The following is a 60948-nucleotide window of genomic DNA, read 5'->3' on the forward strand; positions in this document are numbered from 1 at the left end:
AAAATAAAAACTAAATACAATTTAACAAATGCTGAGGAGAAGAGAGTGGCGTGTTCTTGCGTAAAGTGCGTAGCATTACACAATATGAAGACTTGACTACAAATTAGATGCACCTGAATGCATTGAATTCTAGACTGCAGATCAGTAAATGATGGATTTAAGATGGTTTTATGTTCTATTAGAATAAATTCATACTTTATTTTGTCTATTATACAAACTGTTATTCTCTCTTTTTTTATTTTCTAATGAGGCGGACGGTAAGGTGATAAGACCTCTGCCAAAGCGGGTTAAAAATCTTTGTAAGACATCCTATTACCAGCTCTCAGGGAAAAAAAAAATGTGAGAGCAGTTTGAAATCAGTAAGCAGAGCGTTTGCTTTGTGTCACACGTGTGAGCTGCAGGGCTTGCACTTCATGTCACTTCATGTTGGTGCTTTCCAAAAGCAGTTCAAGTAATTATAAGGCTATATCAAAATCTGCTCTGTTCCACTGCATACCCACAACACAAACTGAAACTAATGAACATCAGCAGCGAATAACATTAGTTCTGTTTTCTCTCTCTCTTCTGAGAGAGATTGTTTATTTCCCCATTTCCTCTTACCTTCATTTCTTAGGTTGTTCAGAAGCAGCATAAACAAAGCTTTAACCCCCCCCCCAAACAACAATCAGGAGACTCTGGGTTATACATTCTGTGACACCCGTTTTCAAAAAATGGATTTGGCTATCTGTCTCTCTGTCTGTCTGTTTTATTCAGTGCTGCTCCACTATTATTACCCCTCTGCCAATCTGTCTAGTTAATTTGCCAGTTTTCCTGGATTGTTTACTGTTGTCTTACTCACTGCTGGCCTATGTTCTTTACCTGTCTGTCGCTTCATTCCTTGTGCAGTGGCAGACATCACAGGAGCCGGTGCTGACAGCAGTGAAATCATTGGGTCACCTCCCATGACAATTAAAGATGCAGCATTGTCACGATTGGCTTCTGAACTGTCATACAACAAAGAGAGTGAGGCAACAGGCAGGATCTGCAGAGAGCAAACGGCAGAGATGAGACATTAAATTCAGAGACAGACAACAAGAAACAGAGCTACTGTACAGAAGTCTGTCCTCTTTTTACTTTGGTATGTTTTTTGATTGAGCATAGCTATAAAGCAAAAGGTACAACTCCTTACTTTCAGCCTTTTTATGCAAACTGCAGTAAAGGGTTTATATTTTTATTATCACTGTGTCTGTACAGTGATAATAATGTAATAATATTACCTAAACATAGATGTTCTTGTCATCAACATCATATTACACTCATGTCTGACTGACAGTAGTGTAATTACTGTTAATCTCTTTTTGTGATGCAAAAGTAAATTTCAAAGTTCACACATTTTTTTAATGTTGAGTTTAAAAGTTAATTTTTGCCTTCTGAAATTAGATTTTGAATAAATGCAGTCATTATTGCAACCACAGCTCAACAATTCATAATTATTCATTTCTATTATGCTAATAGTATTTTTCATTACAAACAATGTCAGTCACATGAACCTGAATCTTTTTGATAATTCAACCTAGAACCCTACCAAATCATCCATCAGCTGCTCAGCTCTGACTTAATTTACCTGTGATTCTTTTTATGTTACAATACGAATATAGGTGTGGACATGATGAAAGTTATTTACAAATTATCCACTAACTAAATTGTAATATGACATTTTAAAGCACAGCAATTCAAAATATGGACATTAACTAATCACAGTCATAATCACAAAAAGTAATCACCAGTACTGAGGCTGCATGCCAATTAATTTTTTTTTTTATGCTAATGCTCTTATTTTCCAGTCACTGTCACCACCTCACCCAAAACACTGGCTTCTGTCTAGCTTATTCTCCCCATTTATCCTGCTGCTTGTTCCTCTCTGTCGCCCCTCTCTTTGCTCTTTTAGCTGCATGCTAAACAACAGGGAGCACAACAGAAACCACAATTACTCACTAACACCGACTCGAATACTAAAATACAGATGTACGTGCTTAGAAGTGCAGAAAAAGTCAAAATAACGTCAGCAAACACAAGTGACACATAGTTTGTAGGACACACAGGCATGCATGTAGCTCAGTATTTCAGTGTAAATGTGCATACATACATACACATGCAGACAGACACACACACACACCACTCAGGGATGTGTGTTTGTTGCTTTCTGTTTGTTGTATGACTGACAGTCATTTTGGCGCCATGAGGATTGATGACTAATCAGCAAGACAATAACTAATCAAACACACACTCGCACAGAACAACACACATAGTGCAGATTGTAATTGTCAGTGATTGCATTTGGATACCTGCCTATGCTTCTGCTGATTAGCATTTTGGCACAAATAACTGTTGGATCCCTTGTTTCTCAAACCACTAAACAATCAAATCAATAAAGCTTCTATTTGTTTGATCTACCAGTCTTGTCTACAATCTATCTTGACGTGACCCTTTTTCCAATATGTCAGCAAAAGGACCAAAACATTGTTATATCCTTTTAAACGGCAAGAATATCTGTTTGCAATATGTCTCCTGACTATAGCCATAAAACACAAGTACTTGTTCTTGTTGTTGTTTTCTTCTCTAAGCAACTAGTGCCAGTTTCTCTCTACAACATTTCTCTCTTCTGTGTATTTTTTTAACTCTAAGATTACACAAACCATGTATAATTTTAACTAAAGTGGGAAAGGTTGTTGTTCTGTTCTTCTGAAACACTGGTTGCTGGTTTTTGTCTGAACTGTGTCACATTTTTGGCTTTTGGTGCCTAAAGATAATGTGTATAATGCTGATTGTACATTATTATGCTTATCATTGCTATGAGACAAATGAAAAAAAGAACAATGGAGGGCAAGAGAGATGAGAAACAGAGGGGAATTCGTTATCCATTAAGAGCCAGTCTTTCTCCTTTGGGAGTGCAAACAAGTGGAAGAGGTGAAGAGGTGGAGGAGGAGATGAATAAATGGAGAGAGAAGAAAATGAAATGAGAGGACGGGAGTAGATGGGCTGGTTGCGCTGATCAAAGTGTGAATATTCACAGCACTCTCCTCTCCAAGATTAAATACTAATTACTCTCAACAGCTGCTCAGTGAGCTCACTAAGACTCATTATCACAATGTACTACATGTGTACCACTTTGGAAACACAGAGCTTCATTGCTAAACAAGACGTCCACCAAGAGAAAATAAAATTAGCGCCTTCTTGGAGAGTTAAAAACATAAGGGGTCAAATGGAAAAAGGCAGTGCCCAAAATATGTTCATCTGTCACGTTTCCAATGATTCTTTAACAGTTTTTGAAAGTGGCACAATTGTTTCACTCTTAGTCAGAACTGCAGAACTAAGTTGTCACTGCTTCTCTTGCTGCACGTACAAATCAAACAATCAGAAAACAACTTAAATAACACAGAACACACTTTTTTTATGAAGTTGGGGGGAACAACACACACACAAGCCTCACATGACATAGTTTAAACTGCTATCATACACTCTGACACAGATTGAGACAAAGACTTTATTAGACCCATCTCACACAATGTGACATTCAATAAACTTACACAACTGTTGCTGTCACTGGGCCAAAGGTGACTTTATATGTGATGATTGATAACTTCTATTTTTTGTTACTGAAGGGATGTCGTTCCAGAAAGGAACTGGCACATATGTTGATATATATATATATATATATATGTGTTTATAGACACACATCTAAACACATCTAAATTATTAAACTTTTAGTGCATACCTACACCAAAAGAGAAAATTAATAATTACGGGGATTTTAGCAGCTGTCATTCCAGGAGAAAACATCTGCTTATCGATACTACCTTGATTAAAACAACCCAGTCTGTTCAAAGTCATGTTTCTATACAAGTAAATTGCAATTACAAGTACAGTTTCTTTTCCCCAAAGATATCTTGAACTATACCACCCAGATTGCAGTGTAGATGTATATGTTTTAGATGATGTATGTGAGAGTCAACATTGTCCCTCTGCATTCTCTCTGTAGACTTCTCTTCTGTTTGTTTTATTACTAAATTTGTGTTGTAATGCACTTAGAGTGCACTTAGTTAAATGCTGAGAATTATTTCTAAATGTTTGTCTTTCCCATTTACATAAATTTGCAGCACCTCTTAAGACGATGCAATCCAGTACAACAGAATCACTAACTTAATGCTTAAACATATGTATATTGAATTAACATCACTGTGATGCTTAAAAAAAAAAAAACATTATATGCATCTTGAAAGTCTTTGGCTCAACTGTTTTGGGTTGCATTAGTGTGGGAGAAGTGTGGAACGTACACAACAGCACAAGCTGTCTAAATTAAAGAGATACACAGTGAAAAGTTACTTATTCAGACGTCTACAGAGAACTGAGTGTTGGTTTCAGCATTACTCAGATTATAGGTGGATTTGAATTAAATCAAGTTTCTTAAAATTGATATGTTCTGTACCGGATTTTGATGCTGGGAAAAAACACAACAGAAAGCTCCGCTCTCCTGTCTTTAGATTACAGCAACCTGCAAAGGATATCCCTGATTTCTTGTGTAATCTCTTTGTACAGTCTATCACACAACAGCTCTTCACCAATTTAGTCGTGTTTTTAGGTGTCGGTGGGCCACAGTTTTTAAAGTCAACAGGGCATAAGCATAAGTACAGTGACTTCCACATGGTCACATCATGTGAGTACTCTCTATAACAAGAGAAAAACACTGGGAAAAGTGTCGTTCTAACCTGAAGAGGTCACTGCATGGTTGTCAGTGGGCAGGGAGTTTTCGTCCTAAGCACAGTACAGGCCGGGAAATATGTTATGAAATCTAAAGGTTTCAGTAAGTACTTGGTGTTGACTCATAGGTGCTGAGCAAAAACAAACTCCCACAGATATTCAGTATTTCAGTATGGGTATTCTGTGCTGTGTGGCAACACAAGTCCTGATAACTGCTATTGTGACAACACAAACCAACTACAGCAGCTCATCTCTGTACAGTGACCTGATGTACTAGAATCATCATAATAACACATAAATAACTATAAAGGAGTGTGGCAGTTGGTGGGGGATCATGTCTCACAAGTGGGTCAGCTTGTTGCAGAATGAACCAGAGTGTGTTTGAACAAGTAAAATGAGACACAATGCGGCTGAGAAAGACTGACTACATCTGCACTTTAACAGTAATGACTGTAAGAGTCTCAAATAAACCACAAAGGAGGCAAGCCAAGCTGCTAAAAGCACTGACATTTGCATGTGGTCAGAAACTCAGGATATGGTTCATATTCAGCTGATGAATTCAGTTATTTTAGTAAATTGAATTAGCAGCAGTTTACCCTGCTGTTGTGACCATGACTGCGACAAGTATCCTGAGTGCATAATGGGTGGGAAGCAAACTCTGTGTGTGTGTGTGTGTGTGTGTGTGTGTGTGTGTGTGTGTGTGTGTGTCAGGTAGTGTTGCTTTTTGTTGTGTGGCTTGCAGTCAGGCAGCATGAGAGTTGATGGCTAATCAGTGTGTCGCTTCCTAATGGGCTAAAATGTATACAAGCACACAGAAATGCACACACATACAAAGACACACACACACACACACAGCGAGAAGTATAATTGTTTGTGATTGCATTTGGATAGTCACCCACACTCATGCTGATTAGTGATGTGACGTTAACACAGAAAGTACCACAGAGCGATAAAGAAATAAGAAACAGGGAGAGTAACAACATCTTGCTATTAATAAGATAGTTTAAGTTAAAGGGAGTTTGTTTCCACTAAACTATAGCCCAGGAAATTTGTACATGGAAATTTGTGCAGCAGAGCTCCTTTTGTATGTGACATTTTCTTTTTTTTCCAGCTTAAAGCCTCAACTTGATCCACAATCACCTAGTGAAACAGTTGTAAGAAACATACAGGTGAGTATAGACTGGTTGGCATGTTAGCTTACTGGAAGTTATTTGTCCTTAATCACACGTTGAATACGAGCACTTAAGGGTTTGTTCACTTTTTGTGTGAACTTTAATTCTAGGCAGCTCTCTGGTCCCAGCTCTCCCTCATCCTACCTACCTGCCTTCCTATGCTTGATGTATATGTGGCATTCAGGGACTGTATATTTGCATTTTAGAGCCAAATGGTCTCTTTGTAAAAAACAGACTCTGTTAGATAGTCATGGTGTCCCACAGGGACAGGTGGACTGAGGCATATACTGTGCAGGGCTGTCAATCTGCAGACCTGAGTTTGAGGCCAAAGTTCTATATGACTTTAAGTTTAGCAAGATCAGTGTTTTTGTTTAAATTTTACTGTGTTAGATGTTTGTCTTCCCTGACCTTAGCCCAGCGCTGTGAAGGCTGAACCCAACCATGAAAAATATATTGACCTGAATATGTTGGGTTTTCTATGTCACTCTATATTGTGTATGTTTGCCACATAGTTTTGTAAAGCCTTAACTTTTGTATATAAAGTGTCTTCAATATTTTATATATTATATATTATATAAAAAACTATATAAATAAATTAAATCGAACTTAACTTTGAGCTAATGGGTCAAAGTGTGAATTTGCACAATACTTCCAGAAACACAGTGTGCAGTGCTGGATTGGTGAAAAGCACTTACTTAATAGACTTATGGGAAACATGTCAGCAGTGATGAATCACTGTCTTGCAGTCTGATGGATGACTGGGTTTTACAGATTGTTTTGGTCTGTCTGAATGCACAGTGCCCACTATAAAAGTTAGAGCTAATGGAGACTAATCCTGAGTTCTAATGAGGAGAACTCTTAATACTACAGTATACAGCGATAGTTTGGACAACAGTGTGTTTCCAACTTTGTGGTCAGGTCTGGGGAGAGCCTATTCTTGTTTCAGCATGACAGCGCTCCGGTTTACAAAGCGAGGTCCAAACAGAAATGGCTTTCCAGTTTATGTGGTAGAGCTTGACCGGCCTGCACAGAGCCCTGACATGAAGGCTTCCATGGTTACCCAAATTAATGCACTGAGCAGCCCTATAGGGTTTATACTTGACTATGAGAGGCATTTTTGTTATTATAATGTGTTGTCGTGGCTGAATTAGAGTGAATTATTATTAATGAGCAGATCCTGTACATAGCATAGATAAACAGTGTTCACTGCAGTGCTCCTCGGTTGATCACATGAAAGGAGTGAAGATGTCTCGCTCTTTCTATGTACGCAGATGGGAACAGAGGAGAGGATTGATGGGTGAGAGGGAGGAAGTAGGAGAAAATGGCAGCGGGAGACAGAAGATGAGAGTGGGGAGGAGGAAGTAGAACCATGAAGATGAGGAGATAAAGAAGGGAGAGCAGAAATGGGAATGGGAAGAGAAGGGCAGAGGGGGAATGACAGGCTTAATGCATGTACATGAGTGACAACTATGTATGAATAATGTATGTATGATTAGGGAGAAGGGAAGATGGGGTTTAAATGACTTGTTAACTGGGCTCCAAAATACATTCGGTACAATGGAAAGGAACGGGTAGAAGGAGGCAGAGAAGGAGAGGGTGATGCCAAAATACTCATAGAAAGAAAAAGCCATGGTTATGATAAACCCTTTTACAACATCAAGGGAAGTAAAGAACACTGGACAGCAATTTTTGGTTGAACAAACATTTGCATGTTAGCATCTTATCAGTAGGTTCAGCATCAACATACATGCAACCTGACAAATATGTAAATTAACAAGATATTATTGTGTTAATAGAATATGTGATCTGTTGCATCAACAAAGCATCCTGTATTTATAAGACAGTGTTGCAGAAATCACAGTGGAAAGTAATTTGGGATGCAGGATTTTGAGCTAGAAATGGTCTTTACCCAGCTTTAGCTTTAATGTTTGATCATCAGGTCAGCAACAATAAGTAACCACAGCTATATCATATTGGCTAGCAAAATGTGTCATATTTATGACAATTCTCTGTCCTTTAAGATAATAACCTTTTGAATCACGTCTTGTGAAATTTGAGATTCTACAGTCAAAATTATTTTCTAAGGCATCGTGCCAGTAGGTAGTTCTGCTTCTCTTTAAATTATTAGATGTTGACTTCATCACCAAATTTTAGAAAAAGGTTTAAAACTGCAGTAAATTACCACAGTGATTATTAACATTGTTAGCCCAATCTTGAAGTTAACTTCATCTGGATATAACATATTGTTATTTGGCTAAAACATGCAAAACTACTGCTAAAACTACGGCTATAATGGTTGTTTGGTAAAGATCTGTTGACAGTAGGGCTTGAAATTTGTTAGCCAAGACATTAATTTTTCATTAATTCACACTAATTCTCACCAATTGTTGGCCAACAGTGAACAAAAACCCTCATGGAGTTTTTTGAGACTGCCATGAGCAGCAATGATCCCAATTATGATTTTCTGATTATTGTTTTTATTGTTCACAGCATTTTGGACATGTTTTTGGCAATTACAGGTTTCTGTTTGCAGCACCTCAAACTTGTTTTTGGCTTTGTGGAGTTTCTCTCAGCAATCTCAACCAGTTTCTGGCAGTGCAGTAGCTGTGGTTGGGCAGTGTTGGACCATGCTAATCGAAAGTGGCTGCGTGCCTGTTTTGGCAACGTGTCACATATCGACAGAGCAGCGGACACTTTCTCAACTCCAAATTCTTGCTGCAGGACATTTTCTGGCAGGAGGAATTAGTAGTCCAAGCCAGACCTACACGCACATGGACACACAAACAGCACACAGAGTCACACACAGTTGCACAGACGCTGATAAGTGCATAAAAATGTGTGCTCAGAGAGGACAAATGAGACACAGACTTAGTGGGGGTGGGTGGCTGAGGTGTGAACATGTAAATGACAGGCGTATGGACAAGAATAACCAAGCCAGCACGTCCCTCTGTTTTCATTCCTTCAGATCTATGAATACAAGATGATCAGGACATCTTGAGTGATTTGGTCAAATTACATATGAAACATTTCATTTAGACCTTTTAGTTGCTACAATCAGTCTGAATCATACTGATAGGCTTTTACCACCATCCTCTCTCATCTCTGGTATTATTTTATTAATTTTTCTATGGTTGTTTATTAATTTAATTTTTTGAGGGACTATGGATGTGACACAATAGACACTTTGACGTTGTCAATATCAATGTTATTTTTAGCACTGCTAAAATTATGAATTGGCCAGTGGGGCAATTCATTGTTTTCTGTCATGTGAATGGCAGAAGAAAATCAAACTTTAATTTATAGTAACTTGTGATCCCTATACAGCACCAACAGCAGTATTTCAGTTGCTAAAACAGTGAAGTCCCTGCCAGAGCTCTGTTTTGGTGTCTGCCAAACATTTGTCAGTGTCAATGTTGAAGGCTATGAAAACCTGGCAGTTTGGGGTATGCTGGTGAAATCTAATACTCAACAAAATAAAATACCACAGACACTGTGTATGTGTCTGCGTGAATCCGGAAATTCTAGAAACCTAAAGAGAGAGAGTTTCTATATAACAATGTGTGACTTTAAATGAAATTTCATTAACTCACATTAATTCCTTGGAGATCTAGCCTAACATTAACCATTACTGTTAAATCCCAAGTCTCTCTGTGGCTGACTCAGCCTCAAACCACTGCCCCTTATTCAATTAGACACACCCATGAGTTTAAAAAACTCCTCCCTTCAGGCCTGCAAATCCTTTTACCTTCAGACCAATGTGTGTGAACTAAGGCAGCCCATGTACGTTAAAATATAAACTTATTAGCCTTATTATTTCCTTTATTTGGAAAAAAAAGGAATCATCCATCATCCATCCATCCAGTCATCCGTTCAACCTTAAGTTTGCCTGCTGAAAATGAGTGGTTGGAACAGCTTTTAAGAGCCTGTGCCTGTGAATGTGCACTTCACATAGATGTTCTATGCATCTGCACCAACCATTATCAAAGTAGCTGGGAGTCCTCTTAGTGAGATAACTGTATATTAACATTTCTGTGCAACACACAAGTTTGTTCTGCTGTCAGCAGCCTATAAACCTTAATTTGTAAAACAAATAGTTAACCTTGTAGGGACCAAATTTGGTGTTTAACCATGCGAGTTGAGTCACATAATGTGACTTTTGTCCCCACAGTGTGATGAACACACACTTTACCTCCTGCCAGAAATCACATCTTTCGCACAGACCACTCTGTTGTGTGCTGGCTCTCTCAAAGCGTTTTTGCATTTTGCTCCATTGAAAGCTAATGAAGTGGTGTAAATATGATCTTTCACGCTGAGGTGAATCTACTTAGATGCACAGGCCAGACAAAATATAGAGATCATTCCAGATGACAAATACTTTTTACCATGTCGGTCGGGTTGTCAGGGAACACGCGTCATTTCTTTAGGGAGACTTCGATCAGTCTGTTGAGAAGATACAGGGGTTGTCTGAAGAGGCTTCTTGTAGTGATTACATGTGGCCTATACTGTGAATGATTATACTTTGATTATCAAGAGTAGGATTAAATATAAACCAACCTTTAGAGTAGTGTCAATTAATTGCATGTAAATATGGCAACTTTCCTCCAACATATTCTACAGTATTTAAATTTTTTTTTTTTCAATTTATGCAACAATTGCCTTTCTCCTGTACAAACATCTAATGTACATGGATAGATAATTAATTAATTTTTACCAACCAACAATCTACTTACAACAAAATGATGGCTAACTGCAGCATTGAAACTTTCATGGCGTCTGTTGTGTGTGATTCTTGACCAAATATTACACTCAGCAGATAACAGAAGCTACCGCTCTGGTGAACACATTCGACTTTAGGACAGATCTTCATTGTTTTGAGAGTTTTACTGCATTTTGTGTGTGTAATTAACCATCTGGTCAAATATGATTGCAGTGCTGAGAGCTGCATTGTGAGTTTTGGAAAAGGGATCTCAGCAATAGTGACAGTCTGACCAACTGTGATGAAAACTAAATAAATGAAATCATGATTCCCTCATAAAGCCTTATATATTCTGGCGTTAATCTACATTGTCAAGAAAAAGTATGTGAATTTTTTGGAATTTCATGGTTTTCTGCATTCATTTGTCATAAAAAATAATCTGATCTTCAAGTCAAGAGTATTAATATATGATAAATATATAAATATAATGTGCGTAAAATAATAAAAAAAATCTGATTGTTCTTTATTGAGAACAACCATAAAAACATCATAGTGCTTATTAATTAATAACTGGTTGACTCAACCAGGCACTTCCTGTAGCTGTGGATCAGACTTCATTACATTCGTACATTGTTCAGGAGGAATTTTATCCCAATATACCGGCAGAACTGCTTTAGCTCTGTCATATTCTTTGGACGTCTCATGAACGTGGCTCTCTTGACGTTGTTCCATAGCATCTCTTTTAGTTTGAGGTCTGGGCTCTGACTTGGCCACTCCAAAACGTGCATTTTTTTTTTCTGAAGCCATTCTCTTGTGGATTTGTTTTGGTGTTCACAACATCTGACGTAAAGACATTCTCACATTATCCTGAATAATTTTCTAATTAAAAAGTATTCATGTTCCCCCCAATCACTGCAAGCTGGTCAGGCCCTGATGCAGCAAAGCAGGCCCAAATCATGACGTTCCCTCCACCATACTTTACCATTGGGATAATGTTTTAATTTCATCATGTATTCATGCACAATCTTTCAGTTTCATCAGTCCACAAAACATTTGACTAATACTGCTGTGAAGTGTCAATGTGCTCTTTGGCAAACTTCAGGCATCTAGAAATGTTCTTTTTAGTAAGTAGTGGTTTCCTTGTCATAGACATCCTGCTAGTTCAATGTTTTGCCTACTGTGAGGCAAAAATGTGGGGGGCATTTTGACTGGCCGCCCAGTTCTTGGTAGACTAACCACAGTCCCAAAGTGTTTGTAAATTGTTTGCCTAACTGTAGACTGGTGAATTTCTTCTCAGTTTTTTCCTTTACACATTTCAAAAGTCTTTGACATCACTTGCTTTCCAGTTTTATGTAAATCAGCAATTCTTGATCGTAGATCCTCTGAAAGCTCCTTTTGGCCAGTCATGGCTCACATAAACACATTGTGAGCAAACTTAAAAAGAGAGAGTGTTTTTTGTCAGTCAAAGTCTAGTCTCCACCTACAAAAATACAAAATTTCTTTACAAGACTCCAGGTATGCTAGGACCAGCACCATTATTCCAAGGGTTCACATAATTTTTCCTCTTTCACTATGATGTTTTTGTGGCTGTTCTCAATAAAGACATGAAAGATCAGGCATGTCATACTTGTAAATACTCTTGACTTAGATGAAGATCAGATCACAATTTATGACAAATTAATGCAGAAAACCACAAAATGGTTTGCATACTTTTTTTTGGCACTGTAAATAGTTCACCATCTGCCAAGTGTTTGCTTGAATTTTAAACTGAATATAATTGGATTCATAAAGCTTGTAACATTGAAAGGATGCAATAAGTAATTTTAAATTAAAATATAAATTTTTCTGTTTAAAACATGAAATACATAAGGCCATAGCCAGAATTTGAGAAATACTGAGGTCATGCAGTGCCCTGGTAGCTGATTATTTACGGCCCCATAATTGCAACATCCTGGGTCTGGTTCCAGCTGGACAGCTTTGTTGCATGTCAGACCCTCTCTGTATATACCCATGTTTCCTGTCTGCAGCTCACTATTAATAATGTTAATAATGCCAATAACATTACTAAGAAAACTCTGACAAGACCCCTAAAGGACATGCTCTGTTTATATTTATATTAGTTAGATTTTTTTATTATTATAATTTATTTAAATATTAAATCTATATTTTCTGGTTTATAAATCTTGTATAGCCCTATACAGTCAAATATATTCAGTCTAAAAATATTGCACTTACCCTAAGTCATAACTAATGCTCCTAAATGTCCATAAGAATATAAGAAGACCATGACCTTAGTGTCCTTAACTGTAGCTACAACCCTGAAGACAAATCAAACGGGATCATCTATTTTCAGCATGATGCAGTATCACACTTTTTTTTATATAGATAATGATTAAAATGCAGCTGGTGCAGGACTGTGATGGATAAGATCACCTATGACATGACATTTCTAAGTAAAATCCAAGATGCACTAAAAGTTTGGGAGCCCTTTTCCAGGAAGGGAGAAAAGAGCAAGTGAGAGAGGAGGAGAGAGATGAAAAGAAAGATGAGGGGAAGTGAGAAAGAGATTCAGGTAAAGCTCAGAAATAAAGATATGGTGTAGGGAAATGAAAAAGACAAACAGTGCAAGGGAAAAAATTATATAAAAGTGCTTTAAGGAGCTTATCGCTCATATGATAATCATCATTCAATTTGATTGGTTGGCAGATAGAAGGTCAAGAAGGCAGCAACTCATAATTGTGCCTCTCAGCTTGGCCCGACTGAGTCGTCACAGGTATGGGTATCGTGTGCATCTATGTGTGTGTTTGTGTGTTCTTGTCCTTCTACTTTTGTGAAGACTGAATTAAATTGTAGTTCTTCTATAGGACATTTTTAGAAATAGGTGTTTTGGTGTTTGTGTGTTAGAGAGTTATGCCATGGTTATAGGTTATAGTGTTAAGGTAGGGTTTGGGAGAGAGAGAGAGAAAAAGAGAGGAACAGATATAGAGAGATGAGATTAAATCCAAGTCCAAACTAAGCTGTAGTTGACATTATCGTGGATCAAGTAAAGCATGAGACACATTCTTAGAGCGTCTTCTCTCATTAGTTTTACATATCTGTAACAGGACTACATCTCTGAGTGATATTTAAAGCCAACATTTAGCTATGTTTTTTGTCTCCTCATGGTTCACTAATATGAATCTATGGTTAAAGAATATATGCCAACATGATCACAGTAGAGCAGTAGTACTAATAAGACAGTTCCAATTTCTGACTAAAGTGCTGGATGTACTGATATCTCCTGTCACCTATTGCATACAAACAATGATACAACCTTAGCTTGAAGGCAAGAGGTTTTCCAAAATATACATTAGCATCCAAATGAAAAAGCAGGAAATGGGCAATGGCCAAATAATCTGAGTCACAAAACATTTAGAAATGCCAAATACAGCAGTGGCAAGAAACAGCAACAAGATATTCAGGAACTTCTCCTGGTTTTTGTTTAATGAAATAATAATATTTAGATGGTCTCAAAGAAAGTAGCTTTGTCAGAGGTCACAGACCTTTTTCCTCAAAGTGTTTTCTGTTTACTCTAAAGGCCTCATGGATTGAATCGTGCCAGATGTTTGTGCAGCACTTTTGAAGCAATCATTCATGGTCACCTCCCTGACTAAGGTCCTCCTTGCTCCTTTACTGTTTGGGTGGATGCACAGAATCATTTCCAGAATTCTGACTCTGGTGCTAGTGCTGGTTCTGACTTGGTTTAATTTGGAAACCTTCCCAGAACAAGTATTATAGAGTCACAACAGTTACCGTTACACACGTTACTGTGTGTATCTGATTCCTCTTTCCAAGCAACGCTAACATGCATCGATCAACAATGGCGGCTAAAGTGTCTCTGGTTACAGTATGTTCAATAAGAAATATACCTACCTAACATGTTTTATTCCTATCAGCACTGTAAGATGTTAATGTCAGCTTTTGTTAACCTCAAGTTGTAGAAACATTTAATTCACATTTAAGTACTGTGATCTTTTTTTATGAAGAAAGCATGGAAGAAACCGACACCAGCCACTTGTGTTGAGATGGCAGTGGGTTAAATAGGAATGTTACTCAAAGGAAACACATACTGATTCCTTTTATTCATTTCTCCCTTTCGTCATAAATTTTTTTCTAATAGCTCTTAAATCACTGTGTAATGAATGTACAAGTATGTGTTCACCCCAGTCTTATTATTTGTGTTGTACATTTCACTTTCTTTGTTAAATTTGAAATCCTATATAAAATGTAAGTTTATATTAAACAGATATATCATTCAGGCTGTCACTGGGTGCCACTGAGAGTCTTTCGGATGTGTCACTGAGAAAAAGTAAGGTCAAGCAGCAGTTTCCTCAACGTGGCTATTTTTCAGAACCGATTGTAATTTCCTAAAGAGGACAGGGGTGTGATTTATGATGAATTGTTTCATATTGTTGCCAGAAACATGTCGAGAATCATTAGAACATTGCAGCTTCCTTTGTAGAGAAGATTCAGAAACCTGCTGTCGCCTGCTTTTTTAAGAATGATTGCCGGTGTCGCTCAACAACATCACAAGCTTCAGTTTTGGTGCTTCGTCCATAATTTGACAAATGCATTTCTGTTTTTTTTTTCTTTCTTTTTTTTTTTCACAGTGATTCAAAGGAACAAGCAGAGGGGAAAAAAATGTACCGATAAAAATCAAAAAGGTTTGAAAACAACATGCATCCAAAAGCCAGGCTATTATAAACTAGGATTTTCACTCAACCTCAAAAAATATACAAAAGAAAAAAGGGACAAGCATAGATGGACATTTGTGCATTTGAATAATAATATGTCATACTGTGACAGAACAGTACACTAGTTTGCTTCTGATGTCTTCATGGTGATTTGAAAAACCTTTTGACTGTTACAAAAGCTTGACGTGTTCACAACTCTAGTGTAATTTAAAGGACTTGGAGACGAAAATGCCACAAATGGCATTGTGTGTGTGTGTGTGTGTGTGTGTGTGTGTGTGTGTGTGTGTGTGTGTGTGTGTGTGTGTGTGTGTGTGTGTGTGTGTGTTTGGCTGGGCATGAGAAAGGCGCAGGTGGTGAGTTTCAGGCATAGAAAGCCTTTGGAGACTCTGTTGAAACCACCTGGGACCAAAAGAACATTTTTTACCTCTATTCTCTCTGTTTCATCACCACTTTCTTCTGCCTGCTCTGTTCTTTTATTTTGTACATGCTCCTCGTGCAAGTTGTGTACACATAGCTCCATCTAGTGGAAACTCCTATGAATAGACGTCATCTTCACAGAACAGAGTAAGAATGATGGTGATCATTACATATTTTGAAGGAGTAATATTACATTTTTGAAAATACACAGGGGCATCTGCTTTCCTGTTGATTCGCTTTTCCAGTCTAGTTTATTTCGGTTCTGCATTTTTCGAAAGCCAAGCAGTTTTTCCAGACAGCTGCTGAGTTTCTTCCTTTTTCCTGATCCCCCTACACATTTGCGCTGTGTCTGAAATCACTCCCTTTGCACTCTTTCACTACTCCCTACATCATGTACACTAAGAAGTCCACTCAATAGTGAGCAGAAATTTCAGGCACTAGCTAGTCATCATCATATTGCGCCATCACTATTAACTGTTTGAGTCGTGTGACTGTAATTCTCTTATCTCTAAAAGGGGAAGCAGTGCATTGTGGGGTTGTTAACAGAAAGTAGTGCACATGCCAAAGCTTTGACTGCACTGTATAGTGGACAGCTTTTCACACTCAACATTTGACTCCCCGTTTAGTGAATATATACTCCCTATATGGGAATGATTTTGGACACGGCCTTGTTTTCCATTCCCCATCACCAGACCTGCTCTTCCTACCTGTGCACCTCTTTCCATCTCCTTCATCAGCTCCCCCACCTGGTTTCCCTTGCCAGTTCTTTGATTGTCATTTTTCAGTGTAACTTCTCCATGTATTTGTGTTATTTTGCCCAAACTTGCCAACCTGTCTGTCCCCTGTAGTATTCAGTATTCTGCCTGTCTTCCTGCAAGCTTTTGTTTTCTCCACTTCACATAAAGTCGCTTCACTGAACTAGTCTGCCTTTGTGTCTGCGTTTGGATTCTCCCTGCCTGTACCCTGTATTCCCAGTCGTGACATGGAGTTAAATAAGAAGATCAAGTCTGTGCACTTAAAATGGAGTGACAAGGCAATTATATAGTGTAAAGACTGCAGGAGGGGCTAAAACTGCAGCTTGCTTTTTTTACAAGCTGTGATTTATGCATCAATTAAACAAACACCGTATAACATGTTAATTAGTGAACATTAGAATGTGCTTTTACCTTCAGACTGAGTCAGGATAGTTGTGTGTAGCTGGGTGCTGGTGGTGGCTTTATGTATACTCTTCTTATGTGGAGTGGTATCAATGTTTCTGTCAAATTAATGCATTTCCAATAAAGCAAAGTCATGCATTGCATGATGCAATTATTTAAATAACAATATATACAATGCTGCATGGCTTTAGGTACCTTCTGACTGGCTCTTACACACACATAAAAATCTTACAGATTAATCTGTTGTACATGTGAAATACAAACAGGGGTTGTCAGACATTGTCATAGTCTGATATTTTCCTTAAAACTGCAAAAGAAGTGCCAAATTGGAAATGTTTCTAAAAATGTATATAAATATAGTCAGGAAAGCTCTGTCCCCTTTGCTTCACACTACCTTTTCCAATATTTGTTTTTGCCTAATAAAGGTTCAAAAGAATGCATCCCATTTATTATCTACTGTATACTTATTCATCAAGTGAAGGGTTGCAGAAGCCAATCCAACTGATATGTGCAGTGGTATACATGAACAAATATGGGTCATTTAAAAGTTAAGACCCAACTAAGCTGAATAACCAACGTGAATAACAACTTCCATTCTTCCCTTCTTTACTTCTCTTACTCCTATCACTCCACCCATTTGTTTCTGTATTTTCTTTCAGTTCCTCCACTAGTCCTCCCTCTGTGCTTTCATTTCCTCTGTTCCTCTGTGCTTCCCACTCTCTTATTGTGTCATGTTCTTCACATCCCATCTCCTCTGAGGGCCGTCATGAGTGCTGTCACCCAAACACCTGAGGACATCTTTGAGATATTTTCCTCAGCTCGTGTCTTCCAGTTTGTCTGTATATGTGTAGGTGTCACCTGAATGCCCCAGGACTCCCTTTTTTGCCTTTTATTCAGCCAAGTGTATATGTGTGAGTTTGTATATCAGGTGTTTGCCTATGGCTTTCAAAATGGGATACAAATGTTTGCCTTGTAGCAGTTGATCAGTCTATCTACCAAACAATAAATATTAGTGCTACATACAGAGTCTGAGTTTGTCCAATATATATATATATTTGTAGTCCCAGTTAAATGTGCAAGTAAATCCAGAGTTATTTCAACTGTTGGTCGAAGAGCAATGAAATTCTATTTTTTGATGATCCTAACTTTTTATCTGGCATCACCACAAGGTCAAAGTTTTCATCACACCTCAACATCAACTTGATAGATTACACAGCCCGTTATGGTACCTACACTATTTATGCAAATGACTTTCATGATCCTCTTTTCCACAGTTACACCACAAGTTTGACTTTGTGTGTGTGTCTTAAGTAAAATGTCTCAACAACCGTTAGAGTGATTCACATGACATTTTGTTCACATATCCATGTCACCTCTAAAAATAACTAGTGTGATAATAATGTCACATTTTTAATCATCTGATACTTTGGTTTATGACAAAATTCCTGCAAAGTTAATATCATTCTCGTCAGCTTCAGTTGCACTCCTTGTTGTGTTATTATTAGTATTCTGGAGTTAGCATTTCACTCAACAAATTGCTGGTTTTAAGTATGCATTTAAATATCTGCTAGTTCATTTGTAGTCTTGTCTGGTTTGAATGCACAGAAGCCAGAAAACGAAATTTCCTAAGCAAACAAAAGGAGGAGGAAAAATCAACTTGACCACCTCAAATATCCCTTGCGTCATTTTGTGAGGTTCTGAAACCCCAGACCAGGAATCACTTTTTTAGACAACAGTGTGCTTCCATCTTTGTCCGTTACCTGTTTTAACAAAACAATGCCCATGTGCAGAAACTAAAGTATATCAAGAAGTTGTTTTCCCTGCTGTAAAACGTGAGTGGCCCGTCTAAATGAAAAAAATCTGGTTAAACAGATTAAATGGCAAAGAGAAATCTGGTGCAACAATGCCCATGTTTATATGTGCATATGTCATGTGCATAAAGGATTAGTTAATATATAGCACTTTTCATGGCAATTCAAGGTACTTTGCAGTTTTCTATCCTGTAAAGAGGCTTTAGAAATTTAAACTGAATCAATAAACTAAAATTAGAAGCTGAGGGTATTTAAATATACATAGGAAAGGGAAATTAAAAAAACAACTACCAAATTTACAGCCTAAACAAAAATGTGAGGTTTATTCAATACCCACTTATTCATTCTCACCACTAGATTTCAATTTTGCCCAAAGTCATACTGAATGTGTTTACAATATGATTCAACCGTCTTTTGTCTGTTCCTTGGTAGAAGTTTGCGGTAATCTCCACTACGAGTGGTTCACTGTAGTTTCGGTGGGTGGGCGGTGGCTGCATCGTTTGTTGATTGACTAAAGCAATGGGCTGAGTCAGTACGGATATGCTGCCTTCACTGACCCATGTAGCGTGCACATGTATTAAATGTACTGTGCCCACAAGATTATTTTCAACCACCTCAACAATTATCTTTATGTGGAGAAATTGCTTTAAAGTTGCATCTACCATAACCTATACAGTATAGATCTAAACTCGTGCTAAACAGGTGTTGACCAAACTTCTTTACAGAAAAAAAATAAAAGAATGCCGGTCACATCACCTAAATTAAGAAACGAAACGCCTTTATTTGTCATTTGTCACATTTACATGTTACAGATGAAGTTGGTCCTCTGCATTTAACCCATCCCCCTGGGGGGGAGCAGTGGGCAGCTACATACAAGAGACATACACACATTTTAAACTGTTTCTCTGTCAAAAACAGGATGAAGATTAACAACATAAGCTGGTGCCCAACCAGATAATTGTAATATCATGTATAATGCATATTTTCACACACTCCAAGCATATAAAATCTATGTATGGAGACATTTGAACATATATTAAAAAAGAAACCCTCTGTCATTGTTACAGCTGTTAGTAAGAATTCATATTTTTTATGTTAAGCAATAACAAAAGGGGCTAGTCTGTTGTTGGGGAAGTTACAGTAATCGGCAGATGAATCAGTACTGACCAGTATCGGCAAAACAAAAACAAAAACAAACAAACAAGTGATCATTTATTTGTCTGACATTTACATCCACCGGAGATTGTGGCACGTCCGACGGGCGCCTGAAGGCACCGTCAGTATGGTGGGAGAGGCTGGTTTGTTGACTCACTTGAGGCTTCGGCTGCGCTGTTGCTGCCGCTGGCAAACTAGCCTGCAACCTTATCAGAGTTGGAGCCGTTACGTTGACAAGATGTCAGCGGTGTCATTCTCGTCGTAGCTGTGGCCACATGCTCTGACACAGGAGGCGGATTGTCCGTGGATGAGTTTCGCGTTATCGAACTAATTTGTAACCGAGCGCGACATGGTCTTAGCCAGCATTAGCGGTTAGCTTAACGCTAAGTTACAACATTGACAAGGTAGACGGCTGAAGTTCCCCCGGAGAGAGATGGATAACGCTGGGCTGAGAGGTGGTTTATGTAGCAGGTTAGCCAGCTACATAGTTCCAGATGGACTTCGACCATAAATAAGCCGTCGTTTATTCGGGCAGTTGTCTGAGTACTGAACTGAACGAACTGAAGCACCGCTGTGTGCTCGTAGCTGTCAAACGCTTCTTTCGTCCTGGCTGCAGCGCTGGCCTAGGAAGCTAGCAACAAGCTAGCCAGCTAGCTGCACGTCTGGCTCCTCTACCAAAGTAAGTGTTTCACGTTACACTTAAACTAGTCCGTTGACAGTTTTACTCTGTGTAACCTACAAGGTGGCTCGGTTAAGTTGCTAAAAATGCATTTACGCACTCTCTTTTATAGGGTAACGTTAGCTGATTTTAACTTCTATAGGTGGGTGTGTGAGGCAGCTAGCGTTAACGTTAAGTTAATCTATTGAAGCTATAATGTTAGCACGGTAGCACGCCTTGACGAGTTGTGTTCGGTAGCTATGTAAGTTTATGTTATTTGACCAGTCTCACTGTCGATTTGAGTATTAGCTTCTTAAAATAGAAACATTTGGGCTAGTCCTCAATTCCTTATAATAATGTAACAGCACAGCGATTAGAATATGTTGGATTTGTTGAAATTAAACTTAAACGCTGCCTTCAGATGTGTTAATGTTGGTTAGATTTCACCATCCAGATATAAACTGATAAGGAAAGTATGTAAATAATTAGATCACAGTTATGTAACTATTTTATCTAACAGAACATTGGAGGTGTTGAAAAGAGCCTGAAAGGAACCATTTATTCTAATGACGGTATTACATGCATGAAATCCATTGCAGAAGTTATGAAAATGTACTAAATCCACTTATATAATTTAACTTATTTCGTTTCTTTTACTTTCAGTTTAACATTTTAATGTCTGACAGTGTGCTTGATGTTTCAGTGTAATGTTTGTCTGGTCACTGACCAGTATACACGTCGTCCTGTGTCTGGTTAATTGTAGAGCTGCAGCAACTAGTCTGCTGACAGAAAATCAACTTTCAGCTATTTGAATAATAATTTGAGTCATTGATTTTTATTATTTTCTTTGTCCTACACTACATAATTTCTATATTTTTGTAGGTATTAGTCTGAGCTATTTTAACTATTGATTTTAAATTAAAGTCACACATTTAGAAAATGTGCGTTTTCAGTTGTTTTCTGTTTGGTTGGTTGGTTTGTTCCTCTAATGTAAAAAAAATTGCTTCTTTTTTTCCAGTTTGATTTTCGTGTGTGCGTCTGTTTTTTGCCTGTTGCAATTTCCCAGGGCCCTGTGGGATTTGAGAAACTTTGAAGGGCATTTGTCTTTATTTTCTGACCTTATATCAACTACACCAATAATGGATTGCTAAAACAAATAATCAATCATGACAATGATCATATTCACCTTTGAAATATATTTGCATTTAGATGTTTAACAGCTTTTACTCTATCTACAAATTAACCTCAACAGTAAGTATGAAAATCAACAATAACATAAGTTGTGTATTCACAAATGCCAAGTCAGTATTTAGAAGAGGCCCCTTTGACTCTGCTTTTTTGCCATTCCACAATAAAGGTGTTGTCTGTAAAATACCCTGACAATATTTTTTATTTCAGCAGTTGTCTTCCACCCTAGCCATATAAACTTGTACTATTTCAGAGTTGTCATAGACTTGATGGTCACTTCCCTCACAAGTGTTCTTTGTTTTTTTGAGAACAGTATACTCTGGAGGGAACTTCAGCAATGAAGCAGCCTGTGTACACTAGGTCATGGTTATGGAAGAAATATAACCCCTGTAATTTAGTTCTGTTTGATATAATACTGTCTTTGAGGCACGCAGAGTAGGGTTGGCCTATTTAGCAGCTGTTTTACAGAGCAATGAATTATTCTGGTTGGCTTCAGAGTAAAAAATGACACAGCTCCCTGTAAGGAGTGTATATAGATTCATGCCAATCTGGTTGTGAATGAAAAAAATACACATTTGAAACACAGCTGTTATAAAATGTCGGTGAAAAAAAACTCAATATTACATTTACAATTAAACTTCTCTGGCTGTGTTTGATAACTCTTACTGCCAGTAGCCTATTTTTGAATTAGATTTACAGATTTTATAACCTTTTTCTAAACAAGGGTTTGTCTGTACTGCAGCTTTATATAATTGAATTTTGATAACAGTTTATATAACGGTTGAGACCACGTACACTGGCTGATCAAGATATTAAATTTATCGTACTTATTTGCATATATCTGATTGAAGGTTGCGTGTTGTTGATGGCCTTCCTGCCAGACATGGACACTGTGACTGACACGTGCCCCGCAGTGCACCAAAATGGGGCTGCCCACAGAGAATCTCCAGACACAAGACCAGCTGCTACTGTTTTGAGGGTCCATTTCTACCACAGCAACCAGGCAGCGGGTGACTGCAGCTTTCTTAGCTACCCACCTGGGGACTATGTTGCAGAGGAGCTGTGTATAGATGCGGCCAAGGCGTGCAGTGAGTACTTGAGTTGTGCTAGCATGCATAAAGCACCCCGATTCATGTGTTTTCCTTAGACTAAGGGCATAGGTCCTGAGATAAGGTTATCAAGAGACCACAGGGAAATGTATCAGCGGAAAATCGTTTGTTCATACAGTCATCTCCATGCTTTGTTTGCACTCTAACTTTCTGGTCTCTGTTTAAGGATAAGCACAAACATGGTAAATTACCTGTATATTTAAATGTCAAGAAATGATGACTCCTGATATACAGAGCAGGTTCATGAAGGGAGTTGATTAGACTTACATGCATGTTGTTAGGCTCACCTGTCGTGTGTGATGATAAACCAAACCCAACTGACATTTTCAACAATCTGTACTGCCCCTTTGTTCGCCTGTGTTGGTACTACAAACGTAATATAGTTTCCCAACGTGTGTCCCAAGCCCTAGTCTATTTCTGTATGTGCTCCCCAGAGCTTGCCCTAAATTTACAGTTTATGCATGTGTACTGTGTACATTTGTTCACTCAAATTACAAAAATAGACAAGGAAAAGCTATATTGATGAAGGTTGTAGCACACGGTTTTAAATACATGTTAACAAATGCAATGTAGATTTACAGCACACAATGTGTTTTTTCATTCTCTGCTTTAGGTGTATCACCTCTGTACTGCAACCTTTTTGGTCTCTTCCGAGAGCGAGACCGCTTGTGGTTTTCACCCAACCATATCTTCCAGCTTGAGGAATCGGCTTCAGAAGATCTGTATTTCAGAATTAGGTAGTGTACATTACGTTGATACTCTGCTTCTTAGGTGGGTTACCTAATTTCAAATATTTTTCATGTTCTAACTCGACTTTCTCTGGTGGGTTCCTCTTAGGTACTATTTCCCTGGCTGGTACAGTGGTGGGGCATCCAGGGCATATAGATATGGGGTCGCCAAGGGGTCAGAAAGCCCTGTCCTTGATGATTTTGTAATGTCATACCTCTTCTTTCAGGTAAGCACGATAGCATTCCACCACTGTTTATATGACATACAGGTTAGAAATGGTGGTTATTTATGTAAGTCAGTTTAACCAAAATATTCTAAAGCATCTTGTGATTGTTCACATGTTGCTCTGCAGCCCAGTGTTTGAGATTAGGCCTCAGAAAACAAGCAGCTCATATCATTGACAAGTGGACTCTTATCAGTTTGATAGATTGTGAGCAGTGTCACTGCTTCAAATTTAGGTTTTCGAAAGCATTGCTCAGGGACAAAGATAAAGATGGTAACAAATTGTGAAGCTGATGTTGTTGTTTTTTTTTGTTTGTTTTTTTTTTTCAACTTTAAGTTTGTCCATGTCTGTCTTCATCAGCAGCAGCTGACACACTGTAGTCTCTGCTGTAAATAAAATGGTTGCCCATGTTAACAAGAAATGCCAACATGCATGCTGGCCCATTCAGTGAGTGCAGATGCTTTCATGTGACAGGAAATCAGTTTTGAGACAATCTTGCAACTTGAACTCAAAAATGTACTTTGGTTTGCAGAAAAACTGAATAGGAGCAAAATGAAACCCTTTTTATCACTGTTTTTGTGTGCACTTCACTTTTTACAACAGAGAACATTTTCATCTGAAACAATTATGTGTTCCGTACAAAGTCTTACTGTGCCAGTTAGGATGCCAGTAAGGCATAACTGGCAGTTAGGATGCTATATGAGATATACTGTAGTACTGGCACGGCAAAGCAAGAGGCTGCTTCTGCCCATCAAGACTTTGACCATTCCAAGGTATATTGTGTTGATAAAGTTAAGCAAATTTAGGAGGAATGTTGATCACAATATCCCCTTAAATTATAAGGAGGTTCTAAATTGTTATGTGTGTTCTTATTACTTTCACCAAAAGAAATAGTATTTTGTTTGTCGTTTGTTTCCCAGTACTTCCCTGTCTGTTTAGTTTGTTTTATGTCTGTGATGGTAGTTGCAAGTCTGACTTTTACCTACTCAATGTTGACTGGAATCTTAAAAAAATAATAACAAAAGTAATTTCCTGAAATAACTGGACTCCTAGTAGGTTTTAACAGTCTTTACTCAAAAAAAGTATATAATTTGGACTGTTTTGTTAGTGTGGGGCAACTTTTTGCTCCTGGGCATACGGTTAGTCAGGCCATGAATCACTAATTTGCTACTGCAGTAAAGGTTACAAAGTCTCAAGAGGAGGGAAGGGATGGTGTTGTGTGTTTGAAGGGAGTATATTTTTGGGTTGTAATCACCATTTTAAAAAAGTACAATAGCTGATATATTGCATAAAATGTTTATATAAACTAAATTGCAGTTGAAAGGGTGTGTATATGATAGGTGAAACCAGGTAACCCAAGCCAGTAAAATCACTGGAGCTGAACTCTGAGTGAACTGAAAGATTATGTGGAATTATGCCTGTGGAAATCTGCAGTGGTGGCTCTGGAAAAGCCTAAAAGGGAGTAGGGAAGCACTGCTGCAGGGTTCATTTGACAGTGCAATTCATTGTGTGTTTGCAGCCATTAAGCCATTACACATGCTCACATTCACTCTGGACAGATGTGTTTTGCTTTGTGAAGGCTGCGTTGAATTCTTCACCGTCTAATGTTGAGCTGAGCTTTTGTTTTCTGATAATGAAAGGTTGTTGTGACTTGCAAGGGGAAGTTGGAGGTTAAATAATGCAACAACAAAACATTATCAATATTATCATTATCTTGTTTTTGTAGGACGGCAGTATATAATTTGGTGTGGGTAATGTGGGAGGGGGCACAATATCAACAAAACTATTTCTAATTTTGTCAGTTGAAGGATAAAGAATGCAGCACGATTATCATCCAAGATTATTTTCTGGAGGCGTAGCTCCTTTTATTCGTGTAAAAAAATGGTGCAGTTTTTATCTTGCAGTTCTGATCTGTTTAGTGTTCCTGCTAACTTAATACTATAAAAATTGTTGCAGCTGTGACGTCAAAAGAACTGATATGATGATCATTTATTGGTCAGTTTTGTTGAGCTGCCATCATCAGTGATAAGTGTCCGTGCAGTAGAAAGTGAAAACAGACCATGTTCCAGTGACCGACTGCAAGTCATGTTGTACCTGTATTTATAGTTGTTGGTAAAAGTGTTGATACTTTAAAAAGAAAAAACACAATTGTCTCTGAAAGAAGCTGAGACATACATAATTGCCATCACATTTTTCTATTCAAGATTGAATTTGTAGTCGTAGACACATTTTAAATAATACAACAAATGAAAATTGCATGTTCAAATTATTAGGACTCTTAATGTAATCTTGTGTAGTACATCCCTTTGACGAAATAGTTGCTTGGCATGTCTCTTAAAGGGGGAACTACACCCTATGACTCCACCTGGTTGTTACATCCAAACTATTATAAAAAACACAATGTGAGGAGGAGAGCAGCGTTTGTGTGTACACTGTGGCAGTGACTCCATTACGGGGCAGAGGTATGTGTGGTTGGGGTTACATGAGAGCCAGATAGAGTCAGCCCAGACACAGAAACATCAACTGGATAGGAGATGTAATAGTAAAAGGCTTTTGTTGGCAATTTTATGAGGTGATCTAAAGAAATTAGTTGCTACTGGCTTTTTAAAAAGCAACTTATTAGCAAAAGTTAATTGCTATTAACGTCCTCGTTAACTGTCGCTATAGTCATCACCACAGAAGTAGTAGTGTACAAAATCAAGACAATTACATCACCATTTGGGAGGGATCATGAGATTTGGCCAAACAAAACTTATAATTCCTAACTAACAACAGCAGCTAAATTTGAACTGGGCTGCATTGCACCGCTTTAATGATACTTGTCACTTAATTTCTCTAGGATTTCATAGCCCCTTAATGTACATGTTCAGTTGGATTCAGGATGCAGCAAAGAAACCTTGTAACAGAACTGCCTACCTTCATGTTTTAGAAAAGGTATGATGTTCTGTTTTTTTTTTTCTTCTGTGAATATAAACCTGATTTGACCAAAAAGTTCTTTTTTGTTTCATCTGCCTAAAGGAGGCTCTTGCAACTCGTCAACAAGCATCTGCTTTAAATGTAGGGTCTTCCTGAATATTCCTTCAATTCAGAAAAGTGAAGTATGGAATTGTAGCTTGATCTCTGTGGTGAGCTTCTGTATATTCTGTAGTTACGACAAGTAGTCAGTCACAAATATCTAGGGTTTACAGGGAAGTGATGAGACCCTGATGAAGAGATACAATAATTTGCATAGTATTTGCATTCATTGGGCGTCACCTGCACACCACATATATCATATGGCTGAATTCCATGAACATGATAAACAACCTGCATTACTGTGAGGCACTTTTTGTGCAGTCTTTGTGCCACTGTTTGGCCCATGCTATGGTTCAGATAGCCTCAGGGAACAACGGTTAGATTGGTAAGAACTCTAACACACAAACACTATACTGACTTTTGTACATTTCACACGTGAGGCAAGATTGTGCCTATGTGTGCATGAAAACAACACAGTTAACTTACTGACAAATCTCTATGAATTAATCGGGTTTACCTGTAGTATTAGTGGCCATTATGTTACTGTTATTTCTTTGTTCAGTGGAGGAATGACTTTGTGAATGGCTTGGTGAAGATCCCCAATTCCCATGAGACTCAAGAAGAGTGCCTCGGTATGGCTGTACTCGACATGACAAGGACAGCAAAGGAGAAACAGATGTCTCCGCTGGACATCTACCACACTATAAGGTATTATTGGAAAAACAGACATTTTTCGATCGCCTTCTTTTGAATACTTTTAAAATCTTTTGTTTACCAAAGCAAAAAGCCAAACTTATCAAATTTGTTTATGCTGAATGTCTTCCAGCTACAAATCGTTTTTGCCAAAAGACATGAGAGCTCAGATCCAGGACTGCAGTTTCTTGACACGTAAGCGAATCCGCTTCCGCTTCAAGCGTTTTATCCAACAGTTCAGTCAGTGTCGGACCACAGCGCGAGATCTCAAGCTCAAGTACCTTATCAGCATGGAGTCCCTCGAGAAAGCTTTCTACACTGAGACCTTTCAGGTGAGGGAACCATCCAGTGGACAGCTCATCATCCTGGTGGCGGCAGACACTGGCATCCAGTGGTGTCGAGAGAAACTGAAAGATTCTGATCAGGTTGGTACCGTGGCATTTTTCTGCAACATAGGAAGTGATCAGTGACATTAACTAAAATGTTTCTAAACTAAATGTTTCTAAACATTACATAAAAGAAACAGCTGGATAAAGAAGTAAAAAAATAATTTGCATCCCGAAGCAGCTTAGAACAAGTAAAACTATGCTCTTGGGTGACAGTGATGTTCTGTTACTTAGCATCAAAAGGTCTGTCAGCCTTTATCTGTGACTATATAGAAATACTGCATGTGTTTGTAAGTGTTATCTTCTGCTCTTTGGTCAGGAACTGCAGACCTTGTGTGACTTCCCTGATGTCACTGACATCAGCATCAAACAGGCCAGCAAAGAGGGTGCTGCAGAGTGTCGGGTGGTCACCATTAACAAGCAGGATGGCAAGAATCTGGTGATTTTACCTTTTAATCTCTTTTCTTTTAGTTGTCGTCATAGCAAATACTTTGAAACTTATGTTGTCTCATGGGTTCACAATTTTCAGGAGCTGGAGTTTCCAACCCTATCTGAAGCACTCTCTTTTGTATCACTCATTGATGGCTACTATCGCTTGACTACAGATGCACATCACTACCTATGTAAAGAAGTGGCACCTCTTAGGCTTGTAGAAGCCATCTCCTCTCGTTGCCATGGCCCCATTTCGTAAGTGAACAATGACAAAGCCTAAATTATATTTTACAAACCATATTAGTGAGACCTGTCATAAAAATCAAGTGTAAATGAATAAAGATTAGCATATGTGTTACTATATTTCACAAATCACCATCAAGTGTTGTGTGAATTTATGGTGCCTTCACTGCCTAACTGCTGTGTTAGGCCAACAAATGTCTTAATCACTTAATATGATTCTCACAAACTCGCAAACCCACAGTCTCGCCACCCTTTGTATTGTATGGGCACAAAAAGAAAGATTCAGCCCTCTGTTTTTACAGTTGAACTGCACCAGTCATCTCTTTGATTGCTTGGTTTTGATGTTTCTTCATATCCTAGCTAGTAATGCTACATTTTCTGCTGCTCAGATACAGTATATAACCTGCTCTGCCTGTACTGGATTTTTTATTTTATCCTTTAATTACAGAATGGAGTTTGCCATACATCGCCTACAGAAATGTGGAAACAAGCGAGGGCTGTACATTTTGAGATGTAGCCCTAAAGATTTCAACAAGTATTTCTTGACTTTCCCTGTTGAGGTAGGTAGTACTCTTTACTTTGATAGGTATTGATCACTTCAAAGAAGAAAAGTAAAGAAATTTTGCAGCATGTGCACGTTCTGTACCAGTGGCGCAGCTTCACCCCTCAGTGTGCCTTAATGGTCACAGCCCTGCACCAAGACCTCCAATCTGTGGCTGTTCCATGTGCTGTCAGCATAACCTTGTGTGTTCTACTATGTCAAAATGACAGCCAGCCTTCATATTGTATTGAATTGCAACTGTGCAGATATGTGTATATATGGTACATGCATGAGTATATTTAGAAATGTTGTGTGGGGGTGTGTGTATGCAGTTTCATTATTGCATTATTTTTAGAAAGCCATTAAGTTATTTTAATTCTCTATGTTTCATGTGTATACATTTTATTTTATTTTATTGGCATAATGAGTGTGTTGTAATGAAATGTCCTCTACGGCTAAATCTGCTTTGTCTTTACATTACCTTACTTTAAAACCTTTTTTCCTTTTTCGCTTAATAAGAAAAAGAATAAAACTGGATAAACATTGAGTCAAGAAAGATCTGATCAAAGAATAAACACTAGTAATAAAACCAGCCTCAGCCTTAATTAAATTAGACTACTGCACTGTCACAGTTGTACAATAAACTTCAGTGCAGTTTCTTTGTGCCTCTGTTGACTCTCTTCTTTGTTGTTCATTTAGTCACCTGTAACATAGTTTCGTGTCTATAGCAACACAGCTGATATCTGATTTTGAGTGACAATTTTGCAATTGCTATTGTCATTATTTGTGTTACTATCAGTTCCATGACCAAAACTGACATTTCATCGAGTTCCCCTACTTTCTATCAGGTGTATGATGCTGTAGAATACAAACACTGCCAGATCACCAGGTCTGCCAGCGGGGAATTTAACCTCAGTGGAACCAAAAGAAACTTCAGTAGCTTGCAGGAACTACTCACCTGCTACCAAAAGGAAACTGTGCGTTCTGACAGCGTCATTTTCCAATTCAACAAGTGCTGCCCCCCTAAATCCAAAGGTATGTTTTTGAATAGATTAGAAATTAGCACAGTCTATGCCTAAGCTACTGCCAAATGCATAAACACAGATGTTGTGAAAACTGCAACAAGTCTTTCTTACGAACACAATTTGTCTTACATTAGCATTTCTGTAGTTTCTGTCAGTTGGACAGAAAGTTGCTCTTTTTCAGTAGGAGCCAATAACTTTTTTTTTTATCACCTTCAGAAAAGTCCTGCCTGCTTGTGTGCAGGAGCAACAAGGGTTCAGAAGTGCCTCTGTCTCCATCACTACATCGACACAACATCAGTCAAATGGTGTTTCACAAGATAAGAAAAGAAGATCTGGAATTTGTAAGCTTAGTTTGCATCTTTGTCAATATGATCTGTACATCTATTTGTAGTAGATTCCGCATTAAGTTTCAGTATTTTATTAATATACTATTATAGTATGCTAAGTTGCACTGACTTAACAATTGAAACTGGAATAATCTCTTTCCCTCCAGATGGAGAGTCTTGGTCAAGGGACATTTACCAAGATCTTTAAAGGAGTCCGTAAAGAGCTTGGGGACTATGGTCTGGTGCACCAAACAGAAGTCGTCATGAAAGTGTTGGACCAGGCCCACAGGAATTTCTCTGAGGTCTGTGCCTTCAAAGTTATATAAAAAGTTTCCCCAAGCAACTCGAATAACTTGCATGCAAAGCTTGTCTCAAAGCTTCCGTTAATCTATGTATTTATATACAGTACAGTCCACTGTATTTATGCATTACACTGTGGTGTGGACTGCAAAACAGAGAAAAAGAGAGAACATAGTGAGGGTCAAAGAGAACAAAGAAAAATAGATTGTGTGTCCAATCACATGGGATGAAATCAAGCTAAAAACAAATAGTTAAAACTCTGTACAGTGACTATATTGTAAAACCAAACTAGCTTAACGTCTGACTTTCAGTAGAGCATAAAACACTTAACAGAATGGATTCACCTAAAGGTAATTGATGGTAATGTTTCAAGTAAAAGAGCTGCATTAACATCAATAATAAGCCAGCACAATTTTATCACAGCTAATAATAATAATACAGAATGTAATTGATTCAGAGTGAGCAGAATATAGACTATATATATATATTCATTTTTTATTTTTATTTATTTTCTTTTTTTACCACTTTGCATTTCACAACTGAGCTATTTGTGACCAAGTGTGTTGCATGTCGGACTGGGACAGTTTCTTTAAACAATCTATACCGCAAGTCCTGCTCATTAATAGCTTGATGGGTTTTAAAATGAGAGGCTCATAAAACATAGATTTTAGTAATCTTAGATGTCCGGGTCAGGTTGGTGGCTTTATATTAATAATTAATGGGTTCGGCCCAGATAACAGGTTTGCAAATTAAACCACTATCAGTCATTAGTAAAAATACAAAAACTAAATCATAGTTGCTGCCATGCCTTTGTCTTTCAGTGCTTGGTTCTTTTTTTTTTTTTTTTAAACAAGTCAACAGATTTGCAGTATCAGTATGATTCTGCTACATCAGATCAATAATCATTACCAGTATTGCATAAAGTGCTTCCTGAAGTACTTTGGTATGTATGTTCTTGAAGGCGCATTATAATCTAAATTTACATTCTTTGGAAACTGTAAAATAACTTAAATATGATGCATGTTTTTAGGTTTACATGTGCATAAACACTGCACCTGTTATAAGGCCATTAAAACAATAATTGTTGTCTCATACAGCATACCAGATGATTCAGTTAAATACACTTTAATGATCAATTTGAGCACAGATGGGGCAGAAACGGAAAGTCTGCACACCGATTCATCTGAACTCTGTGTGTTGACAAAACATCAACCCAATGTTTGCACACAGCCGTTAGCTAGTGGTAGCTCCCTGACAGTGACAGACTGAATAAAGTAGAATCTGCACACTGTTTAGTTGACTTTCCTTCTCCTCTCACAGCCAAAGGTAATATCCCTTCAGCAAACATAAGAAGAGCTCACAACAGCATACAATCTCTTGTTCCAGTCTGTCTCCCTTGTATTTGGTTTTAATTATTTATGTAACAGCTCATATTATGACAGCAGGTGACTAATACAGCTGCTCTTATCTCTGTTACTTTTTTTAAAACTTGTGCATGTTGTAATGACTTGTTTTCTGCAAAGTAAACAACTTCACTCCCCACAACTTGTTGTAAGTGGCGCAGCTCTAAATGAAACACATGTAGCATCTGCCTACATCTAACATTACGGTATGTTTGCTGAAAGAAGTGCATAAATTAATGTTAGGTTTTTAAGAAGAAGAAGAAGAAAGCCTTTAATTCTCATATGTCACATTTACATGTTAGAATGAAATTGGTCCTCTGCATTTAACCCATCCCCCTTGGGGGAGCAGTGGGCAGCTAAATACAGCACCCAGGGAGCTAGCGTGGAGTGTCCTGCTGAAGGACAAACCTGGTGTCTGTGACGGGGCTTGAATCAATATTAGATTATTGAATTAACAATCATGATTGAAGAGGTCCAAATGGTCCTCTGATATAGTGATTATAAAGAAGATTAAAAAAAACATTATTTATTATTTATTTTGTTTTATATCTTTGTTTTCTCTTACAGTCTTTCTTTGAAGCTGCCAGCATGATGAGCCAGTTGTCCCATAAGCACCTGATCCTGAACTATGGTGTGTGTGTCTGTGGAGAAGATAGTAAGTCAGCTTCAACTTCAGCTTTAACTTAATGGTTCCCTGATGCTTTAGACAGACATAGATCCTCTCTCATCTTTAATTTGCTTTAGGCATACAGCAAGACCTCAAGGGTTCACTGTCAGGTAACAGACAGTAAGAATTTATGTTGTCAGTGGTCTTATGCTGTGAAGAGTCTAACATGCTCTAATGTTGACCATTATCTATAAGCCTGAGGCATGGTGGTCTGTTCTTAAGAGGATTACAGTGCCCTGTAGAGGAAACTCTTTGACCTTACCCACTCTCTCTTCTTCAGTATGTATGGGTTAATGACCTGTAGCATCTGTTTGTGCTGTCTGACATGTCTGTAGGAATGAGAATTTATTTTTAATTACTTATTATTTATTTATTTATTTGGTAGTGTTCCCTGGGCAAGTAAAGATCAAGTAAACAAACATAGAGGAGTGTTATCAGTTTCAATTTGATTCGATTTTTTACTCATTTCAGTGGCCATGATTGGCCAGACTACTGTAGTTTTTGTGTCATGTATTATAGATAAGTATTCACCAAATATAGTGCAACTACAGTTCAGCTATGGAAGAGTCGAGGAGACCTCAAGAGTAAACATCCCAACATATATTTTACAGTACATTAAGGGTGCCTTAGAAGTACCTAGCTTGGTCAGCAATAATAATACCTAAATCCACTGAAAGACAAAATCACTAACTTCAACAGAAATACACAACATATTGAAAAATGCACTGCATTGTATATCAGAGAACTAAATTTGTACATATCAGTGTAAGATTCTTCAAAAGTGAACTGTAGCCAGTTTTTGTCCAGTTACACCAGTTTTTAATAAATATATTTAGTAGTAAGTAATATATCTTCTCAGAGTTGATTGCAGTGCCATTCATAATGGTGATAACACTATCTTCGACATTAAATGGATATTTTAACAACTCGACTTGTTATCAAAATAGACTTTGTAGAATTTATTTTTAAATTCAAATCTTTATTTCAGACATCATGGTGCAGGAGTATGTTAAGTTTGGCTCACTCGACACTTACTTGAAGAAGAACAAGAACTCTATAAACATCCTGTGGAAGCTTGAAGTGGCGAAGCAGCTGGCCTGGGCAATGAACTTCCTGGTACAAATCCATGTATTGCAAGTATTATTTACAATGTGTGATAAGCTTGTGTGGTGCCTACAGCTGTGTTTTCGTGACCACTTTAAACGTTGACACATATTCAGTACATTAACTGTAAGAAGACTGGTTGATTTATTAATTAATTTATTTCTCCTGTTTTAGTAAGAGACTGATGAAGTTCTCTTTTTTTTGCACCTGCAGGAAGACAAGCATCTTGTCCATGGAAATGTTTGTGCTAAAAATGTTCTTCTGATCAGAGAGGAGGACCGGAGGGCTGGAAACCCCCCTTTCATCAAACTTAGTGATCCTGGCATCAGCATCACTGTCCTTTCCAAAGAAAGTGAGAATATGTGTCTCATTATTATTATTATTATTATTATATCTCAGCTTAACTGTAATACACCACTTTAATCAGCTGGGGGCAGTAGGTGGCTGTTTAACAGGGTCATGATTGCAGTTTTTTGGTGCTTTCTTTAATGCACATTGGATTTAAATACCTCTGTTTTGTGTTGTGCTTAGTTATTGAAAAAACAAAAAACAGGTAAAATGAGTGAGAAGACAAAAGGTTATGGTATTACAAAAATTGGTTTTGTTGTACAAGAATGGATATGTTTTGCTGGTATCTGTGAAATGATTGTCTATCGGCTGAAATGCATCAAATTATGGCATAAAACCTAAAAACTGAGGTATTTACAGTGGCGTGTTAAATGTTTTTGTTTGTGATCAGTCCTAATTGAAAGGATCCCTTGGGTGTCCCCTGAGTGTATCGAGGACTCTGGCAACCTGAGCCTGGCTGCCGACAAGTGGAGCTTTGGCACCACACTGTGGGAGATCTGCAGTGGTGGGGAGAAACCTTTAGCAACACTGGACAACTCTAAGGTAGGACTGGGTGCTATGAATTAAACTATATACCACAATGATATGCATGGAACAGTTTTTAAATGAGAACAAGATGCAATTTTTCTGTTATGTTAAGATTTGATTTATTTACATGCAGTTGTTTCTTAATGTATTTTAACACTTTACTTGCATTCCTTTCTTTGCTTGATTGAGCTTAACACAACTCAACCTGATCACCTAGGGCAGAGATACTCTGTTCTGCTTTGCTTTTCTATTGTGTTTTGTGTTGGTCACTGTTTATATGAAGGCAGTGCAGAGCTCTACACACAACTAAGCAGAGAATCTTGAGCCTACTTTCATAATGCTTGGTAGTGTGTCTGCAACAAAATCTACCACTAATGGAGACAGTAAAAGCAATTTAACAGCTGTTGAGTAAACCGAACACAAACCTGATTGAACAAGAAATTGATTTTGTACTACCTACTGTCTCCAAAGTGGGCAGAGGAAACTGGAAACAAAAACAAAGCCCTAGACAAAGAGTTTAGTTACAAGTCAGTAATTTCCTACAGTGGAAAAGGTCAATACTAGCTAGCCTAGCTATAGCTAACATTTATTGTCATCCAGAGTTGCATTTGTTTTTTTGCCAAGATGGGCATTGTATGTGATGCAGTTTACATCAGTTGTGAAATGCAAAGGCTTGCAGTTCAGTATTTCTTGTCATCACCGTTGTTTTCATTTCACTCCACCACTAAAATAAATCATAAAATAAATCTAGAAATAGATTATTGATTTTCAAATAGGGTGTACAATGATGATCTCTTACCAAAAAACCTGAAGATAAGTTGTCAGGCATCAGTGTGACAGACAGGAGCTCTGATGTCACTTAATGTGATTAAAGACTTGTATCCACATTTGCACATAAGCCTGGAATCCTTTTGGGACTAAGTGCATCCATTTATTAGATGCTATATATTAACATCAAATTTGGTCTCATAGAAAACACTGTTCTACGAGGATCACCACCAGCTTCCTGCACCGAAATGGACTGAACTGGCTAATCTGATCACCAGCTGCATGGACTATGAGCCCACATTTAGGCCAACATTTCGCGCTGTCATCCGCGACCTCCACAGCCTCTTTACACCAGGTTGGTGTACACCCTACACCCGCCAAAATGCCCCTAATGAGAATATAGGTCACACTTATGTAGAATCTCAAATGTCTTTATACAAATCAACAGAAATGTGGATGTTAGATGAGTAAGTGAATATAAATTTTATATGTGTTGCAGAGATTGGTTAAAGATGTGATTAGCACTAGCTAGTAGCTAGTAACTAGCTCACTAGCTCAGCACAAACACCAGAAGCAGGATAGGGAGACTAGTCAGATTCATCCTGTCTGAAAAAAGTAAAACAGACATTGATTCTCACAGTAGCAGACTTTTATTATCATAACTACCTGATGTGGGAGTTGATCACCATCTGTTGAATATCTTTTTCCTCACTAGACTATGAGTTGATCATGGACAGTGATATCCTGCCAAACAGGACAGTGGGCTCAGCCTGGTCAGGTGGGGGCTTTGAGAATCAGGAGCCGGCTCAGTTCGAGGAGAGACACCTAATATTCTTACAGCAGCTGGGCAAGGTAAGAGGAAGTGTGGAAACCTTGCTAGCCAATTTACTAAGTTGCAGTACTGGAGAAGCAGGACGATGAATTTAAAAGCACTCTGCACAACTTGTCAACCGTACTACACTATGCCTTGTTGACCAGACATTTTTTGCTGGTGACCTCAAGAAGAGTTGTGCAATGTGTTTATTATTTTGATTGACTTGAATTAAAGGTCGCACTGGTCTGTACCTTGCAGATGAGCACCAGATATAAGTAACAAACAGTTCAATATAAATTAAAATAAATTAAATACTTCTGTTTCAGGGGAACTTTGGCAGTGTGGAGATGTGTCGATATGACCCACTTCAGGACAACACTGGGGAAGTTGTTGCTGTGAAGAAACTCCAGCACAGCACTGCAGAGCACATACGAGACTTTGAGCGAGAGATTGAGATCCTAAAATCTCTTCAGCATGAGAACATTGTTAAGTACAAAGGCGTTTGCTACAGTGCAGGTACAGTTAGTTATTCCTAATTTTAACAACTTTATTTAAAAAGATAAACAAAAATCCTTTACACTTTCATCCAGCAGAGAGACTTGCTAGGTCATAGAGACTAGATAAACAGTTTTTTTGGCTTCTCTCAGGACGACGAAATCTCCGTCTCATCATGGAATATCTGCCATTTGGAAGTCTGCGAGATTACCTTATGAAAAACAGGGAGAGGATTGATCACAAGAAGCTTGTGCACTACACTTCGCAAATCGCCAAGGTACTCCCCTCTGTTTATTTTTGTGACAAGCTTTCTATCTCTGTTGGGCTACTGATGCCAAACAAGATGTTTTTTGTGTGTTCACAGGGTATGGAGTACCTGTCAAGTAAGAGGTATATCCACAGAGACCTGGCAACACGAAATATCCTTGTAGAGAGTGAGCTGAGGGTGAAGATTGGAGATTTTGGCCTCACCAAAGTCCTGCCTCAAGACAAAGAGTACTACATGGTGAAAGAGCCAGGAGAGAGCCCCATATTCTGGTTAGACTTGGTGTTTTTGTTTTTATAACTACTCTGTACTGCACTGTACACTGTACACTCTAAGTGTGTAGTTTGTAATGTTTAGTACACTCTGTTACAGAAGTCCATGCTCCTTGTGATTCTGTAAAATGCATGTGATTATTTTTTATGCCTTTTGTTTTTTTTTTTTATCTTTTTTCAGTTACAGTCACATAGTGTGTTATTTTGCAGGTATGCCCCTGAGTCATTGACTGAAAGCAAGTTTTCAGTGGCGTCGGATGTCTGGAGCTTTGGAGTAGTGCTTTATGAGCTCTTCACCCATAGTGACAAGAACTCCAGCCCTCCTGCAGTAAGTGATAACCTAAAGTTACACACACTCATCCAGTGGCTCTTTTAGTGGCTCTCAGACTTAAAAACTGCATTTACATGCACTTATGTGTACCGGTTACTTATAGAAACCAAATGTCTCGGTTAATCACAAAAAATACATAGCATAGAAATCCGACTTTTGTTGTATGTTTATCCACTTTCCTCCAATTTCCTGTCTGCAGTACAGCTCTCACACAGAAAAAGAAACTCAAGAATTCTGCCTGGACAGCTGTGTGTAATTTTAAAGACCTGTAGAAACTTGTTGGAATCCCTCTAACTCGACACATAAATTAATCACTCGGAACAGGCCTGTCAACCTGTCAGCGTGCTGCAGACTGTTTATGTATTTGACATCAGATTACAGTGGTTCACATTCTGTTAGGACAACAAACAAACCTTGATGTTTGACCTCTGGCAGACTGCTAACAGACATTTTTTAATCCCAAACGATACTCTAGCTTGAAAGTGCAGCTACAGTTGAACATCAAGAGTGTTTTATTATTTATTATTTAATTCCTATTATTCTACTAGACTACTATCTATAGACAGCATTTCTATGTTATTCACTATCATTTCCTTAGTATGATTTTGAAACAATCTATCTTGACCAATGTTATTCTCCTCTTCAGGTTTTTATGTCTATGATGGGGAACGACAAGCAGGGACAGTTGATTGTCTATCACCTCATTGAGCTCCTCAAATCTGGCAGCAGGCTGCCTCAACCTCTCGACTGTCCCACAGAGGTAGGAACACATGCTCCTGTTTTCTTTGTGGGAGCTGTAATAGACGACGTTGTATGCGAAATTATTTTCATTACATTAAATGTAAAGCATGAATAGTCTGTTAATAAACAAATTGACAATGCCTATTTTGACTACTGGTTAGTAATTTTACAAATTTCTTACAAGAATTGCCTACATATAAAGAATTTGCGGGTTCATCTCAGAAATTCACCCTCCACAATCAGACATGTCTGTAAATTAATCCAGATGTGTAGCCAACTACAGTATAGTTTGATGAGTTTGACGTCTTATCCCCCTGTTGAAATAAAGTGTTCCCCTCCCTGCTCTTTCTCTCAGATTCACGAGATCATGGAGGAATGCTGGCACAACGACCCCAGCTTACGTCCATCTTTCAAGGAGCTCGCTCTGCGCATCGACCTGTTCAGGGACAGTAAGGAGTTCTAAAAATCACCCAAAGTGCCCTGCTCCCCTTCAACCGAGACGCTCTTAACATTGCTGCCCTTTTTATGGCAAAGGGGCAAACGGCCAAAATAAGGTCCTTCTTCTGCTCAATGCAGCAGTTTGTGACCAGAAGAGTTGTGGTTTGATTTAAGGACCAGCTCGAGAACTACTGCCATGGTGCCTTCAAGTAAGGCACTCAACCCCCATTGTCTATGGTCGAGCAGCTTAATGGCCAGAACATGGAGGCTTGGACATGTTGAACCGTTGAGTTTGTTAAAAAAGAGCAAATGTGTTGGGCGAAACAGGTTTTAATGAAAGAGTTTGTAGAGACTAAGTAGACTATTACCAGGCCTAAAGCTACAGATGCTTGTGTCAAATAAGGTGTGTGTATGTGTGTGTTTGTATTGCTCTCATTGTGAGGACCAGCTAGAATTTTGAACAATAGGACTGAGGACATTTTGTTTTTTTATAAATTTAAGACTTAAATTGGAGACCTAAGACTAGGTTTTAGGGTTAGGGTAAAGTTTAGGGTGAGACAGTTTGTTTTGATGGTAGGGTTAGGGCAAGGCAATATGTGTGATAAAAAAAAAAAAAAATATGAAGTGGAGTAGACTAGCATGGCCTACGCAACAGTAGGGAGCTAGGGAAAGCATTATGTAGAAGAGTGTCCTCACACTGACTGCCATACAAAAGTGTGTGTGTGTGTGTGTGTGTGTGTGTGTGTGTGTTGTGTCCATACCAACAGCTAGCAGGGCTAGCTCTCACCACCCCTACTCCTTTTCCCCTTCTCACCTGGACGTAGATAGTGTTGAGTGTTTTGTATGTATGTGTAAATACTTACAGTATATTTGTGTACATATCTCTGGAAAGAATTTATAATTTTATAATATGAAAATATAGTAAAAACTATATTTGAACTGTCAGCAAGATGTCAGTGTAAATGAAGTACATACATAAGTGATTACATAATCTGTTATTTTACGTTTTCTTTGTGAGAGATTGTGTGAAAATTAAAAAACTTCAACAGCAGTTATTAGTTAATTATTGTGGTCTAGTTACTTCAAAACTGTTTCAGCTGTATGTAATAGACAACAAACATCTATCATGAAGATAAAACAGCTGGAACCTCCCAGATGTTGGTTTACATCCACTTTGCTTAAATGTCTTTTTAGTATAGTGTCTTCACACATGTCAAGATGATTATTGTATGTTTTCTAGTATGTTAAGTATGAAGTTCAGCTGGAGTTCAGACAGTTGACAGGGTATTTTTCCATGCTTCAAACCTTAAGCAGATACGCATGAGCAGGTTCAACTCTAGTACATACAGCTGGGGACCACATTTGAACCTTTTAACCTCTATAGGCACTGATACTGTAGTGTGCTACAACTAGAGCACATTATGTAACTTCAGTGACTAAATATAACAACAGCAAATAGAAACCCAGCACCACTGGTGAAAAGGATGTCATTTAAGTGCAGTTATGAGGTATTTTAATCTTACATATATTAAATTTCAGTGTCACTTTTAAATGCTTGACTGATATGGAAAAAAAAATCTAGCTTAATAATACTTATAATACTTTATTAATCATCTGGCCTAATTTTATTTTTCTGAGTCAATTATCTGAAGTAGTTTTGACTTTTCAGTCAAACGTACTGTTATATATATCTTTTACTTTAGACTTCATGCATTTCCTTTGTATTGCAGCTGCAAACAACAAGGACAAGCAAAAGGTCGGTCCGATCCTTTTATAAAGAAGCTTTGCTCAATCTTTCTTGTGAGAAACTTTAAAAGTTAAGTATCTGTGGACATGAATATAAATAACGTTGTGATATGCAAAACAGATGTAAATGCAAGTCCTGACACAAAAATGTTTTTTTTTTCTTTTTCTTTTTTTACAAACAAAAATCTATTAGTTTGGCCCATGCAAGGGTTGGAGTAGCCTGCTAAGATGGTACTTTGCCAGATGTCAACAGTTTTTGTAGCATATATGCCTTTACTGACTTAGGAACTTTCACCTAGTCTTCCTGCGGATCACCATCGGATGTTCTGAGATATTTTTAGTTTTGTTGCATGGACAGATTTTAAACTGTGATTGTGAGGTCTGTTCTAAGATGCTTTCTTACGGAAGTAGTTTATGGAGGATTTATATGATTTTTGGTTATTGTTAAGTTTTAGAAACCAGCTTCTTATCTACTTAAGACATGACACGTCCAGAATTTCCATCTCTCGTCTGTGCCCCACCACAACACAAATAACAGCTCGTTATGAAATTAAAAATAAGCAGTGTATTAACAATTACATTCATTATCATTTCAGTGTGTTTGTTTCCATAAAAAAAATATTCTGCAAACAATTACGACACTTTATTTTGAAATGCGGATGTTACGTGCGCTGGGGGCATCGCTTCATCAGAGCAGAGGACGTTTAACCGGTGAATATTAGATTCGTAAATGTTAACTAGAGCTCGCAGTGCCTTGAATTAGTCTTAACGCTTGTGTGGATGATTGATAAATGCGAACAAAAATGATCTAGCACCGCAGAGATCCATGCTAACGTTAGCTTCTCTTAGCTTCTTTCTGCCGTTTCAGTGCGTTTACATTACATTTCAGAATAAAAGCGCATCGCCTTGTATCACCAGCTGCTTTGGACGGAGTGAGCGCAGTGAAAAGGAAGATCTGCGACAGAAACTCATGACAGGGACTCCAGGATCCTAGCGAGGTAAAGGCGAGTTTGACATTTAAGTGAGGTTTTCTTTTTTGTTTTAAGATTGGCAACACCTTTTCACTTAAAACAGCGGTGCAGTTTGAAGTAAAAATGCAAATTATAATGAGCAATTGTTCTTATAAACACAGCATTATTGTAAAACAGAGTGATAAGTTAAGGGCAGTTTGTGGTTTGTGGCAGTTTCAACTTTTATCATTGTTATTAGTGAAATTACCCAGTGGAGCAATCAGCCACCAACTGAAAACACCTGTGTGGTAACAAAGGTCCTTAAATGCATCATAGTGTGTTGTAAAATCAAAGTAAGTAAACTAGAAATTGGAAATATGTACTTTCTAATGCTGAGATCATGTGAAAGTAAAGATATTAGAAAATTCCACACTGAATTTGGTCACTGTGTAATTCTGATCGCACAAAATCCCAGAGACACCCCATCTCTTCAGTAAAGGGTCATGTTTATTTGCCTTAGCCCGTGTACAGTGGTGGATGAAGTGCCCGCAGCCTTGACTTAGGGAAATTGCACATCAGCATCTGTATGTGAGAAGGGGCCCCAGATTGACTGGCTTTTTCATGGTTATACTTAAGGGCTCTTCTTACTGTAATACCTTTCCACAGATGCTAATGTGCACTCCATCAATTTGACTCCTCACAACTGCTAGTTCACATATCTATAGGAGTTTTGCATCCTCATTTCCCTATTAGTTTATCAGTTTATTGCATGACAACCGTTTAGCACTGGCAGGACAGCAGCCTGCAGAGTAGCTGGTGAAGATGAAGTCCAGGAGAGCTGGACCCCCCGACGGGGGCTACGGCTGGGTGGTGGTGGTATCAGCGTTTTTCATCATGGGCCTTACCGCTGCTGTCCTCAAGAACTTCGGCCTCTTCTTCCTGGACATCCAAAGTCACTTCGGAGTCCTGACCAGCACCACCTCCTGGGTCACCTCCACTACGATTGCCATGTTTCACCTCGGAGGTAACAACATGGTTTTCAGCCTGAAAGTCTTTGTTTGTACGCCACATGTTTTCAATTGTGTTTTCATTTGTTCTCAGCTCCAGCAGCCAGTGCACTGACCTTACAGTTTTCCCAGAGAGTGGTCATCATAGTTGGAGGCCTGCTAACTGCCTCTGGGATGTTGCTGGCATCTCTGGACCTCAGTCTACCCTACCTCTACCTCACCATGGGCATCCTGCAAGGTTAGTTTTGTTCAGCTGAGAGGAGACATGTGAAAGCCTTTGCTCTGCTACTCTATATTTTTTGGTCTTTTACATTTATGGAATATTATCTTTTCCAAAAAAGAAGAAAAAAAGGAAAGTTGATATAATATAAGAAGACAACAGTCTTTAAAAAAATTAGATGGTGACATGTGTCCATCTTTTTTCCAGGAACAGGCATTTCCTTCGCATGGATCCCTGCCAACAGCATGGTGAGCCACTACTTTGCACACTGGCGTCCCATAGCCTACGCCATCGCAAGCTCAGGGGAATGTGTTTTTGCCGTCATGTTCAGCCCCTTCTTCCAGTGGCTAATTGAGATGTACAGCTGGCAGGGAGCGCTGCTCATCATTGGAGGCCTTCAGCTCAACCTATGTGTATGTGGTGCTCTCATGAGGCCTCTGGAGACCACCCAGAACAGTAAAGATGGTGTAGGAGGAGCTGCTGCTGTCGCCCCACCAAAGAGGAAGGTTACCTTCCAGTGTTCCCTGCTGAGAAAACCTGAACTTTTCCTCTACATCCTGTTTGCCATCTTTGCTGCGGCAGGTTTTTTTATCCCACCGCTCTTTTTAGTGCCCTTCGCCAACAGTTTGGGCATGGATAGGTACTGGCCAGCGTCGATCCTTTCTGTCCTGGCTCTAGCAGACCTGGCTGGAAGGCTGATCTGTGGGTGGTTAGCCAACATGAGGCTGGTGAGGAACCTGCAGCTGCTCACCATGCTGGTCACTCTGCTGGGGGTGGTGCTCCTGCTGCTTCCCATCAGCCACAACTACTGGACTATCCTGGTCTTTGCCTCACTCTACGGCTTCCTGTTCGGCTGCGTGGTGGCCATTCACATCACCTCCCTCGTGGACATTGTAACTCTGGAGGGGTTCGACAGTGGACTGGGGCTCTTTATGATGTTCAGGAGCATTGGTGGCTTCATCGGTCTACCTGCTGCAGGTGAGCAGTCTGCAGCGCGGTAGAGTCAATATTTATCCAAAGGAAAAGAGATTATTTAGATCTATAGTAGTTCAGTACACTTACTGTGTACCGCCTCTTTAGGAAAGCAGTTTATTGGAATTGCACCAATTGACCAATGTCTCTATTTGCTGTGGATTTTCTACTTAATGACAGGTCTTTCTAGGAAACATCCTTATTATTAAATTATTAGAAATTAGACCTGTAGAAAGACACACTGACTTCAGTAGGTCCTGCTGACCTAAAGGAAGTGAGCTAATTCTTCATTGTCTACTAAACTAAACACAGACATTGTTGACATTGCCAGACACACTGTACCTGCGGGTGTGCATAGTTCTTTAGCTCCAGGTGCAAGCAGACATTAATTTTCACAGCCTGGCTGTGAAAATATGTGGTGTTACAAGAAAGAGGTTGAGGGGAAACCTCAGTTTTAAACTTAACCCTTATTTTTTGTGACTGATTGTCACAGACAGATAATCAGCATGTTCCACTCTTTGAACAGTAAATAAATAGAAGCTGACTTTAATTACAGTGTTGTAAAGAATGAGAATGACAGTAGTCTGTATTGTCAACAAGTCCCACGACTTGACTAAAACCCGTACTGCGTAGAGCCCCACAGTTGTTGCCTAGACTTGAATATTTCCAGAAATACTGAATGAACTGTTTCACTTCAGGTCTTCAGAGGGTGAATGGCGGGATTTTAATAGTTTAGTTATTTCATCTGTCCAGTTTAATTACTTCAAGACATAGCACACTAATGTGCTGAATTAAAATAGTAAAAATGTGAAATCTTATGCCTGCTTAATGTAAGCATGCTGCTATTCAACATATTGCTCAAAGATTGCTGTAGACTCCATGTGTTTTTTCTCTCCTAATTATAAAAGCACATGTTTTAATAGTTGTATAGTTTTGAGTATCTTCTCATAAGGTCCACATTTACCTGTTTTCTGTTATTTGGGTCACATACTTTATTATTACTTTTATCCAAAACTAAGGGACATGTAATGGGAAATGTAAATGTAACATGTTTAGGAAAAATTAAAGATTTATTCAGGTGTTTTAATCCTCGAATACAGTCAATACTGACGGCACAAACATCTCACTGTAGGTCTACATCCTCCTGTAGGAATGGATGTGTTGAGTTAAATTATTCCTCAGCCCTGACACACGGCCTCTCTCGTTTCAGGCTGGCTGGTGGACGAGACAGACGACTACAGCGCTGCCTTCTACCTCTCGGGCCTGTGCCTTATTTCCTCAGCAGTGTTTGTCGTCCTGGTCGACCGTCTTGTTCAGAAGAGAAAAACCGAGGAGGCTGACGTTCGGCAGGTGATCAGCCGACAAGAGGAGCAGCAAACGGGGAAAGTCAAGTGAGACACCGTTACACAAAGCGATTCACCTGAATGAACTTGAGGAGCAGGAAAGACTTGTTTGATCACATGTCGGCTGTAATTTGACCTCACGTTTGATTTGTGATGCACGTTTAGGGCTGACGAGTTTATGACCTCTGTCACAGCGTTAACTGCAGGTGGTAAAACATCCTTGACGTATTATCTAGCTCGTTTTATTTTACAGTTACCAAACTAGTTTTACCAAACAACTTTTTAATTCGTTATATGAAATATTACTCTACGTACACTTTTATTAAAAGACCCGCTTGACCATTAGAACCATAGCACGTGTGCAGACACCTTGAGGAACAGATGCATTAGAAAGACACTGCAGACAAATACAATCTGGTTATTTTTCAGTACTTTCTTCCTTATAACAAATTCTAGTTGCAAGCTGCCTCCTGTCTGCAGGAGCCACACTCTTTTTAACTGTGTATTCAAATGTCAACACATTTTCAGGCTGATTTATCACAGTGGTTCTTGATTTGAAGAAAGATTTGCCTCTTCCCACAGATGAAAAGACTAAAACCACTACTGTGTTAGAGGCACTGAGGCCTTAGCCAATTTTTTTAAAAGTGAAACAAGCGAGCACTGAAGCTTTTTAGCAGCAGAACTGTGGATGTGCGATAATAGATTTATTATTAGTAGTCGTGTTTATTGTGGTGATGGAACATCCAGAGCAACAGTGTAGATCAGTGATATTAATAATGGAGCTCTCTGCCACAGAATATTTGTCCAGTGTCAATTTCTTGACTAAATGGGACATAACCACTTACCCTAAAACGTTTTTTGTTCCAATGTGAATGCAGTTTGATTACAGGTAAAAACTGAGGAAATCATTTGGGCATGTTTATGCTTTTGTCTCCTTAATATAGCTTGTTGAGTTGAACAGCAGAACAAAATAAGAATCAAAATAAGGTTGAACATATTTAAGAAAAATGCAGAAGTATTATTTTGTTGCTTTTTAAATCTGCGTGTGTTCACTTCCTCCTACCTCCAAAGACATGCATGTTAGGTTGATTGGTTACTCTAAATGTGTGCTCTTGACTGTTTGTTTGCCTTCCGATGGACTGGCAACCTGCCTTTCGCCCAGTGACACTTGGCATTTTATGACCTTATTGTTATCCTTATTATTATCACTGGTTCTTTAAATGCAATAGACAATATAGATGAAGACCTAAATGGAAAGGAAATTTGGTTTTATCGATTTTAAAAATGTTTCTTAATTGTAAGAACAATAACTTGATGCCACTTCTATCATTGCTGTAGTGTATTACCAGTTCTCATATGCATATTTTTCCTACTTGAACAATGGACATTCAAAGCCATTTGAAGTTCACTTCTGCACCTTTGTTTTAGCAGAAATAGTAAATTGTGTATTTCCAGTTTTATCTCTATATAAAATGTTTTTGATGTCAGTTACTTGTAGCATTTAAAAGTACTTTAAATAAATACTGCACTGATTAGTTTTAAGTGGAGGACTCATGTTTGTCACATCTGCCCTCAGCAAAAAGTTCCTGTAGATCCCAGACAGCCTGTTCAGACGCACCCCACAATGAGAATATGTGGACAGTCTGTCAACTTGCGTTTGTGTTTTACAAATTGCTCAGGAGTTAAAGTACAGTTAAGCAACCTAAGTCCTAAACCAGAGTCAGCTGGTTTTCACATGCCTTAATACTTTTGATCAACTAATCGTCTTAGCTCCAAAAGAAAATTAATCCTTAGACTTCTAGGCATAGCTAGTTAAATGTCAACTTCACTGATTTACAATTTAAGGATTACATCAAAAGTATTTGATAATGACAATTATGTTGATGCAATAATCCAAATGTCATGAGAATAAATAAGTATATATATATATATATATACTTTTACACATTTTTGAACCAGATTCACCTTTCTAAACAGAGAATTTCAACAATGTCTGTTTGACTAGTACATTTTTCAGCTTAGTCATTATCAAATTACAGTAAATGATATCTGCAGGTAGAGAGACGGAGATGTGAGGCAGAGTGGGTCGAATGTGGTGCCAATGTTAACCTCCACATCTAGAAAAAGCAACTAAGCTAAGAGCTGTTGAGCATTACTGCTTGAAAAATGACCAATGCTCAGACAGAAAGGGGAGTTGGGTGGTCTGTGGTGTGCTGAGTCAACATCTACTTATTAAGATGGCGCCAAACCCTCAAGAAATGTCTGTATTTATTTCAAACTTTAGGGGCACTGATGTGCTACTGAGATCTGAATAAAATGCAGGACAAGTATTTTTGAAAGGGACTAAATTAAGTTAATATGAAATCGTTAAAATCTTTTGTTGTTGACAATTTGACATTTTGCCACTGGGTGGAAGTGTTGTCTAAGATATGAGATTGGATTTTCTCTATAGTGCTTCGTCTTTCTTTACACACACACACACGACATGAACACACTTAAAGACAAAATGTTTAATACTTATTTTTACAGACAGATTAGAAAAAAATGCTATTAAAATTAACATTGAGATTATTTCCTATGTGTCCACCAAATATCACAACATTAAAACATGTTCGTAACAACAGAAGCATATTAACAAGCCTACAAGAAAACTAATTTCTATATTTTTATCAGGTATGTGAACAAATGGAGAGACAGCTATTTTACACAAGAACAGCGGCACCAAGTGCACTTTTTTTTTTATAGATGTGTCAAATTACTGTACTTAAAGTACAGTATTTAAGAGATGTATCAGAGCAGCCTCTAAAAAGGGTGTGCTTACTTTGCAGGTTTGGAAAAGCAAGAGTTGCACCTTTAGTCCATTAGAGTTCAATTAGGAGAAAACCACCTGGCTGCAGCCCAGTGTCAGACAAAGCCCACGTAACAAGTTGACAAGCATCAGGGATTCTTCACTGTGAAATCAGTTAAGTGCGTGAGGGTTTTACTTTAGACCTTTTGCACGACTAGAGGCTCTGAGTGAATTAACCACAATTCACAGGGGCTAATGTGAAAAAAAAAAAAAAATACTGAAACAAAAACAATCTTTCCAACGCATAGTCTGACTGTTGTTTTGTTCGTAACCCTGGAACCTTCCTGATCTCACATCAACACTGAGCAAACAGATGTTAAGTCTGGTATTTTAGTGCTTAGGCCAAACGCTCCTCTATGAGGAGGCCCTCTTCTCCTCGTATCGAGACTCGTAGACCTCCATGGGCGGGCAGGTGCACACAAGGTGCTGATCGCCATAAATGTCATCAATCCTGGAGATGCTCGGCCAGAATTTGGTCTCAGGCCTTATGAAGGGCTGTGAAGTAAAACAAAGCAATAACAGTAAGAGCAAAGTAGTCAAAGATATGAATGCAATGAGTTGAGTGGGCTTAAAGGTTTCAGGCTGAACAATAAACTGTAAAACAGTGACATTGATTTCAATATAATTGGTTTAACGTGATTTTTAAAGGCTAGCTTAGCCATCCAATCACAATCATAGAGAAATGGCTAGTTCGCCATCTTTCTCTGGCAAACAGTGCACTGTGTAGTACACGATCAGGGTAGAGTGAAGCAGATGTCAAATACGGGTTATAGTTATGTTTTGTGAATAGGCTGTGAACTGTATTAATTCTCACCACTAGAGGACGATAAAGACAACTTTGTACTAAATGCATCTTCTGCTTTGCTAGAAAAGTTTTGTAAGCGAATGTGTAAAAGAAATCAAGTGAGGCTACTCACCAAGGGGAAAGCGGCTAACTCCCTGGAGTAAGGTCTGTCCCAGTTAGAGGATGAGATGCAGGCCAAAGAGTGAGGGGCCATCTGCAAACAAAGCCAAACACGTGAGAACCTCAGATGGTAGCTACAGCTATACATCGGCCAATTTAATTAGGCCAGCGACATACCTTGAGCGGGTTGATGCGGGAGTCCATCCTTCCCTCCTCGATGTCGGCGATCTCCTGTCGGATGCCGAGCAGAGCGTCACAGAATCGGTCCATCTCAGCCTTGTCCTCTGACTCGGTGGGCTCAATCATAAGGGTACCAGCCACAGGCCAAGACATGGTGGGTGCATGGAAACCTGGACACCAGCACAAGTAAGTCCACAAATCAGAACGACCTCCACTGGTTTTAAATTTTAATATTTTGAAATCTGTTTCGGCTTTTATTGGCTGCAAGATCCCCACAAAACTGATCCTGTCGAGAACAAGGCATTTAAAACCCCAAAATGCTTCCACAAAATACAGCATGTACTCAGTGGCCACTTTATGTGCATTTGTGCCATTTGTTGCAGTTTAATACAATATCTCAGCCATGAATTGTTTTGTTTTTGAGAGATTGTGTTTTATTTTGAGATGACATTGTTAGAAATGTGGAAATTTAGATGCATTAAAGAGACAAAATATTTAGTGGTAGAATATTATAAGACTTTATCTCAAGCCCCCTGCATTACATTGTACATTTGTACCTAATCAGGTGGACATTGTGTATTTTCTATATAATTCTTCCTACCATAATCTTGCAGCCTCTTGGCGACGTCAACAGCCTCGATATTAGCGGTCTTCTTAAAAGGCCTCACATCCAGAATGAACTCGTGGGCTACAAAACCTGTTTAGACCGAGAACACAAGAACCTCAGCATAAATGAAGCCCACTGCAAACATCTCACATCTGTGTACACCGACATACCTTTCCTGCCTCTGTAGAGGATCTTATAGTGACCTTCCAGCCTCTTGGCCATGTAGTTAGCGTTGAGGATAGCCACCTCTGTGGCATGAAGCAGTCCCTTGGATCCCATCATCTAAACACAGAGCACAGGAGTGATGTCAGTGATTGTTAGTAGCAACTTCCATACATTTTTTGCACATATCCCATTTGGATAAAAACACAATGATGTACTGTATTTACCTTTACACTTTCACCACAGCAGCATGTGAACGTTAAATATAAATATCTGTGCTGACCTTAATGTAAGCCCAGGAGATTGGCAGGATGGCACTGGAACCCCAGGGGGCGGCGCTGATTGTGCCCAGCGAACTGCTGGTGTTGACCGACTGCATGGGAACCACCGGGTGGCTCGGCAGGAAAGGGGCAAGGTGGGCCTTCCTGATGAGGAGCAGGTGGATGTTGTGAGAACATACAAAGCTGCCTATACAGTATAAACATGCATGTATTTAAAATTGAACACATTTGTCCAGCATTATCAGTGTAGGTTGAGATTCAAATGTTTGGACATGCATATAAAAAATAATGTTAATTATTTATATTCTCTCTTACACTCCGATCGGTCCCATGCCGGGTCCTCCTCCACCGTGAGGGATGCAGAAGGTCTTGTGTAGGTTGAGATGAGACACATCAGAGCCGTAATCTCCAGGACGACACAGACCCACCTGGATAACAAACCAATGAAGAAAAAATTAATCCTCAGAGCAGAGAAAACGCACCTATTGTTTTTAACTAATTTATAAATGCATTACTGAACAAGTTGGGAAAATTTGGAAGATCAGATGCCAGGACTTGAATTTACCTGCATTTGGATAATGTAATTTCACACCATTCAGTGTGTATAAAGAATACAGGATGTTTATCCCTAAAATTAATGATTGATGCTGGTCAGAGCTTTAAGATATAAGTGATATAGGTGTATACCGACTAATCTAATCTAGATTAGATTGCTTAGTTTAAGATCTCTGAAATGACGTTCAGTTGAGATTATTGTAGTTGTAGCTTTCTTCAAATTTTACCTCACAGAACTTCACTGCTGTAGATTTAAAATGAATAAGACCCCATGAAAAAAATCTTTATATGTTCAAATGTTATTACTAAAGGAATCTACGATTGCTCCTTGATCAGCCCAGTTATTTAAGACATGTGACTGGATTGAACTCAGGGGGGGCAGGCTCTGTAAGTCTGTCAGGGATTGGTGGAGGTAGCACCAGTCTAGAAATCATCATCTACATATTATTAGAGGCCAAAGGTTGCATATTTACAGCATGATAGTGCACATCTATAAACCTTTATCCTTACTTTCTATAGGCAGGATTCATATCATATTTCCGAACACAGCGGAAGTGTTACGCTGCTGTTTCGTCTCTGACCTGTGCGTTCATGTTGGCACCATCCAGGTACACCTGGCCGCCGTTCTCATGAATAACATCACAAATGTCTCCGATGTGCTCCTCAAACACTCCAAAGGTGGAGGGATAGGTGATCATCATGGCCGCCAGACTTGCTTTGTGTTTATCCACCTGTGAGAAATAAAAAACATTATGAAGGGTAATCTGGGAGTGAGGGGTTAAAAGGTGCTGATCAGCTGTGAGTCACATACAGCAGGACGAGCAGAAGACACGAGCCTTCTCTCTCTTTGATCTGGGACAGATGTTGAAGATTGTAGATTAATAGCGCATTAATGATTACTTCTTACAGAGTGGAGACTGGGAGAGCCAGACTTTCGCAGTGCAAACTCCACTTCCCAAATTCATAAGACTTTCTGTTGATAATTTTAAGTCTCAAATCCATCAGGCTTGCGACTAAGCCGCTTGTAGCGCTACACAGCTGCTCGCTCAGGTTTAGAAGCTTTCTTTGTGACAAGCAAAGCAGTCCCCCTGTGTGAAACCAGCGGAAACGCGACAGAACAGTTCAGCTCTCACCAGCGCTTTAAGGTGAGCCAGGTCGATGTTGCCATCTTTGTCCACCTCCACCACCTGAACCTTCATGCCAGCCATCTGTGCACTCGCTGGGTTGGTGCCGTGGGCCGACTTGGGGATCAGACACACCTAGAAACGAAATGAAAAATGTGTGAGTGAAACCGAATACAAAAAAAACTTCCTCATATTAATAATGGGGTGATGAGATATTAAGGCAAAAAGGGTAAAAATGGACCTAAAAGAAGTGATTATAATAATCTCTGTCTGATGATGCTTTGTCGAGAAATGTTAGCAAATGTTTTTTACGTTCATAATAGAAACATTGACCTCTATCCTCTTGGGAGCTGGGATTTTAAGGCTCTAGCGTGTCTGGGTACACGGTGACATGGTGTTGAATTTTGATCTGAACACTCACCACTGGCAATAATGAGTAACCTGCCTGCAAGTCACCAATTCATTTTAGCCCTTATTAGGATGACATTTTGCAACGTAGTGACACAGGGACACTGTGGCACTTGGCCCTTTAGGTTGGTTAAAACCAGTGACTCCCAGTGTCCAAAGTCTTAAAACCTCCAAATATGGAATCTTAAAAAGGCCATAGCGGGATCACAGCATTTTCAGCCCCTTTGTTTGAACAGTTGACACTTTGGACCTTGACTGTTTCAAGGGATCAGGCCACTATCTAAGATGTACTCATGAGAGAGAGAGAAAACAAATGCTAAATTACAGTACAAGTAAAAAATACTTGAGTCAGCCAGTCTTTAATCAGAGCTGGTGTCTTATCTCAGAGTAGAAATCTCTGACCCAACGTTACCCACAGCAAAGGTGCAAACAATTTGAAGAGGTCAAAAGTGACACATTTGGGTCCACAGGTTGAACGGTGTACATGGGGCAGAACCCTACTTACACCAGCACGTCTGTCTCTAAAGTCAATTTGTTTATGCGTTTTAAGGCATTGATTGAACAATAAACTTGTTCCTTATTCTGTAACTTGACCTCTTATCTTTCCTTGTTCCCAAGCTACTGCTAGTCAGCATGTCAAGATACTTAAGGAATTTCGAACCAGGATGTCTGAAACGTGTTCATCTGTGATGTCAAAGTGACCTGTTGCAGACAGGCACCAATAAACTTGACTGATAGTGCTTATGTACTAATGCTCTTTTTGATTCTCCACCAGTAGAAACAACTCATGATGAATCATTCTTACATAACAGCCCAGAACCGGTGGTCGTCATAATAGAGCAGTGATATATTGTAATTTCCCTGGAGTCTCAGGAGCTTGCATGCTTTGCTAGTATAATATAATGGGACATTTTGGGGAATACTGTAGCTGCACTTCCAATTCAAGTGCACATACTCTGGAGCCTTATTCTACCATTAAACTTGTGTTGGGTAACAGAATCAGTTAAAGGATTATTAAATCCCATCACAATCTGCCTAACACTGATTCGACTCCTGTATAATTTTATATTTTACTCTTTTACAGCAGCAGCACACTTACACTTCTCGAGCTCTCCCCCTTTGAGTTCAGGTAGGCTTTTATAGCGGCCAGGCCAGCATATTCTCCCTGAGCGCCGCTGGAAAACAAGACAAAAACACCACGGTCATATACACGAGAGACACACACACACGCACACACACACACAGTAAATCCTAACCTCAGCACAGGTCAAAGACCACTCTACACATATTACTAAAAGGGGAGAGACAGATGGGATGAAAAGCTGGCTGCATGATAATTCTCCAGGCCAATGTGGCATGGAGTGCTATTCATAAACCAGCTGCTGCTGATAAGTGGTGATAGACAGCAGAGGTGGGTGCGCTCTTTATCAGCTCCAACCTAAAAATGAAGCATTAGATTCTCAACACTTGATTACTAAAGTCTGAAATAAACTATAAAGGACCCAGACAGAAAGGCAACATCCAAGGGCTCTGTCACAAATCTATAAATCATGAATCATTAACTGTCAGATACTGCAGCCTTGAAGGCTTTGACAGTCTAATTAATTGTGATGTTATTAAGTTACTTCTAACTGAGGTAAAAAAAAAATAAATTTTAACCCAGTTTCATTTGTAGGAAAGAAATAAAACTTGTTTTTTGTTCATTTGTGCTGCAGCAAAGGTGGGTCTTACCTGTTTGGCTGGAAGGAGATCTTGTCGTAGCCCGTCACCTCACAGAGGTCCTTCTCCAGCTGCTTGAAAAGGTTCTGGTAACCCTCAGCCTGATCCAGAGGCACAAAGGGGTGGATGTTGGCAAACTCCCTCCAAGTGATGGGCTAAAGAAGATAGAAACAGTGAGCTAGTAACAGGATGAGGTTTTATTCTATAAATAAAAGTAACTGCATATTGATTTACTCACCATGAGCTCTGAGGAACTGTTCAGCTTCATGGTGCAGGAACCCTGAATAAGAAAACAAGAGTTAACCATACCTCTTTCAAAGGCATGATATGAATTTAAGCTGTTTGCAAAGCGGAATTATCTTATTTTTAAAATCAAAGAAAGACTAGACTAACCAGTGGTATCATGCTGTGCACCAGGGAGATGTCTTTGTTCTCCAGACGCTTCATGTACCGGACAATGTTGGTTTCAGAGTGATAACTGGAGGTGAAGATAACGGGAAAAGAAGTTGGTTCAGCTGAACTTAAATAGTCTAAATCAAATGTAAACTCCTATCCAATCAAACGCCTAAGTATTTATATACTTATATCTATTGCAGTATTCATTTGTTTAAATGTTTAACACATTAGAAATATTAGTCCATCGAGAAATAAGGAAATCAAATCAGAATAATAATGGAGCTCTGACATCAACAGCATGTTTATCAAGTACAGCCATGGTCGCTACCAGACAATCAATAAAACCTGAATGCTAATATTTGTAGACTAACAGGCCATGAAGACATAAAAACTGTTTTAGGTTTGTCTAATACACTTTCATTAGTATGATAACATACTAGACATGTACCACGTTGTAGTGATTTGAACTCAGAATACCAACCTGTTAAAAACCTGGTGCGTGAGGTACTTGCTCGTTCTCTTGTACGGACTTCCCATGATCCCCTTCACCCGCTCACCCATCTTCTCAGCAATCAGCTCCTGAAATTTTAAACCACATGGCATTTTACTTCAAAGCTACTTTTCAATATGCAGCCCAGAGGCAAAAAATATATATATTTAAATGGCAACAGATAACAAATGAACATACAGCTGAAGATTCACAGCCAAAGACCCAGAGCAGGTCATCCAAATCCCTCTCTGTCACCGTCTCATCCAGAGAAACACCCAACTGTAGACAGGAAATTGGGTTTTAAATCCTCAACTACACACTACAAAGAACAGTGGCAATGCACTGTTTGCAAATGAGGTTGACTGTCATGCTTTTGTGAGTTAAAGGTTATTAAACTACCAGCATAGTGTTTTCAAAAAAAGATGGCCAGTTCTCACCACTCCCTCAGAGTAGACTCGCAGGTTTATCTGTCTCTGCACGGCTCTCTCCAGGATGTCTTTAGCTGCAACGCTACAGTTGATTTTTAGTGTGTCGAAGAACATCTCACTGTGCAGCCGGTGTCCTGCTCTTTTCAGGCCTGAATCGAAGAGTAGAGCAATTACACCTTATATATTTATTATGTGAATAAATGGCTGAATTATTTACTAATGGAAAGTTACCTTCTGTTGCATCAATATAAAACAACAACAACAAAAACTAAAAACTATTTTACCTTCTGCAAGGATCAGAGCAGCATTGTGTGTCCTCTCAGCAATGTGCTTGAGTCCCTGAGGACCATGATACAATGCATACATGGCAGCCATGTTGGCCAGCAGAGCCTAGAGTCAGAGGTACAACAGGGATAAATATGTTTTATTTGGTCAAGAACGAAACACTCACTTAGGCAAAAAGTAATTTATTACTGCAGTGATTTAACCATAAGTCTTATAAATGGAAAAAAAAAGACAAATGTGGGTCTGGTCTTACCTGTGCAGTACAGATATTGCTGGTTGCTTTGTCTCTGCGAATGTGCTGCTCTCTGGTCTGCAAAGCAAGCCGATACACTTCCTTACCAGCTGCATCCCTGAAATGTTAATAGGTAGTTTTTAAAAAACTGTTTCCAAATGAAGCGTTTGAGTTTCCTCCTCTTACAATTTAACCCTTTAATAGACGCAAATTTCTGGAGTTACACAATGAATTGTCCATTCAGGAAGTTAAGTTATTCGGACCAATGAGATTGTCTCACCTGGTGACTCCAACCATTCTGCCAGGCATCATTCGGACCAGGTTATCTTTAACAGCGAAGAAAGCCGCGTGTGGACCGCCGTAGCAGAGAGGAACCCCAAACCTCTGGGAGCTGCCCAAAGCAATATCAACACCAAACTCCCCAGGAGGACGCAGCACACAGAGAGCCAGCAAATCTGTGGCGCAGCAAGCAAGAGCCTGGAGATGGAAACAAATACGAACATGACAGTATTTTATTTCATTCTACAAAAGATAAACCTGTTGTGTCTTACAGTTGTGAATTAGCTGTATCATTGCTATGAGAGACTCATTTACCCTAAACCAGTGCCAACCAAGTTTTCTAAAACTGCAGCTGACAAATCCTGAAGACAGATTATACACGTCTCACATTAAAGCTTCTCAGAGCCACTTCTGTGTGTCAGCATAGTACTGTAAATGGGGCTGCTGTCAAAAGGAGCATCCAACTGCTTGACGTGTTCGTCATCTATTGTAAACCTGTCCATCCTGAAGGACAGTTCACAGACATCTGCTTTTAGGAACTTTCTCTCACCCCTCCTTTGTGTGCACGGTCCACAAGAGCAGAGAAGTCTTCCACTCTGCCATCCGTGTCTGGATACTGGAAGAGCACACCACTAACGTCCTTCCCACTGAAGTCCATTTCATGCGGCAGCTTCAACATTGTTTGGACTCCAATGTAGCTGCAATGGAACAGTCAAAGTTTGAAAGTGATTTGCTTAAAGAGAGAATAAAGACAGGTCTTTATTCATTTCTCGAATGAGTGTGTAAGGTACATACTTGGCTCTGGTCTGCACCACAGCAATCGTCTGAGGATGGCAACGTGGGTCAATGTAGAAAGTCCTTTTTTTGTTCTGTCTGTAAGAAGTCAACACAAATAACTGATCCCAAAAGCCTGAACTTGACTTGTCACTCATGTATTGAACATGCAATTAGTATTCCAGCAATTATGTTTAATTACACATGATAAGATTTTATTTTGCAACTCATTCTGAGTAACATAAATTTCTGAGTCACAGCTTGTTTTGGGATTTACGGTAGGTCGACGTGCCAATACCTGTGGCAGAGCTGCATGGCTTCAGCGGCAGCAGTTCCCTCGTCAAGCAGAGAGGCGTTGGCCACAGGCATGCCTGTGATGTCACAGATCATGGTCTGGTAGTTGAGGAGCGACTCCAGGCGACCCTGAGAAACCTCGGGCTGGTAGGGCGTGTACTGAGTCACCCTGAGAAATGTAACGAACAGTGATTCAACAGAGCGAGTTCGGACAAAAGCACAAAGTTGGTGGCATTCAAGGAACTGAGACAGGACAGGGGAATGCATTGTGCAACTCCTCCAGACCTGGAATTTGAGAGAAAACGTGGGCAATAGAGGCTGGTTTGGATTTGGGTGGAAAAAAGAAAATCTCTTTTGACAGAATAAGCAGCAGCCAAGCACATCATCAAATCTCATGTGGGCAAAACCTAGTGAGCTTCAGTGAGAAGAAAGCAATTTAGATTTGAATTACCAATCAAACTATGCGAGTCAACTGGGATCACGTCACTTTCAAACTGCATAACGTTTCTGCTGAGGGAAGATGACGTCACTCACCAGCCTGCATTCTCCAGAAGATTGCGCTGGATGGGTGGTGGTACTGAGCAGTTGTAGTAGCCCATGCCGATGTAGGACCGCCATACTTTGTTCTTTGATGCAATCTTCTGTAGAGAATCCAGAACCTCATTCTCACCTGTAAAATATTTATGGTAAGACAATAAAGCTAATGGTGTATTATCATCACAAACAGCCCACTGCAGCAGCTTGGCTGAATTGATTTTAAAATGGAATTGAAAATGTGTCACTGAACTTATTCGGTTGCACCTTAATTTGTGAATAAAATAGAATAACATACTAGGAGGTAACAATTTCAAGACCGCTTCTGTTAATATTATTATTAACATATTGTGACGAGATGCATCAGTATAGAAAAAGACTGACGTTAAACTGAAGATGAGGTGACAATGCACATGTAGCGTTTTCTGACTTTTTCACCTCCCTCCATTCAAAAGAAATAAGAAAAAAGGAGAAGAAGTCTGTTATTTAGCCTTATTCCCCACTGCTGTAAGGAGACGGTGCCAGTGCACAACCAGCCTCAGATTCCTCCAGCCTTCATGGCTGCCTAGCAACTCCAAGGAATGGACAATATCGCCCGTCTGAACCAAAAAGCCCTGACTACTCCTGTATTTGGTAAAGAAAGGCCCGTCTAGTCATCAGTGGTGAGGGGGAACTACAGCCGGTATGCAAAATGGATATTTACAGCTTCTTCAAAAGGCAGAGGAGTGCACACTCAACCCTGCAAAACTGTTGGAGGTGGTGAATCAGCCAAATTCACTGCAGAATTTGGTGATTAAGGATTATCAGCAGGTTCAGGGTAAGCAAGTTGTGTGTCATTTTGTGTGTATGTGTGAGAGTTTGTGTCAGTACGGAGGACTGGTTTCCCATGGTCCCGGAGTTCTACAGGGCTGCAAAAAAAAAAAAAAAAAAAAAAAAAAAAGCCTGATTCAGAACCATCCAGGAGGTCTATTGTTGAAGAGAGAATCCCTCGCTGGCTTTGCAAACTGAAGCCTTCCAAAGCTGAACAAGCAGAAATCACACAGCGCGGCCTCCAGTTTGTTCCTTCAGCATGGCTTGCTGCATTATGAAACCTGACAGTCAGGAGGGGCTGATGCGAGGGTGGAACAGAGTGACGAGGTGACACGGGGAAGTCACAGCACCTGAGGATTAGAGGTGTCTTTATCCCTCCAACAGCGTCTTCGAAACTTTTCTACAGGATCTTTACAGTGTTAACGCCGACTCTCAGAGGTGTCGCACAACCTGAGTTTATGGTTGCACAGTTATTAAAACTATGAAAATAAAAAAAATTACAACAGCACTTAGTCTAATCACTTTGTTTCAGCTCCTCTTGTAGAATTTGCTTCATTTACACAATAACAAACTTAACACTTGAGGTTCTGGGCTATTACCCAGACAAAACAAGCCATTTAGCTATTTTTAGGATATTGTAGTGGGAATTTATATTTGTTAACAAAATAACTCAAATATTTTGCAAGTAAAAGAAAATGATTATTAGTTGCAATATTTATCTACTGTGTCAACTCACAAAAATGAATAAATTTAGATACTTGCGTTTTGCTTTGAATGTGATATTACTGCAATAATCTGATAAAAGCTATTGTAATGTTGATTAAATCCACGTGTCTCACTCCTCCTGTATTCTTCTCATGATGCACACCTGCACACTTCAGTTCAGCAAATCAACATAAGCTCACAGCAAGTGAAAATATATCCTGATTTTAGTGCTTCAGCTCAATTTATTCAGCTTTCAACAGACTTACAGTTGGCAGAGAGGCTGCAGGATTAGCTCAGCTACTGAAATCTCCCTCTCTCTCTCTTTTTTTTTTTTTTTTTATTGCATTCATCTTTTCTTATTGTGTGGTGGAAATCCACCCTGATGAAACCATCTTTCACTTTAATGCAATAAAAATGAGGCAAAACAAAGTGGTTGAATAAGAAGACTGTGTGCTGCTGAAATGTACATGTTCTGCATTTGAAGGAAAAAAGAGAGAGGAGGAGGAGGAGGGGGGGGGCACATTCAAGCAGATCTCATGGAAAACATACCGGAGTCACCTTATTAGGAAGCCCCTCGGCTGTGATGTAATGTGAACGCTGTAACCAGATTGAACTGGACTTGGGACCGGAGCTCAAGGCTAAACTTTACACTCCAGTTGCCATCCTATGAGCATCGGCTTCCCAACAGGAGATTGGTGCCGCTCGCCGAGTTTCGCAAAAACAACTCCAAATATGTTCAAAGGAAGACTTGACAAGGGGAGCGCCATCCAGGGCGCACAATAGAGGTGCAACCTACATTTCAGCCACTCACTTGGCTTCATTGAACGCCCGTTTCATGTGGAGAAAAACCCAGTGGCAGAAAAAGAAGAAACACATTTTCATATGCAGTTTGGTCAAATGTGCCGTTTTAAATCAGGCTTTGTCACATTGCATCGAGAGTGGCCATGCAATCTTTAAAATAAAATGCATTAATGACAAATGCATTGGATTAAAAAGGCAAACTTACACACTGGATCATCCATTTTCATACTCCTCTGCATACGGATGGAGGCTGGAACAGTGTTTTCAATCAACTGGTCGATCGACTGTGAAGACAAATCACATTTTAACAGCCTAAATAAAAACATGGCTGCGAATAGAAAATATCAACATGCTGCTTGATTTTAATGAAAACGAAAGCACGATACCGGGCCCAGCTCTTGTGGGATGAGCGGCAACTAAAAATCTTACCTCGAGTCCCAGAGCATCCAGCATTTCTCTCTTCTCCCGCTCACCTGGACCAATGTGCCTCTCTGCAAAATCATCATGTCTGGGTAGTATTCTCTCTATCTGTCTGGAGGGGACGGCTGCAGATGTCCTCAGAGCCCGGGCTCCTGTGCTTAGGGATGCCCCGCTGTCTCCGATCCTGCACTGAAGTTTCCAAACCACGCGGCTCCTGTCGCTCAGATGCCTGCATGGTGCGCTGGGATTCACCGACTTGGCCAAGAAGATCCCCCAGGACCTGGCGCAGCTCTGCATCTCTGAACCGCTTCGCGAAGACGTGACGTGCGGACACTGGTGGAGCCCTTCCCTCCTGCTCTCCTCGGAGACGCGGTCCTCGCAGCGGAGTCTGCGAACTCCTTCAAAACTGCAGAGTTTATACGGCGGCACAGTTGCACAAGAGCGGGCCAATCAGAGCGCAGAGGCTGCGTGACGTAGTGACGAGCCCCGATCAAACAGCTGCTAAACTTTCCCACGTGCCCGACGTCCGGCCTGAACAAGACGAGGTCAAAACA

General features: G+C 39.3%; 3 protein-coding genes across 4 annotated transcripts; 2 read left to right on the top strand and 1 right to left on the bottom strand.

Moving 5' to 3' along the window:
* Window positions 1–20016: 20016 nt before the first annotated feature.
* On the top strand, window positions 20017–39965 carry jak2b (Janus kinase 2b). The gene is made up of 24 exons (XM_026342852.1): window positions 20017–20557; window positions 22576–22812; window positions 23447–23570; window positions 23671–23788; window positions 27363–27508; window positions 27627–27918; window positions 28199–28318; window positions 28409–28566; window positions 29003–29114; window positions 29944–30130; window positions 30337–30461; window positions 30614–30748; window positions 32717–32804; window positions 33805–33932; window positions 34134–34272; window positions 34660–34811; window positions 35769–35919; window positions 36280–36416; window positions 36705–36894; window positions 37026–37150; window positions 37238–37410; window positions 37621–37738; window positions 38388–38501; window positions 38838–39965. The coding sequence occupies exons 2-24, from the start codon at window positions 22590–22592 to the stop codon at window positions 38943–38945; spliced, it is 3363 nt and encodes a 1120-aa protein (XP_026198637.1). The 5' UTR covers window positions 20017–20557; window positions 22576–22589; the 3' UTR covers window positions 38946–39965.
* A 1367-nt stretch (window positions 39966–41332) lies between these two features.
* zgc:114041 (MFS_MCT7 domain-containing protein) lies at window positions 41333–46151 on the top strand. Of its 2 annotated transcripts, XM_026342301.1 has the most exons (6): window positions 41333–41377; window positions 41556–41664; window positions 42401–42640; window positions 42718–42861; window positions 43051–43821; window positions 45026–46151. In XM_026342301.1, exons 3-6 carry the CDS (start codon window positions 42439–42441, stop codon window positions 45208–45210), a joined length of 1302 nt encoding a protein of 433 aa, XP_026198086.1. In that variant the 5' UTR covers window positions 41333–41377; window positions 41556–41664; window positions 42401–42438; the 3' UTR covers window positions 45211–46151. The 2 variants fall into 2 exon arrangements, with proteins under 2 accessions (XP_026198086.1, XP_026198085.1); XM_026342300.1 differs by having other exon boundaries at window positions 41347–41664.
* Window positions 46152–47889: 1738 nt separating this feature from the next.
* Window positions 47890–60691, bottom strand: gldc (glycine dehydrogenase (decarboxylating)). Its single transcript, XM_026342945.1, has 25 exons — window positions 60404–60691; window positions 60180–60258; window positions 57659–57794; window positions 57129–57293; window positions 56852–56929; window positions 56607–56754; window positions 56058–56254; window positions 55799–55895; window positions 55545–55650; window positions 55270–55409; window positions 55031–55111; window positions 54824–54921; window positions 54340–54424; window positions 54185–54226; window positions 53959–54101; window positions 53327–53402; window positions 51829–51954; window positions 51277–51426; window positions 50456–50568; window positions 50143–50284; window positions 49868–49979; window positions 49692–49787; window positions 49088–49260; window positions 48924–49004; window positions 47890–48501 (listed from the first exon to the last, which is right to left on the bottom strand). Exons 1-25 carry the CDS (start codon window positions 60689–60691, stop codon window positions 48361–48363), a joined length of 3093 nt encoding a protein of 1030 aa, XP_026198730.1. The 3' UTR covers window positions 47890–48360.
* Window positions 60692–60948: the final 257 nt, after the last annotated feature.

Source organism: Anabas testudineus, chromosome 9 (assembly GCF_900324465.2).
Source record: "Anabas testudineus chromosome 9, fAnaTes1.2, whole genome shotgun sequence".
NCBI lineage: Eukaryota > Metazoa > Chordata > Actinopteri > Anabantiformes > Anabantidae > Anabas > Anabas testudineus.

Coding starts and splice junctions, on each gene's coding strand:
- zgc:114041 (XM_026342301.1), top strand. CDS start 42,439: ATGAAGTCCAGGAGAGCTGGACCCCCCGACGGGGGCTACGGCTGGGTG. Junction 42,641..42,717: donor TGCCATGTTTCACCTCGGAG/GTAACAACATGG, acceptor ATTTGTTCTCAG/CTCCAGCAGCCAGTGCACTG. Junction 43,822..45,025: donor CATCGGTCTACCTGCTGCAG/GTGAGCAGTCTG, acceptor CTCTCGTTTCAG/GCTGGCTGGTGGACGAGACA.
- jak2b (XM_026342852.1), top strand. CDS start 22,590: ATGGCCTTCCTGCCAGACATGGACACTGTGACTGACACGTGCCCCGCA. Junction 34,273..34,659: donor CACTGTCCTTTCCAAAGAAA/GTGAGAATATGT, acceptor GTTTGTGATCAG/TCCTAATTGAAAGGATCCCT. Junction 34,812..35,768: donor CAACACTGGACAACTCTAAG/GTAGGACTGGGT, acceptor TTGGTCTCATAG/AAAACACTGTTCTACGAGGA.
- gldc (XM_026342945.1), bottom strand. CDS start 60,691: ATGCAGAGCTGCGCCAGGTCCTGGGGGATCTTCTTGGCCAAGTCGGTG. Junction 56,255..56,606: donor ACCGTGCACACAAAGGAGGG/GTGAGAGAAAGT, acceptor TTCCATCTCCAG/GCTCTTGCTTGCTGCGCCAC. Junction 53,403..53,958: donor ATCTCCTTCCAGCCAAACAG/GTAAGACCCACC, acceptor CTTGTTTTCCAG/CGGCGCTCAGGGAGAATATG.